Source organism: Ambystoma mexicanum, chromosome 13 (assembly GCF_040938575.1).
Source record: "Ambystoma mexicanum isolate Mex_15411 chromosome 13, UKY_AmexF1_1, whole genome shotgun sequence".
NCBI classification, from domain to species: Eukaryota; Metazoa; Chordata; class Amphibia; order Caudata; family Ambystomatidae; genus Ambystoma; species Ambystoma mexicanum.
Window position 1 is genome coordinate 19,297,583 of NC_090938.1, and position 72,089 is coordinate 19,369,671.

Sequence of the window (72,089 nt, forward strand, 5' to 3'; positions counted from 1 at the left end):
CACAGTCAGCACCTGCGGCGTCCTCTCCTGTACACACCGTCAGCTCCTGTGGTGCCCTCTCCTGCACACACCATCAGCTTCTGCGGTGCCCTCTCCTGTCCACACCGTCAGCTTCTGTGGTGCCCTCTCCTGTACACACTGTCAGCATCTGCGGTGCCCTCTCCTGTATACACCATCAGCTTCTGTGGTGCCCTCTCCTGTCCACACTATCAGCTTCTGAGGTACCTTCTCCTGTACACACCATCAGCTCCTGTGGTGCCCTCTCCTGCACACACCATCAGCTTCTGCGGTGCCCCCTCCTGTACACACCGTCAGCCTCTGCAGTGCCCTCTCCTGTACACACCATCGGCTTCTGTGTTACCCTCTCCTGTATACACCATCAGCCTCTGTGGTACCCTCTACTGTACACACCATCAGCTTCTCTGCTGCCCTCTCCTGTACTTACCATCAGTCACACCATCAGCTTCTGTAGTGCCCTCTCCTGTGCACATCATCAGCTTCTGTGGTACCCTCTCCTGTGCACACCATCAGCTCCTGCGGTACCCTCTCCTGTACACACCGTCAGCTACTGTGGTGCCCTCTCCTGTACACACGGTCAGCTCCTGCAGTGTCCTCTCCTGTACACACCGTCATCTTCTGCGGTGTCCTCTCCTTTCCACAACGTCAGCTTCTGCGGTGCCCTCTCCTGTACACACCATCGGCTTCTGCGGTGCCCTCTCCTGTCCACACCATCGGCTTCTGCGATACCCTCTCCTGTCCACACTGTCGGCTTCTGCGGTGCCCTCTCCTCTACACACCGTCAGCTTCTGCGGTGCCCTCTCCTGTACACACGATCAGCTTCTGCGGTGCCCTCTCCTGTACACACGATCAGCTTCTGCAGTGCCCTCTCCTGCACACAGCATCAGCCTCTGCAGTTCCCTCTCCTGTACACACATCGGCTTCTGTGGTGCCCTCTCCCGTACACATCATCAGCTCCTGTGGTGCCCTCTCCTGTACACACCGTCAGCTTCTGCGTACCCTCTCCTGTACACACCGTCAGCTTCTGCAGTGCCCTCTCTTGTACACACCGTCAGCTCCTGTGGTGCCTTCTCCTGTACACACCATTGGCTATTGTGGTACCCTCTCCTGTATACACCATTGGCTTCTGTGGTACGCTCTGCTGTACACACCATCAGCATCTGTGGTACCCTCTCCTGTACACACCATCAGCTTCTGCTGTGCCCTTTCCTGTACACACCGTCAGCTTCTGTGGTACCCTCTCCTGTATACACCATCAGCCTCGGTGGTAGCCTCTACTGTACACACCATCAGCTTCTCTGCTGCCCTCTCCTGTACACACCATCAGTCACACCATCAGCTTCTGTAATACCTTCTCCTGTGCACACCATCAGCTTCTGTGGTGCCCTGTCCTGTGCACACCATCAGCTCCTGCGGTACTCTCTCCTGTGCACACCGTCAGCTTCTGTGGTGCCCTCTACTTTACACACGGTCAGCTCCTGTGATGCCCTCTCCTGTACACACCATCAGCTTCTGCAGTGCCCTCTCCTGTACACAGCTTTGGCTTCTGCGGTGCACTCTCCTGTACACACCATCAGCTTCTGCAGTACCCTCTCCTGTACACATAATCAGCTCCTGTGGTACCCTCTCCTGTACACACCTTCTGCGGTACCCTCTCCTGTACACACGTCAGCTTCTGTGGGGCCCTCTCCTGTACACACCGTCAGCTCCTGTGGTGCCTTCTCCTGTACACACCACTGGCTTCTGTGGTACCCTCTACTGAATAAACCATTGGCTTATGTGGTACCCTCTGCTGTACACACCATCAGCTTCTGTGGTATCCTCTCATGTACACACCATCAGCTTCTCTACTGCCCTCTCCTGTACACACCATCAGTCACACCATCAACTTCTGTAGTGCCCTCTCCTCTGCACACCATCAGCTTCTTTGGTGCCCTCTCGTTTACACACTGTAAGCTCCTTTGGTGCCCTCTCCTGGTCGCACCGTCATCTTCTGCGGTACCCTCTCCTGTACACACAGTCAGCATCTGTGCCGTCCTCTCCTGTACACACCGTCAGCTCCTGTGGTGCCCTCTCCTGCACACACCATCAGCTTCTGCGGTGCCCTCTCCTGTCCACACCGTCAGCTTTTGTGGTGCCCTCTCCTGTACACAGTGTCAGCTTCTGCGGTGCCCTCTCCTGTACACACCATCAGCTTCTGTGGTGCCCTCTCCTGTCCACACTATCAGCTTCTGAGGTACCTTCTCCTGTACACACCATCAGCTCCTGTGGTGCCCTCTCCTGCACACACCATCAGCTTCTGCGGTGCCCCCTCCTGTACACACCGTCAGCCTCTGCAGTGCCCTCTCCTGTACACACCATCGGCTTCTGTGGTATCCTCTCCTGTACACACCATCAGCTTCTGCGGTACCCTCTCCTGTACACACAATCAGCTTCTCTGCTGCCCTCTCCTGTACATACCATCAGTCACACCATCAGCTTCTGTAGTGCCTTCTCCTGTGCACACCATCAGCTTCTGTGGTACCCTCTCCTGTGCACACCATCAGCTCCTGCGGTACCCTCTCCTGTACACACCGTCAGCTACTGTGGAGCCCTCTCCTGTACACACGGTCAGCTCCTGCAGTGTCCTCTCCTGTACACACCGTCATCTTCTGCGGTACCCTCTCCTGTACACACACTCAGCTCCTGTGAAGCCCTCTCCTGTACACACCGTCAGCTCCTGTGGTGCCCTCTCCTGTATACACCATCAGCCTCTGTGGTACCCTCTACTGTACACACCATCAGCTTCTCTGCTGCCCTCTCCTGTACATACCATCAGTCACACCATCAGCTTCTGTAGTGCCCTCTCCTGTGCACATCATCAGCTTCTGTGGTACCCTCTCCTGTGCACACCATCAGCTCCTGCGGTACCCTCTCCTGTACACAACGTCAGCTACTGTGGTGCCCTCTCCTGTACACACGGTCAGCTCCTGCAGTGTCCGCTCCTGTACACACCGTCATCTTCTGCGGTGCCCTCTCCTTTCCACACCGTCAGCTTCTGCGGTGCCCTCTCCTGTACACACCATCGGCTTCTGCGGTGCCCTCTCCTGTCCACACCATCGGCTTCTGCGGTACCCTCTCCTGTCCACACTGTCGGCTTCTGCGGTGCCCTCTCCTCTCACACCGTCAGCTTCTGCGGTGCCCTCTCCTTTACATACGATCAGCTTCTGCGGTGCCCTCTCCTGTACACACGATCAGCTTCTGCGGTGCCCTCTCCTGCACACAGCATCAGCCTCTGCGGTTCCCTCTCCTGTACACACATCGGCTTCTGTGGTGCCCTCTCCCGTACACACCATCAGCTCCTGTGGTACCCTCTCCTGTACACACTGTCAGCTTCTGCGTACCCTCTCCTGTACACACCGTCAGCTTCTGCAGTGCCCTCTCCTGTACACACCGTCAGCTCCTGTGGTGCCTTCTCCTGTACACACCATTGGCTTCTGTGGTACCCTCTCCTGTATACACCATTGGCTTCTGTGGTACGCTCTGCTGTACACACCATCAGCATCTGTGGTACCCTCTCCTGTACACACCATCAGCTTCTGCTGGGCCCTTTCCTGTACACACCGTCAGCTTCTGTGGTACCCTCTCCTGTATACACCATCAGCCTCTGTGGTAGCCTCTACTGTACACACCATCAGCCTCTGTGGTAGCCTCTACTGTACACACCATCAGCTTCTCTGCTGCCCTCTCCTGTACACACCATCAGTCACACCATCAGCTTCTGTAGTAACTTCTCCTGTGCACACCATCAGCTTCTGTGGTGCCTTGTCCTGTGCACACCATCAGCTCCTGCGGTACTCTCTCCTGTACACACCGTCAGCTTCTGTGGTGCCCTCTCCTTTACACACGGTCAGCTCCTGTGATGCCCTCTCCTGTACACACCATCATCTTCTGCGGTGCCCTCTCCTGTACACAGAGTCAGCTCTTGTGGTGCCCTCTCTTGTACACACCGTCAGCTCCTGTGGTCCCCTCTCCTGTACACACCATCAGCTTCTGCAGTGCCCTCTCCTGTACACAGCTTTGGCTTCTGCGGTGCACTCTCCTGTACACACCATCGGCTTCTGCAGTACCCTCTCCTGTACACACTATCAGCTCCTGTGGTACCCTCTCCTGTACACACCTTCTGCGGTACCCTCTCCTGTACACACGTCAGCTTCTGTGGGGCCCTCTCCTCTACACACCGTCAGCTCCTGTGGTGCCTTCTCCTGTACACACCATTGGCTTCTGTGGTACCCTCTACTGTATAAACCATTGGCTTATGTGGTACCCTCTGCTGTACACACCATCAGCTTCTGCGGTATCCTCTCCTGTACACACCATCAGCTTCTCTACTGCCCTCTCCTGTACACACCATCAGTCACACCACCAGCTTCTGTAGTGCCCTCTCGTGTGCACACCATCAGCTTCTGTGGTGCCCTCTCCTGTGCACACCATCAGCTCCTGCGGTACCCTCTCCTGTACACAACGTCAGCTACTGTGGTGCCCTCTCCTGTACACACGGTCAACTCCTGCGGTGTCCGCTCCTGTACACACCGTCATCTTCTGCGGTGCCCTCTCCTTTCCACACCGTCAGCTTCTGCGGTGCCCTCTCCTGTACACACCATCGGCTTCTGCGGTGCCCTCTCCTGTCCACACCATCGGCTTCTGCGGTACCCTCTCCTGTCCACACTGTCGGCTTCTGCGGTGCCCTCTCCTCTACACACCGTCAGCTTCTGCGTACCCTCTCCTGTACACACTGTCAGCTTCTGCAGTGCCCTCTCCTGTACACACCGTCAGCTCCTGTGGTGTCTTCTCCTGTACACACCATTGGCTATTGTGGTACCCTCTCCTGTATACACCATTGGCTTCTGTGGTACGCTCTGCTGTACACACCGTCAGCTTTTGTGGTGCCCTCTCCTGTACACAGTGTCAGCTTCTGCGGTGCCCTCTCCTGTACACACAATCAGCTTCTGTGGTGCCCTCTCCTGTCCACACTATCAGCTTCTGAGGTACCTTCTCCTGTACACACCATCAGCTCCTGTGGTGCCCTCTCCTGCACACACCATCAGCTTCTGCGGTGCCCCCTCCTGTACACACCGTCAGCCTCTGCAGTGCCCTCTCCTGTACACACCATCGGCTTCTGTGGTATCCTCTCCTGTACACACCATCAGCTTCTGCGGTACCCTCTCCTGTACACACAATCAGCTTCTCTGCTGCCCTCTCCTGTACATACCATCAGTCACACCATCAGCTTCTGTAGTGCCTTCTCCTGTGCACACCATCAGCTTCTGTGGTACCCTCTCCTGTGCACACCATCAGCTCCTGCGGTACCCTCTCCTGTACACACCGTCAGCTACTGTGGAGCCCTCTCCTGTACACACGGTCAGCTCCTGCAGTGTCCTCTCCTGTACACACCGTCATCTTCTGCGGTACCCTCTCCGGTACACACACTCAGCTCCTGTGAAGCCCTTTCCTGTACACACCGTCAGCTTCTGTGGTACCCTCTCCTGTATACACCATCAGCCTCGGTGGTAGCCTCTACTGTACACACCATCAGCTTCTCTGCTGCCCTCTCCTGTACACACCATCAGTCACACCATCAGCTTCTGTAGTACCTTCTCCTATGCACACCATCAGCTTCTGTGGTGCCCTGTCCTGTGCACACCATCGGCTCCTGCGGTACTCTCTCCTGTACACACCGTCAGCTTCTGTGGTGCCCTCTACTTTACACACGGTCAGCTCCTGTGATGCCCTCTCCTGTACACACCATCAGCTTCTGCAGTGCCCTCTCCTGTACACAGCTTTGGCTTCTGCGGTGCACTCTCCTGTACACACCATCAGCTTCTGCAGTACCCTCTCCTGTACACACCATCAGCTCCTGTGGTACCCTCTCCTGTACATACCTTCTGCGGTACCCTCTCCTGTACACACGTCAGCTTCTGTGGGGCCCTCTCCTGTACACACCGTCAGCTCCTGTGGTGCCTTCTCCTGTACACACCACTGGCTTCTGTGGTACCCTCTACTGAATAAACCATTGGCTTATGTGGTACCCTCTGCTGTACACACCATCAGCTTCTGTGGTATCCTCTCATGTACACACCATCAGCTTCTCTACTGCCCTCTCCTGTACACACCATCAGTCACACCATCAACTTCTGTAGTGCCCTCTCCTGTGCACACCATCAGCTTCTTTGGTGCCCTCTCGTTTACACACTGTAAGCTCCTTTGGTGCCCTCTCCTGGTCGCATCGTCATCTTCTGCGGTACCCTCTCCTGTACACACAGTCAGCATCTGTGGCGTCCTCTCCTGTACACACCGTCAGCTCCTGTGGTGCCCTCTCCTGCACACACCATCAGCTTCTGCGGTGCCCTCTCCTGTCCACACCGTCAGCTTTTGTGGTGCCCTCTCCTGTACACAGTGTCAGCTTCTGCGGTGCCCTCTCCTGTACACACCATCAGCTTCTGTGGTGCCCTCTCCTGTCCACACTATCAGCTTCTGAGGTACCTTATCCTGTACACACCATCAGCTCCTGTGGTGCCCTCTCCTGCACACACCATCAGCTTCTGCGGTGCCCCCTCCTGTACACACCGTCAGCCTCTGCGGTATCCTCTCCTGTACACACCATCAGCTTCTCTACTGCCCTCTCCTGTACACACCATCAGTCACACCATCAGCTTCTGTAGTGCCCTCTCGTGTGCACACCATCAGCTTCTGTGGTGCCCTCTCCTGTACACACCGTCAGCTTCTTTGGTGCCCTCTCGTTTACACACCGTAAGCTCCTTTGGTGCCCACTCCTGTGCACACCATCAGCTCCTGTGGTACTCTCTCCTGTACACACAGTCAGCTTCTGTGGTGCCCTCTCCTTTACACACGGTCAGCTCTTGTGGTGCCCTCTCTCGTACACACCGTCAGCTCCTGTGGTGCCCTCTCCTGTACACACCATCAGCTTCTGCAGTGCCCTCTCCTGTACACAGCTTTGGCTTCTGCGGTGCACTCTCCTGTACACACCATCAGCTTCTGCAGTACCCTCTCCTGTACACACCATCAGCTCCTGTGGTACCCTCTCCTGTACACACCTTCTGCGGTACCCTCTCCTGTACACACGTCAGCTTCTGCGGGGCCCTCTCCTGTACACACCATCAGCTCCTCTGGTGCCTTCTCCTGTACACACCATTGGCTTCTGTGGTACCCTCTACTGTATAAACCATTGGCTTATGTGGTACCCTCTGCTGTACACACCATCAGCTTCTCTACTGCCCTCTACTGTACACACCATCAGTCACACCATCAGCTTCTGTAGTGCCCTCTCCTGTGCACACCATCAGCTTCTGTGGTGCCCTCTCCTGTACACACCGTCAGCTTCTTTGGTGCCCTCTCGTTTACACACCGTAAGCTCCTTTGGTGCCCTCTCCTGGTCACACCGTCATCTTCTGCAGTACCCTCTCCTGTACACACAGTCAGCACCTGCGGCGTCCTCTCCTGTACACACCGTCAGCTCCTGTGGTGCCCTCTCCTGCACACACCATCAGCTTCTGCGGGGCCCTCTCCTGTCCACACCGTCAGCTTCTGTGGTGCCCTCTCCTGTACACACTGTCAGCTTCTGCCATGCCCTCTCCTGTACACACCATCAGCTTCTGTGGTGCCCTCTCCTGTCTACACTATCAGCTTCTGAGGTACCTTCTCCTGTACACACCATCAGCTCCTGTGGTGCCCTCTCCTGCACACACCATCAGCTTCTGCGGTGCCCCCTCCTGTACACACCGTCAGCCTCTGCAGTGCCATTGCCTGTACACACCATCGGCTTCTGTGGTACCCTCTCCTGTATACACCATCAGCCTCTGTGGTACCCTCTACTGTACACACCATCAGCTTCTCTGCTGCCCTCTCCTGTACATAACATCAGTCACACCATTAGCTTCTCTAGTGCCCTCTCCTGTGCACATCATCAGCTTCTGTGGTACCCTCTCCTGTGCACACCATCAGCTCCTGCGGTACCCTCTCTTGTACACACCGTCAGCTACTGTGGTGCCCTCTCCTTTACACACGGTCAGCTCCTGCAGTGTCCTCTCCTGTACACACCATCATCTCCTGTACACACACTCAGCTCCTGTGGAGCCCTCTCCTGTACACACCGTCAGCTCCTGTGGTGCCCTCTCCTGTACACACCATCAGCTTCTGCGGTGCCCTCTCCTTTCCACACCGTCAGCTTATGCTTTGCCCTCTGCTTTCCACACCGTCAGCTTCTGCTGTGCCCTCTCCTGTCCACACCATCGGCTTCTGCTGTACCCTCTGCTGTCCACACTGTCGGCTTCTGCGGTGCCCTCTCCTCTACACACCGTCAGCTTCTGCGGTGCCCTCTCTTGTACACACCATCAGCTTTTGCGGTGCCCATTCCTGTACACACCATCAGCTTCTGCGGTGCCCTCTCCTATACACACCGTCGGCTTTTGCAGTGCCCTCTCCTGTACACACGATCAGCTTCTGCGGTGCCCTCTCCTGCACACAGCATCAGCCTCTGCGGTTCCCTCTCCTGTACAATCATCGGCTTCTGTGGTGCCCTCTCCCGTACACACCGTCAGCTCCTGTGGTGCCTTCTCCTGTACACACCATTGGCTTCTGTGGTACCCTCTCCTGTATACACCATTGGCTTCTGTGGTACGCTCTGCTGTACACACCATCAGCTTCTGTGGTGCCCTCTCCTGTATACACCATCAGCCTCTGTAGTAGCCTCTACTGTACACACCATCAGCTTCTCTGCTACCCTCTCATGTACACACCATCAGTCACACCATCAGCTTCTGTAGTACCTTCTCCTGTGCACACCATCAGCTTCTGTGGTGCCCTCTCCTGTATACACCATCAGCCTCTGTGGTAGCCTCTACTGTACACACCATCAGCTTCTCTGCTACCCTCTCATGTACACACCATCAGCCACACCATCAGCTTCTGTAGTACCTTCTCCTGTGCACACCATCAGCTTCTGTAGTGCCCTCTCCTGTGCACACCATCAGCTTCTGTGGTGCCCCATCCTGTACACACCGTCAGCTTCTTTGGTGCCCTCTCGTTTACACACCGTAAGCTCCTTTGGTGCCCTCTCCTGGTCACACCGTCATCTTCTGCAGTACCCTCTCCTGTACACACAGTCAGCACCTGCGGCGTCCTCTCCTGTACACACCGTCAGCTCCTGTGGTGCCCTCTCCTGCACACACCATCAGCTTCTGCGGTGCCCTCTCCTGTCCACACCGTCAGCTTCTGTGGTGCCCTCTCCTGTACACACTGTCAGCTTCTGCGGTGCCCTCTCCTGTACACACCATCAGCTTCTGTGGTGCCCTCTCCTGTCCACACTATCAGCTTCTGAGGTACCTTCTCCTGTACACACCATCAGCTCCTGTGGTGCCCTCTCCTGCACACACCATCAGCTTCTGCGGTGCCCCCTCCTGTACACACCGTCAGCCTCTGCAGTGCCATTGCCTGTACACACCATCGGCTTCTGTGGTACCCTCTCCTGTATACACCATCAGCCTCTGTGGTACCCTCTACTGTACACACCATCAGCTTCTCTGCTACCCTCTCATGTACACACCATCAGTCACACCATCAGCTTCTGTAGTACCTTCTCCTGTGCAAACCATCAGCTTCTGTAGTGCCCTCTCCTGCGCACACCATCAGCTTCTGTGGTGCCCCCTCCTGTACACACCGTCAGCTTCTTTGGTGCCCTCTCGTTTACACACGGTCAGCTCCTGCAGTGTCCTCTCCTGTACACACCATCATCTCCTGTACACACACTCAGCTCCTGTGGTGCCCTCTCCTGTACACACCGTCAGCTCCTGTGGTGCCCTCTCCTGTACACACCATCAGCTTCTGCGGTGCCCTCTCCTTTCCACACCGTCAGCTTATGCTTTGCCCTCTCCTTTCCACACCGTCAGCTTCTGCTGTGCCCTCTCCTGTCCACACCATCAGCTTCTGCTGTACCCTCTGCTGTCCACACTGTCGGCTTCTGCGGTGCCCTCTCCTCTACACACCGTCAGCTTCTGCGGTGCCCTCTCTTGTACACACCATCAGCTTTTGCGGTGCCCATTCCTCTACACACCATCAGCTTCTGCGGTGCCCTCTCCTATACACACCGTCGGCTTTTGCGGTGCCCTCTCCTGTACACACGATCAGCTTCTGCGGTGCCCTCTCCTGCACACAGCATCAGCCTCTGTGGTTCCCTCTCCTGTACACACATCGGCTTCTGTGGTGCCCTCTCCCGTACACACCGTCAGCTCCTGTGGTGCCTTCTCCTGTACACACCATTGGCTTCTGTGGTACCCTCTCCTGTATACACCATTGGCTTCTGTGGTACGCTCTGCTGTACACACCATCAGCATCTGTGGTACCCTCTCCTGTACACACCATCAGCTTCTGTGGTAGCCTCTACTGTACACACCATCAGCTTCTCTGCTACCCTCTCCTGTACACACCATCAGTCACACCATCAGCTTCTGTAGTACCATCTCCTGTGCACACCATCAGCTTCTGTGGTGCCCTCTCCTGTATACACCATCAGCCTCTGTGGTAGCCTCTACTGTACACACCATCAGCTTCTCTGCTACCCTCTCATGTACACACCATCAGTCACACCATCAGCTTCTTTAGTACCTTCTCCTGTGCACACCATCAGCTTCTGTGGTGCCCTGTCCTGTGCACACCATCAGCTCCTGCGGTACTCTCTCCTGTAAACACCGTCAGCTTCTGTGGTGCCCTCTCCTTTACACACAGTCAGCTCCTGTGATGCCCTCTCCTGTACACACCATCATCTTCTGTGGTGCCCTCTCCTGTACACAGAGTCAGCTCTTGTGGTGCCCTCTCTTGTACACACCGTCAGCTCCTGTGGTGCCCTCTCCTGTACACACCATCAGCTTCTGCAGTACCCTCTTCTGTACACACCTTCGGCTTGCGCAGTGCACTCTCCTGTACACACCATCGGCTTCTGCGGTACCCTCTCCTGTACACACCATCAGCTCCTGTAGTACCCTCTCCTGTACACAGCTTCTGCAGTACCCTCTCCTGTACACACGTCAGCTTCTGCGGGGCCCTCTCCTGTACACACCATCAGCTCCTGTGGTGCCTTCTCCTGTACACACCATTGGCTTCTGTGGTACCCTCTACTGTATAAACCATTGGCTTATGTGGTACCCTCTGCTGTACACACCATCAGCCTCTGTGGTAGCCTCTACTGTACACACCATCAGCTTCTCTGCTGCCCTCTCCTGTACACACCATCAGTCACACCATCAGCTTCTGTAGTACCTTCTCCTGTGCACACCATCAGCTTCTGTGGTGCACTGTCCTGTGCACACCATCAGCTCCTGCGGTACTCTCTCCTGTACACACCGTCAGCTTCTGTGGTGCCCTCTCCTTTACACACTGTCAGCTCCTGTGATGCCCTCTCCTGTACACACCATCATCTTCTGCGGTGCCCTCTCCTGTACACAGAGTCAGCTCTTGTGGTGCCCTCCCTTGTACACACCGTCAGCTCCTGTGGTGCCCTCTCCTGTACACACCATCAGCTTCAACAGTGCCCTCTCATGTACACAGCTTTGGCTTCTGCTGTGCACTCTCCTGTACACACCATCGGCTTCTGCAGTACCCTCTCCTGTACACACGATCAGCTCCTGTGGTACCCTCTCCTGTACACACCTTCTGCGGTACCCTCTCCTGTACACACGTCAGCTTCTGCGGGGCCCTCTCCTGTACACACCGTCAGCTCCTGTGGTGCCTTCTCCTGTACACACCATTGGCTTCTGTGGTACCCTCTACTGTATAAACCTTAGGCTTATGTGGTACCCTCTGCTGTACACACCATCAGCTTCTGTGGTATCCTCTCCTGTACACACCATCAGCTTCTCTACTGCCCTCTCCTGTACACTCCATCAGTCACACCATCAGCTTCTGTAGTTCCCTCTCCTGTGCACACCATCAGCTTCTGTGGTGCCCTCTCCTGTACACACCGTCAGCTTCTTTGGTGCCCTCTCGTTTACACACCGTAAGCTCCTTTGGTGCCCTCTCCTGGTCGCACCGTCATCTTCTGCGGTACCCTCTCCTGTACACACAGTCAGAACGTGCGGCGTCCTCTCCTGTACACACCGTCAGCTCCTGTGGTGCCCTCTCCTGCACACACCATCAGCTTCTGCGGTGCCCTCTCCTGTCCACACCGTCAGCTTCTGTGGTGCCCTCTCCTGTACACACCATCAGCTTCTGTGGTGCCCTCTCCTGTCCACACTATCAGCTTCTGAGGTACCTTCTCCTGTACACACCATCAGCTCCTGTGGTGCCCTCTCCTGCACACACCATCAGCTTCTGCGGTGCCCCCTCCTGTACACACCGTCAGCCTCTGCAGTGCCCTCTCCTGTACATACCATCAGTCACACCATCAGCTTCTGTAGTGCCCTCTCCTGTGCACATCATCACCTTCTGTGGTACCCTCTCCTGTGCACTCCATCAGCTCCTGCGGTACCCTCTCCTGTACACACCGTCAGCTACTGTGGTGCCCTCTCCTGTACACACGGTCAGCTCCTGCAGTGTCCTCTCCTGTACACACCGTCATCTTCTGCGGTGCCCTCTCCTTTCCACACCTTCAGCTTCTGCGGTGCCCTCTCCTGTACACACCATCGGCTTCTGCGGTGCCCTCTCCTGTCCACACCATCGGCTTCTGCGGTACCCTCTCCTGTCCACACTGTCGGCTTCTGCGGTGCCCTCTCCTCTACACACCGTCAGCTTCTGCGGTGCCCTCTCCGGTACACACGATCAGCTTCTGCGGTGCCCTCTCCTGTACACACGATCAGCTTCTGCGGTGCCCTCTCCTGCACACAGCATCAGCCTCTGCGGTTCCCTCTCCTGTACACACATCGGCTTCTGTGGTGCCCTCTCCCGTACACACCATCAGCTCCTGTGGTACCCTCTCCTGTACACACCGTCAGCTTCTGCGTACCCTCTCCTGTACACACCGTCAGCTTCTGCAGTGCCCTCTCCTGTACACACCGTCAGCTCCTGTGGTGCCTTCTCCTGTACACACCATTGGCTTCTGTGGTACCCTCTCCTGTATACACCATTGGTTTCTGTGGTACGCTCTGCTGTACACACCATCAGCATCTGTGGTACCCTCTCCTGTACACACCATCAGCTTCTGCTGTGCCCTTTCCTGTACACACCGTCAGCTTCTGTGGTACCCTCTCCTGTATACACCATCAGCCTCAGTGGTAGCCTCTACTGTACACACCATCAGCTTCTCTGCTGCCCTCTCCTGTACACACCATCAGTCACACCATCAGCTTCTGTAGTACCTTCTCCTGTGCACACCATCAGCTTCTGTGGTGCCCTGTCCTGTGCACACTATCAGCTCCTGCGGTACTCTCTCCTGTACACACCGTCAGCTTCAGTGGTGCCCTCTCCTTTACACACGGTCAGCTCCTGTGATGCCCTCTCCTGTACACACCATAATCTTCTGCGGTGTCCTCTCTTGTACACAGAGTCAGCTCTTGTGTTGCCCTCTCTTGTACACACCATCAGCTCCTGTGGTGCCCTCTCCTGTACACACCATCAGCTTCTGCAGTGCCCTCTCCTGTACACAGCTTTGGCTTCTGCAGTGCACTCTCCTGTACACACCATCGGCTTCTGCAGTACCCTCTCCTGTACACACCATCAGCTCCTGTGGTACCCTCTCCTGTACACACCTTCTGCGGTACCCTCTCCTGTACACACGTCAGCTTCTGTGGGGCCCTCTCCTGTACACGCCGTCAGCTCCTGTGGTGCCTTCTCCTGTACACACCATTGGCTTCTGTGGTACCCTCTACTGTATAAACCATTGGCTTATGTGGTACCCTCTGCTGTACACACCATCAGCTTCTGTGGTATCCTCTCCTGTACACCCCATCAGCTTCTCTACTGCCCTCTCCTGTACACACCATCAGTCACACCATCAACTTCTGTAGTGCCCTCTCCTGTGCACACCATCAGCTTCTTTGGTGCCCTCTCGTTTACACACCGTAAGCTCCTTTGTTGCCCTCTCCTGGTCGCACCGTCATCTTCTGCGGTACCCTCTCCTGTACACACAGTCAGCACCTGCGGCGTCCTCTCCTGTACACATCGTCAGCTCCTGTGGTGCCCTCTCCTGTACACACCATCAGCTTCTGCGGTGCCCTCTCCTGTCCACACCGTCAGCTTCTGTGGTGCCCTCTCCTGTACACACCATAAGCTTCTGTGGTGCCCTCTCCTGTACACAGTGTCAGCTTCTGCGGTGCCCTCTCCTGTACACACCATCAGCTTCTGTGGTGCCCTCTCCTGTCCACACTATCAGCTTCTGAGGTACCTTCTCCTGTACACACCATCAGCTCCTGTGGTGCCCTCTCCTGCACACACCATCAGCTTCTGCAGTGCCCCCTCCTGTACACACCGTCAGCCTCTGCAGTGCCCTCTCCTGTACACACCATCGGCTTCTGTGGTACCCTCTCCTGTATACACCATCAGCCTCTGTGGTACCCTCTACTGTACACACCATCAGCTTCTCTGCTGCCCTCTCCTGTACATACCATCAGTCACACCATCAGCTTCTGTAGTGCCTTCTCCTGTGCACACCATGAGCTTCTGTGGAACCCTCTCCTGTGCACACCATCAGCTCCTGCGGTACCCTCTCCTGTACACACCGTCAGCTACTGTGGAGCCCTCTCCTGTACACACGGTCAGCTCCTGCAGTGTCCTCTCCTGTACACACCGTCATCTTCTGCGGTGCCCTCTCCTTTCCGCACCGTCAGCTTCTGCTGTGCCCTCTCCTGTACACACCATTGGCTTCTGTGGTACCCTGTACTGTATAAACCATTGGCTTATGTGGTACCCTATGCTGTACACACCATCAGCTTCTGTGGTATCCTCTCCTGTACACACCATCAGCTTCTCTACTGCCCTCTCCTGTACACACCATCAGTCACAACATCAGCTTCTGTAGTGCCCTCTCCTGTGCACACCATCAGCTTCTGTGGTGCCCTCTCCTGTACACACCGTCAGCTTCTTTGGTGCCCTCTAGTTTACACACCATAAGCTCCTTTGGTGCTCTCTCCTGGTCGCACCATCATCTTCTGCGGTACCCTCTCCTGTACACACACTCAGCTCCTGTGGAGCCCTCTCCTGTACACACCGTCAGCTCCTGTGGTGCCCTCTCCTGTATACACCATCAGCCTCTGTGGTACCCTCTACTGTACACACCATCAGCTTCTCTGCTGCCCTCTCCTGTACATACCATCAGTCACACCATCAGCTTCTGTAGTGCCCTCTCCTGTGCACATCATCAGCTTCTGTGGTACCCTCTCCTGTGCACACCATCAGCTCCTGCGGTACCCTCTCCTGTACACAACGTCAGCTACTGTGGTGCCCTCTCCTGTACACACGGTCAGCTCCTGCAGTGTCCTCTCCTGTACACACCGTCATCTTCTGCGGTGCCCTCTCCTTTCCGCACCGTCAGCTTCTGCTGTGCCCTCTCCTGTACACACCATTGGCTTCTGTGGTACCCTGTACTGTATAAACCATTGGCTTATGTGGTACCCTATGCTGTACACACCATCAGCTTCTGTGGTATCCTCTCCTGTACACACCATCAGCTTCTCTACTGCCCTCTCCTGTACACACCATCAGTCACAACATCAGCTTCTGTAGTGCCCTCTCCTGTGCACACCATCAGCTTCTGTGGTGCCCTCTCCTGTACACACCGTCAGATTCTGCGGTACCCTCTCCTGTACACACCGTCAGATTCTGCGGTACCCTCTCCTGTACACACCGTCAGCTCCTGTGGTGCCTTCTCCTGTACACACCATTGGCTTCTGTGGTACCCTCTACTGTACACACCATCAGCTTCTGTGGTATCCTCTCCTGTGCAGACCATCATCTTCTGTGATGCCCTCTCCTGTACACACTGTCAGTTTCTGTGGTACCCTCTCGTGTATACACAATTAGCCTCTGTGGTGCTCTCTCCTGTACACACCGTCAGCTTCTTTTGTGCCCTCTCGTGTACACACCGTAAGCTCCCTTGGTGCCCTCTCCTGTACGCACCGTCATCTTCTGCGGTACCCTCTCCTGTACACACAGTCAGCTCCTGCGGTGTCCTCTCCTGTACACACCGTCAGTTCCTGTGGTGCCCTCTCCTGTACACACCGTCAGCTCCTGTGGTACCCTCTCCTTTACACACGGTCAGCTCCTGTGATGCCCTCTCCTGTACACACCATCATCTTCTGCGATGCCCTCTCCTGTACAGACAGTCAGCTCTTGTGGTGCCCTCTCCTGTACACACCGTCAGCTCCTGTGGTGCCCTCTTCTGTAGACACCGTCAGCTTCTGCAGTGCCCTCTCCTGTACACACCATCGGCTTCTGCGGTGCCCTCTCCTGTACACACCATCAGCTCCTGTGGCACCCCCTCCTGTACACACTGTCACCTTCTGCCGTACCCTCTCCTGTACACACCGTCAGCTTCTGCGGTGCCCTCTCCTGTACACACAGTCAGCTCCTGTGGTGACTTCTCCTGTACACACAATTGTCTTCTGTGGTACCCTCTACTGTGTAAACCATTGGCTTATGTGGTACTCTCAGCTGTACACACCATCAGCTTCTGTGGTATCCTCTCCTGTACACACCATCAGCTTCTCTACTGCCCTCTCCTGTACACACCATCAGTCACACCATCAACTTCTGTAGTGCCCTCTCCTGTGCACACCATCAGCTTCTTTGGTGCCCTCTCGTTTACACACCGTAAGCTCCTTTGTTGCCCTCTCCTGGTCGCACCGTCATCTTCTGCGGTACCCTCTCCTGTACACACAGTCAGCACCTGCGGCGTCCTCTCCTGTACACATCGTCAGCTCCTGTGGTGCCCTCTCCTGTACACACCATCAGCTTCTGCGGTGCCCTCTCCTGGCCACACCGTCAGCTTCTGTGGTGCCCTCTCCTGTACACACCATAAGCTTCTGTGGTGCCCTCTCCTGTACACAGTGTCAGCTTCTGCGGTGCCCTCTCCTGTACACACCATCAGCTTCTGTGGTGCCCTCTCCTGTCCACACTATCAGCTTCTGAGGTACCTTCTCCTGTACACACCATCAGCTCCTGTGGTGCCCTCTCCTGCACACACCATCAGCTTCTGTGGTGCCCCCTCCTGTACACACCGTCAGCCTCTGCAGTGCCCTCTCCTGTACACACCATCGGCTTCTGTGGTACCCTCTCCTGTATACACCATCAGCCTCTGTGGTACCCTCTACTGTACACACCATCAGCTTCTCTGCTGCCCTCTCCTGTACATACCATCAGTCACACCATCAGCTTCTGTAGTGCCTTCTCCTGTGCACACCATGAGCTTCTGTGGAACCCTCTCCTGTGCACACCATCAGCTCCTGCGGTACCCTCTCCTGTACACACCGTCAGCTACTGTGGAGCCCTCTCCTGTACACACGGTCAGCTCCTGCAGTGTCCTCTCCTGTACACACCGTCATCTTCTGCGGTACCCTCTCCTGTACACACACTCAGCTCCTGTGGAGCCCTCTCCTGTACACACCGTCAGCTCCTGTGGTGCCCCCTCCTGTATACACCATCAGCCTCTGTGGTACCCTCTACTGTACACACCATCAGCTTCTCTGCTGCCCTCTCCTGTACATACCATCAGTCACACCATCAGCTTCTGTAGTGCCCTCTCCTGTGCACATCATCAGCTTCTGTGGTACCCTCTCCTGTGCACACCATCAGCTCCTGCGGTAAACTCTCCTGTACACAACGTCAGCTACTGTGTTGCCCTCTCCTGTACACACGGTCAGCTCCTGCAGTGTCCTCTCCTGTACACACCGTCATCTTCTGCGGTGCCCTCTCCTTTCCGCACCGTCAGCTTCTGCTGTGCCCTCTCCTGTACACACCATTGGCTTCTGTGGTACCCTGTACTGTATAAACCATTGGCTTATGTGGTACCCTATGCTGTACACACCATCAGCTTCTGTGGTATCCTCTCCTGTACACACCATCAGCTTCTCTACTGCCCTCTCCTGTACACACCATCAGTCACAACATCAGCTTCTGTAGTGCCCTCTCCTGTGCACACCATCAGCTTCTGTGGTGCCCTCTCCTGTACACACCGTCAGCTTCTTTGGTGCCCTCTCGTTTACACACCATAAGCTCCTTTGGTGCTCTCTCCTGGTCGCACCGTCATCTTCTGCGGTACCCTCTCCTGTACACACAGTCAGCACCTGCGGCGTCCTCTCCTGTACACACCATCAGCTCCTGTGGTGCCCTCTCCTGCACAAACCATCAGCTTCTGCGGTGCCCTCTCCTGTACACACCGTCAGCTCCTGTGGTGCCCTCTCCTGCACACACCATCAGCTTCTGCGGTGCCCCCTCCTGTACACACCTTCAGCCTCTGCAGTGCCCTCTCCTGTACACACCATCGGCTTCTGTGGTACCCTCTCCTGTACACATCATCAGTTCCTGTGGTACCCTCTCCTGTACACACCGTCAGCTTCTGCGGTACCCTCTCCTGTACACAGCGTCAGCTCCTGTGGTGCCTTCTCCTGTACACACCATTGGCTTCTGTAGTACCCTCTACTGTACACACCATCAGCTTCTGTGGTATCCTCTCCTGTGCAGACCATCATCTTCTGTGATGCCCTCTCCTGTACACACTGTCAGTTTCTGTGGTACCCTCTCGTGTATACACAATTAGCCTCTGTGGTGCTCTCTCCTGTACACACCGTCAGCTTCTTTGGTGCCCTCTCGTGTACACACCGTAAGCTCCCTTGGTGCCCTGTCCTGTACGCACCGTCATCTTCTGCGGTACCCTCTCCTGTACACACAGTCAGCTCCTGCGGTGTCCTCTCCTGTACACACCGTCAGTTCCTGTGGTGCCCTCTCCTGTACACACCGTCAGCTCCTGTGGTGCCCTCTCCTTTACACACGGTCAGCTCCTGTGATGCCCTCTCCTGTACACACCATCATCTTCTGCGATGCCCTCTCCTGTACAGACAGTCAGCTCTTGTGGTGCCCTCTCCTGTACACACCGTCAGCTCCTGTGGTGCCCTCTTCTGTACACACCGTCAGCTTCTGCAGTGCCCTCTCCTGTAAACACCATCGGCTTCTGCGGTGCCCTCTCCTGTACACACCGTCGGCTTATGCGGTACCCTCTCCTGTACACACCATCAGCTCCTGTGGCACCCCCTCCTGTACACACTGTCACCTTCTGCCGTACCCTCTCCTGTACACACCGTCAGCTTCTGCGGTGCCCTCTCCTGTACACACAGTCAGCTCCTGTGGTGACTTCTCCTGTACACACAATTGGCTTCTGTGGTACCCTCTACTGTGTAAACCATTGGCTTATGTGGTACTCTCAGCTGTACATACCATCAGCTTCTGTGGTATCCTCTCCTGTACACACGATCAGCGTCTGCAATGCCCTCTCCTGTACACATCGTCTGTTTCTGTGTAGCCCTTTCCTGTATACACCATTAGCCTCTATGGTACCCTCTACTGTACACACCATTAGCTTCTCTACTGCCCTCTCCTGTACACACCATCAGCTTCTGCGGTGCCCTCTCCTGTACACACTGTCAGCTTTTGCCTTGCCCTCTCCAGTACACACCGTCAGCTTCTTCGGTGCCCTCTCCTGTACACACCGTCAGCTCCTGTGGTGCCTTCTCCTGTACACACCATTGGCTTCTGTGGTACCCTCTCCTGTATACACCATTGGCTTCTGTGGTACGCTCTGCTGTACACACCATCAGCATCTGTGGTACCCTCTCCTGTACACACCATCAGCTTCTGCTGTGCCCTTTCCTGTACACACCGTCAGCTTCTGTGGTACCCTCTCCTGTATACACCATCAGCCTCAGTGGTAGCCTCTACTGTACACACCATCAGCTTCTCTGCTGCCCTCTCCTGTACACACCATCAGTCACACCATCAGCTTCTGTAGTACCTTCTCCTGTACACACCGTCAGCTTCTGTGGTGCCCTCTCCTTTACACACGGTCAGCTCCTGTGATGCCCTCTCCTGTACACACCATCATCTTCTGCGGTGTCCTCTCCTGTACACAGAGTCAGCTCTTGTGGTGCCCTCTCTTGTACACACCATCAGCTCCTGTGGTGCCCTCTCATGTACACACCATCCGCTTCTGCAGTGCCCTCTCCTGTACACAGCTTTGGCTTCTGCAGTGCACTCTCCTGTACACACCATCGGCTTCTGCAGTACCCTCTCCTGTACACACCATCAGCTCCTGTAGTACCCTCTCCTGTACACACCTTCTGCGGTACCCTCTCCTGTACACACGTCAGCTTCTGTGGGGCCCTCTCCTGTACACGCCGTCAGCTCCTGTGGTGCCTTCTCCTGTACACACCATTGGCTTCTGTGGTACCCTCTACTGTATAAACCATTGGCTTATGTGGTACCCTCTGCTGTACACACCATCAGCTTCTGTGGTATCCTCTCCTGTACACACCATCAGCTTCTCTACTGCCCTCTCCTGTACACACCATCAGTCACACCATCAACTTCTGTAGTGCCCTCTCCTGTGCACACCATCAGCTTCTTTGGTGCCCTCTCGTTTACACACCGTAAGCTCCTTTGTTGCCCTCTCCTGGTCGCACCGTCACATTCTGCGGTAACCTCTCCTGTACACACAGTCAGCACCTGCGGCGTCCTCTCCTGTACACATCGTCAGCTCCTGTGGTGCCCTCTCCTGTACACACCATCAGCTTCTGCGGTGCCCTCTCCTGTCCACACCGTCAGCTTCTGTGGTGCCCTCTCCTGTACACACCATAAGCTTCTGTGGTGCCCTCTCCTGTACACAGTGTCAGCTTCTGCGGTGCCCTCTCCTGTACACACCATCAGCTTCTGTGGTGCCCTCTCCTGTCCACACTATCAGCTTCTGAGGTACCTTCTCCTGTACACACCATCAGCTCCTGTGGTGCCCTCTCCTGCACACACCATCAGCTTCTGCGGTGCCCCCTCCTGTACACACCGTCAGCCTCTGCAGTGCCCTCTCCTGTACACACCATCAGCTTCTGTGGTACCCTCTCCTATATACACCATCTGCCTCTGTGGTACCCTCTACTGTACACACCATCAGCTTCTCTGCTGCCCTCTCCTGTACATACCATCAGTCACACCATCAGCTTCTGTAGTGCCTTCTCCTGTGCACACCATGAGCTTCTGTGGAACCCTCTCCTGTGTACACCATCAGCTCCTGCGGTACCCTCTCCTGTACACACCATCAGCTACTGTGGAGCCCTCTCCTGTACACACGGTCAGCTCCTGCAGTGTCCTCTCCTGTACACACCGTCATCTTCTGCGGTACCCTCTCCTGTACACACACTCAGCTCCTGTGGAGCCCTCTCCTGTACACACCGTCAGCTCCTGTGGTGCCCTCTCCTGTATACACCATCAGCCTCTGTGGTACCCTCTACTGTACACACCATCAGCTTCTCTGCTGCCCTCTCCTGTACATACCATCAGTCACACCATCAGCTTCTGTAGTGCCCTCTCATGTGCACATCATCAGCTTCTGTGGTACCCTCTCCTGTGCACACCATCAGCTCCTGCGGTACCCTCTCCTGTACACAACGTCAGCTACTGTGGTGCCCTCTCCTGTACACACGGTCAGCTCCTGCAGTGTCCTCACCCGAACACACCGTCATCTTCTACTGTGCCCTCTCCTTTCCACACCGTCAGCTCCTGCAGTGTCCTCTCCTGTACACACCGTCATCTTCTGCGGTGCCCTCTCCTTTCCGCACCGTCAGCTTCTGCTGTGCCCTCTCCTGTACACACCATTGGCTTCTGTGGTACCCTGTACTGTATAAACCATTGGCTTATGTGGTACCCTATGCTGTACACACCATCAGCTTCTGTGGTATCCTCTCCTGTACACACCATCAGCTTCTCTACTGCCCTCTCCTGTACACACCATCAGTCACAACATCAGCTTCTGTAGTGCCCTCTCCTGTGCACACCATCAGCTTCTGTGGTGCCCTCTCCTGTACACACCGTCAGCTTCTTTGGTGCCCTCTCGTTTACACACCATAAGCTCCTTTGGTGCTCTCTCCTGGTCGCACCGTCATCTTCTGCGGTACCCTCTCCTGTACACACAGTCAGCACCTGCGGCGTCCTCTCCTCTACACACCATCAGCTCCTGTGGTGCCCTCTCCTGCACAAACCATCAGCTTCTGCGGTGCCCTCTCCTGTACACACCGTCAGCTCCTGTGGTGCCCTCTCCTGCACACACCATCAGCTTCTGCGGTGCCCCCTCCTGTACACACCTTCAGCCTCTGCAGTGCCCTCTCCTGTACACACCATCGGCTTCTGTGGTACCCTCTCCTGTACACACCATCAGTTCCTGTGGTACCCTCTCCTGTACACACCGTCAGCTTCTGCGGTACCCTCTCCTGTACACACCGTCAGCTCCTGTGGTGCCTTCTCCTGTACACACCATTGGCTTCTGTGGTACCCTCTACTGTACACACCATCAGCTTCTGTGGTATCCTCTCCTGTGCAGACCATCATCTTCTGTGATGCCCTCTCCTGTACACACTGTCAGTTTCTGTGGTACCCTCTCGTGTATACACAATTAGCCTCTGTGGTGCTCTCTCCTGTACACACCGTCAGCTTCTTTGGTGCCCTCTCGTGTACACACCGTAAGCTCCCTTGGTGCCCTCTCCTGTACGCGCCGTCATCTTCTGCGGTACCCTCTCCTGTACACACAGTCAGCTCCTGCGGTGTCCTCTCCTGTACACACCGTCAGTTCCTGTGGTCCCCTCTCCTGTACACACCGTCAGCTCCTGTGGTGCCCTCTCCTTTACACACGGTCAGCTCCTGTGATGCCCTCTCCTGTACACACCATCATCTTCTGCGATGCCCTCTCCTGTACAGACAGTCAGCTCTTGTGGTGCCCTCTCCTGTACACACCGTCAGCTCCTGTGGTGCCCTCTTCTGTACACACCGTCAGCTTCTGCAGTGCCCTCTCCTGTACACACCATCAGCTTCTGCAGTGCCCTCTCCTGTACACACCGTCGGCTTATGCGGTACCCTCTCCTGTATACACCATCAGCTCCTGTGGCACCCCCTCCTGTACACACTGTCACCTTCTGCCGTACCCTCTCCTGTACACACCGTCAGCTTCTGCGGTGCCCTCTCCTGTACACACCGTCAGCTCCTGTGGTGACTTCTCCTGTATACACAATTGGCTTCTGTGGTACCCTCTACTGTGTAAACCATTGGCTTATGTGGTACTCTCAGCTGTACACACCATCAGCTTCTGTGGTATCCTCTCCTGTACACACGATCAGCGTCTGCAATGCCCTCTCCTGTACACATCGTCAGCTTCTGTGGTACCCTTTCCTGTATACACCATTAGCCTCTGTGGTACCCTCTACTGTACACACCATTAGCTTCTCTACTGCCCTCTCCTGTACACACCATCAGCTTCAGCGGTGCCCTCTCCTGTACACACTGTCAGCTTTTGCGGTGCCCTCTCCAGTACACACCGTCAGCTTCTTCGGTGCCCTCTCCTGTACACACCATCAGCTTCTGTAGTGCCCTATCGTGTACACACCATCAGCTTCTGCGGTGCCCTCTCCTGTACGCATCGTCAGCTTCTTTGGTGCCCTCTCGTGTGCACACCGTAAGCTCCTGTGGTGCCAACTCCTGTACGCACCGTCAGCTTCTGCGGTGTCCTCTCCTGTCCACACCGTCAGCTTCTGTGGTGCCCTCTCCTGTACACACCATCAGCTTTTGTGGTGCCCTCTCCTGTCCACACTATCAGCTTCTGCGGTACCTTCTCCTGTACACACCATCGGCTTCTGCGGTACCATCTCCTGTACACACCATCAGCTTCTGCGGTGCCCTCTCCTGTAAACACCATCAGCTTCTGCGGTGCCCTCTCCTGTACACACTGTCAGCTTTTGCGGTGCCCTCTCCTGTACACACCGTCAGCTTCTGTGGTGCCCTCTCCTGTACACACCATCAGCTTCTGTGGTGCCCTCTCCTGTCCACACTATCAGCTTCTGCGGTACCTTCTCCTGTACACACCATCGGCTTCTGCGGTACCCTCTCCTGTACACACCATCAGCTTCTGCGGTGCCCTCTCCTGTACACACCATCAGCTTCTGCGGTGCCCTCTCCTTTACACACTGTCAGCTTTTGCGGTGCCCTCTCCTGTACACACGGTCAGCTCCTGCAGTGTCCTCTCCTGTACACAACGTCATCTTCTGCGGTGCCCTCTCCTTTCCACACCGTCAGCTCCTGCAGTGTCCTCTCCTGTACACAGTGTCATCTTCTGCGGTGCCCTCTCCTTTCCACACCGTCAGCTTCTGCGATGCCCTCTCCTGTACACACCATTGGCTTCTGTGGTACCCTCTACTGTATAAACCATTGGCTTATGTGGTACCCTCTGCTGTACACACCATCAGCTTCTGTGGTATCCTCTCCTGTACACACCATCAGCTTCTCTACTGCCCTCTCCTGTACACACCATCAGTCACACCATCAGCTTCTGTAGTGCCCTCTCCTGTGCACACCATCAGCTTCTGCGGTGCCCTCTCCTGTACGCATCGTCAGCTTCTTTGGTGCCCTCTCCTGTCCACACCGTCAGCTTCTGTGGTGCCCTCTCCTGTACACACCATCAGCTTCTGTGGTGCCCTCTCCTGTCCACACTATCAGCTTCTGCGGTACCTTCTCCTGTACACACCATCGGCTTCTGCGGTACCCTCTCCTGTACACACCATCAGCTTCTGCGGTGCCCTCTCCTGTACACACCATCAGCTTCTGCGGTGCCCTCTCCTTTACACACTGTCAGCTTTTGCGGTGCCCTCTCCTGTACAGACCGTCAGCTTCTTCGGTGCCCTCTCCTGTACACACCATCAGCTTCTGCGGTACCCTCTCTTGTACACACCGTCGGCTTCTGCGGTGCCCTCTCCTCTACACACCGTCAGCTTCTGCGGTGCCCTCTCCTGTACACACCGTCAGCCTCTGCGGTGCCCTCTCCTGTACACACCATCGGCTTCTCTGGTACCCTCTCCTGTACACACCGTCAGCCTCTGCAGTGCCCTCTCCTGTACACACCATCGGCTTCTCTGGTACCCTCTCCTGTACAAACCATCAGCTCCTGCGGTACCCTCTCCTGTACACACCGTCAGCTACTGCGGTGCCCTCTCCTGTGCACACTGCCAACTTCTGCGGTGACCTCTCCTGTACACACCGTCAGCTAGTGTGATGCCTTCTCCTGTACACACCATTGGCTTCTGTGGTACCCTCTCCTGTATACACTATTGGCTTCTCTGGTACCCTCTGCTGTACACACCATCAGCTTCTGTGGTACCCTCTCCTGGACACACCATCAGCTTCTGCAGTGCCCTCTACTGTACACACCATCAGCTTCTTTGGTACCCTCTCCAGTACACACTATCAGTCACACCATTGGCTTCTGTGGTGCCCTCTCCTGTACACACTGTCGGCTTGTGTGGTGCCCTCTCCTGTACACACCATCAGCTTCTGTGGTACCCTCTCCTGTACACACCGTCAGCTACTGCGGTGCCCTCTCCTGTGCACACTGCCAACTTCTGCGGTGACCTCTCCTGTACACACCGTCAGCTAGTGTGATGCCTTATCCTGTACACACCATTGGCTTCTGTGGTACCCTCTCCTGTATACACTATTGGCTTCTCTGGTACCCTCTGCTGTACACACCATCAGCTTCTGTGGTACCCTCTCCTGGACACACCATCAGCTTCTGCGGTGCCCTCTACTGTACACACCATCAGCTTCTTTGGTACCCTCTCCAGTACACACTATCAGTCACACCATTGGCTTCTGTGGTGCCCTCTCCTGTACACACTGTCTGCTTGTGTGGTGCCCTCTCCTGTACACACCATCAGCTTCTGTGGTACCCTCTCCTGTACACACCGTCAGGTTCTGTGGTGCCCTCTCCTTTGCACACCATCAGCTTCTGTGGTGCCCTCTTCTATACACACCATCAGCTTATCTGGTGCCCTCTCCTATACGCACCATCAGCTTCTGTGGTGCCCTCTCCTATACACACCATCAGCTTCTGTGGTGCCCTCTTCTGTATACATCATCAGCTTCTTTGGTGCATCTCCTGTACAGACCGTCAGCTTCTGTGGTGCCCTCTCCTGTACACACCATCAGTTTTTATGGTGCCCTCTCCTGTACACACCGTCAGCTTTTGTCGTACCCTCTCCTGTACACACCATCAGCTTCTGTGGTACCCTCTCCTGTATACACCATCATCTTCTGTGGTACCGTCTCCTGTACACACCATCAGTCACACCATCCGCCTCTGTGGTACCCTGTCCTTTACATACCATCAACCTCTGTGGTACCCTCTCCTGTACACCCCATCAGCTTCTGTGGTGCCCTTTCCAGTACACATCATCAGCTTCTGCAGTGCCCTCTCCTGTACACACCGTCAGCTTCTGTGGTACCCTCTCCTGTATACACCATCAGCCTCTGTGGTACCCTCTACTGTACACACAATCAGCTTCTCTGCTGCCCTCTTCTGTGCATACCAACAGTCACACCATCAGCTTCTGTAGTGCCCTATCCTGTGCACATCATCAGCTTCTATGGTACCCTCTCCTGTGCACACCATCAGCTCCTGCGGTACCCTATCAGGTACACACCGTCAGCTTCTGTGGTGCCCTCTCCTGTACACACGGTCAGCTCCTGCGGTGCTCTCTCCTGTACACACCGTCATCTTCTGCGGTACCCTTTCCTGTATACACAGTCAGCTCCTGTGGAGCCTTCTGCTGTACACACCGTCAGCTCCTGTGGTGCCCTCTCCTGTACACACCATCAGCTTCTGCGGTATCCTCTCCTGTACACACCATCAGCTTCTGAGGTGCCCTCTCCTCTACACACCATCGGCTTCTGCAGTGCTCTCTCCTGTACACACAGTCGGCTTCTGCGGTGCCCTCTCCTGAACACACCATCGGCTGCTGCGGGGCCCTCTCCTGTCCACACCATCGGCTTCTGCGGTACCCTCTCCTGTACACACTGTTGGCTTCTGCGGTGCCCCCTCCTGTACACACCGTCAGCTTCTGCGGTGCCCTCTCTTGTACACACTGTCAGCTTTTGCAGTGCCCACTCCTGTACACACCGTCAGCTTCTGCGGTGCCCTCCCCTATACACACCTTCGGCTTCTGTGGTGCCCTCTCCTGTACACACCATCAGCTTCTGCAGTGCCCTCTCCTGTACACACCATCAGCCTCTGCGGTTCCCTCTCCTGTACACACATCGGCTTCTGTGGTGCCCTCTCTTGTACACACCATCAGCTCCTGTGGTACCCTCTCCTGTACACACCGTCAACTTCTGCGGTACCCTCTCCTGTACACACCGTCAGCTTTTGCAGTGCCCTCTCCTGTACACACCTTCGGCTTCTGCGGTGCACTCTCCTGTACACACACTCAGCTCCTGTGGAGGCCTCTCCTGTACACACCGTCAGCTCCTGTGGTGCCCTCTCCTGTACACACCTTCGGCTTCTGCGGTGCACTCTCCTGTACACACCATCGGCTTCTGCGGTGCACTCTCCTGTACACACCATCGGCTTCTGCGGTACCCTCTCCTGTACACACCATCAGCTCCTGTGGTACCCTCTCCTGTACACACCTTCTGCGGTACCCTCTCCTGTACACACGTCAGCTTCTGCGGGGCCCTCTCCTGTACACACAGTCAGCTCCTGTGGTGCCTTCTCCTGTACACACCATTGGCTTCCGTGGTACCCTCTACTGTATAAACCATTGGCTTATGTGGTACCCTCTGCTGTACACACCATCAGCTTCTGTGGTATCCTCTCCTGTACACACCATCAGCTTATCTACTGCCCTCTCCTGTACACACCATCAGTCACACCATCAGCTTCTGTGGTGCCCTCTCCTGTGCACACCATCAGCTTCTGTGGTGCCCTCTCCTATACACACCGTCAGCTTCTTTGGTGCCCTCTCGTTTACACACAGTAAGCTCCTTTGGTGCCCTCTCCTGGTCGCACCGTCATCTTCTGCGGTACCCTCTCCTGTACACACAGTCAGCACCTGCGGCGTCCTCTCCTGTACACACCGTCAGCTCCTGTGGTGCGCTCTCCTGCAGACACCATCAGCTTCTGCGGTGCCCTCTCCTGTCCACACCGTCAGCTTCTGTGGTGCCCTCTCCTGTACACACTGTCAGCTTCTGCGGTGCCCTCTCCTGTACACACCATCAGCTTCTGTGGTGCCCTCTCCTGTCCACACTATCAGCTTCTGAGGTACCTTCTCCTGTACACACCATCAGCTCCTGTGGTGCCCTCTCCTGCACACACCATCAGCTTCTGCGGTGCCCCCTCCCGTACACACCATCAGCCTCTGCAGTGCCATTGCCTGTACACACCATCGGCTTCTGTGGTACCCTCTCCTGTATACACCATCAGCCTCTGTGGTACCCTCTACTGTACACACCATCAGCTTCTCTGCTGCCCTCTCCTGTACATACCATCAGTCACACCATCAGCTTCTGTAGTGCCCTCTCCTGTGCACATCATCAGCTTCTGTGGTACCCTCTCCAGTGCACACCATCAGCTCCTGCGGTACCCTCTCCTGTACACAACGTCAGCTACTGTGGTGCCCTCTCCTGTACACACGGTCAGCTCCTGCAGTGTCCGCTCCTGTACACACCGTCATCTTCTGCGGTACCCTCTCCTGTACACACACTCAGCTCCTGTGGAGCCCTCTCCTGTACACACCATCAGCTTCTGTAGTGCCCTCTCCTGTGCACACCATCAGCTCCTGCGGTACCCTCTCCTGTACACACCGTCAGCTACTGTGGTGCCCTCTCCTGTACACACGGTCAGCTCCTGCAGTGTCCTCTCCTGTACACACCGTCATCTTCTGCGGTACCCTCTCCTGTACACACACTCAGCTCCTTTGGAGCCCTCTCCTGTACACACCGTCAGCTCCTGTGGTGCCCTCTCCTGTACACACCATCAGCTTCTGCGGTGCCCTCTCCTTTCCACACCGTCAGCTTCTGCTTTGCCCTCTCCTTTCCACACCGTCAGCTTCTGCTGTGCTCTCTCCTGTACACACCATCGGCTTCTGCAGTGCCCTCTCCTGTCCACACCATCGGCTTCTGCGGTACCCTCTCCTGTCCACACTGTCGGCTTCTGCGGTGCCCTCTCCTCTACACACCGTCAGCTTCTGTGGTGCCCTCTCCTATACACACCGTCGGCTTTTGCGGTGCCCTCTCCTGTACACACGATCAGCTTCTGCGGTGCCCTTTCCTATACACACCGTCGGCTTTTGCGGTGCCCTCTCCTGTACACACGATCAGCTTCTGCGGTGCCCTCTCCTGCACACAGCATCAGCCTCTGCGGTTCCCTCTCCTGTACACACATCGGCTTCTGTGGTGCCCTCTCCCGTACACACCGTCAGCTCCTATGGTGCCTTCTCCTGTACAAACCATTGGCTTCTGTGGTACCCTCTCCTGTACACAACGTCAGCTACTGTGGTGCCCTCTCCTGTACACACGGTCAGCTCCTGCAGTGTCCGCTCCTGTACACACCGTCATCTTCTGCGGTGCCCTCTCCTGTATACACCATTGGCTTCTGTGGTACGCTCTGCTGTACACACCATCAGCATCTGTGGTACCCTCTCCTGTACACACCATCAGCTTCTGCTGTGCCCTTTCCTGTACAGACCGTCAGCTTCTGTGGTACCCTCTCCTGTATACACCATCAGCCTCTGTGGTAGCCTCTACTGTACACACCATCAGCTTCTCTGCTGCCCTCCCCTGTACACACCATCAGTCACACCATCAGCTTCTGTAGTACCTTCTCCTGTGCACACCATCAGCTTCTGTGGTGCCCTGTCCTGTGCACACCATCAGCTCCTGCGGTACTCTCTCCTGTACACACCGTCAGCTTCTGTGGTGCCCTCTCCTTTACACACGGTCAGCTCCTGTGATGCCCTCTCCTGTACACACCATCATCTTCTGCGGTGCCCTCTCCTGTACACAGAGTCAGCTCTTGTGGTGCCCTCTCTTGTACACACCGTCAGCTCCTGTGGTGTCCTCTCCTATACACACCATCAGCTTCTGCAGTGCCCTCTCCTGTACACACCTTCGGCTTCTGCAGTGCACTCTTCTGTACACACCATCGGATTCTGCGGTACCCTCTCCTGTGCACACCATCAGCTCCTGTGGTACCCTCTCCTGTACACACCTTCTGCGGTACCCTCTCCTGTACACACGTCAGCTTCTGCGGGGCCCTCTCCTGTACACACCGTCAGCTCCTGTGGTGCCTTCTCCTGTACACACCATTGGCTTCTGTGGTACCCTCTACTGTATAAACCCTTGGCTTATGTGGTACCCTCTGCTGTACACACCATCAGCCTCTGTGGTAGCCTCTACTGTACACACCATCAGCTTGTCTGCTGCCCTCTCCTGTACACACCATCAGTCACACCATCAGCTTCTGTAGTACCTTCTCCTGTGCACACCATCAGCTTCTGTGGTGCCCTGTCCTGTGCACACCATCAGCTCCTGCGGTACTCTCTCCTGTACACACCGTCAGCTTCTGTGGTGCCCTCTCCTTTACACACGGTCAGCTCCTGTGATGCCCTCTCCTGTACACACCATCATCTTCTGCGGTGCCCTCTCCTGTACACACCATGAGCTTCTGCTGTGCCCTTTCCTGTACAGACCGTCAGCTTCTGTGGTACCCTCTCCTGTATACACCATCAGCCTCTGTGGTAGCCTCTACTGTACACACCATCAGCTTCTCTGCTGCCGTCTCCTGTACATACCATCAGTCACACCATCAGCTTCTGTAGTACCTTCTCCTGTACACACCATTGGCTTCTGTGGTACCCTCTGCTGTATACACCATTGGCTTCTGTGGTACGCTCTGCTGTACACACCATCAGCATCTGTGGTACCCTCTCCTGTACACACCATCAGCTTCTGCTGTGCCCTTTCCTGTACAGACCGTCAGCTTCTGTGGTACCCTCTCCTGTATACACCATCAGCTTCTGTGGTGCCCTGTCCTGTGCACACCATCAGATCCTGCGGTACTCTCTCCTGTACACACTGTCAGCTTCTGTGGTGCCCTCTCCTTTACACATGGTCAGCTCCTGTGATGCCCTCTCCTGTACACACCATCATCTTCTGCGGTGCCCTCTCCTGTACACAGAGTCAGCTCTTGTGGTGCCCTCTCTTGTACACACCGTCAGCTCCTGTGGTGTCTTCTCCTGTACACACCATCAGCTCCTGTGGTGCCTTCTCCTGTACACACCATTGGCTTCTGTGGTACCCTCTACTGTATAAACCATTGGCTTATGTGGTACCCTCTGCTGTACACACCATCAGCCTCTGTGGTAGCCTCTACTGTACACACCATCAGCTTGTCTGCTGCCCTCTCCTGTACACACCATCAGTCACACCATCAGCTTCTGTAGTACATTCTCCTGTGCACACCATCAGCTTCGGTGGTGCCCTGTCCTGTGCACACCATCAGCTCCTGCGGTACTCTCTCCTGTACACACCGTCAGCTTCTGTGGTGCCCTCTCCTTTACACACGGTCAGCTCCTGTGATGCCCTCTCCTGTACACACCATCATCTTCTGCGGTGCCCTCTCCTGTACACAGAGTCAGCTCCTGTGGTGCCCTCTCTTGTACACACCGTCAGCCCCTGTGGTGCCCTCTCCTGTACACACCATCAGCTTCTGCAGTGCCCTCTCCTGTACACAGCTTTGGCTTCTGCGGTGTACTCTCCTGTACACACCATCGGCTTCTGCAGTACCCTCTCCTGTACACACCGTCAGCTCCTGTGGTGCCTTCTCCTGTACACACCATTGGCTTCTGTGGTACCCTCTACTGTATAAACCATTGGCTTATGTGGTACCCTCTGCTGTACACACCATGAGCTTCTGTGGTATCCTCTCCTGTACACACCATCAGCTTCTCTACTGCCCTCTCCTGTACACACCATCAGTCACACCATCAGCTTCTGTAGTGCCCTCTCCTGTGCACACCATCAGCTTCTGTGGTGCCCTCTCCTGTACACACCGTCAGCTTCTTTGGTGCCCTCTCGTTTACACACCGTAAGCTCCTTTGGTGCCCTCTCCTGGTCGCACCGTCATCTTCTGCGGTACCCTCTCCTGTACACACAGTCAGCACCTGCGGCGTCCTCTCCTGTACACACCGTCAGCTCCTGTGGTGCCCTCTCCTGCACACACCATCAGCTTCTGCGGTGCACTCTCATGTCCACACCGTCAGCTTCTGTGGTGCCCTCTCCTGTACACACTGTCAGCTTCTGCGGTGCCCTCTCCTGTACACACCATCAGCTTCTGTGGTGCCCTCTCCTGTCCACACTATCAGCTTCTGAGGTACCTTCTTCTGTACACACCATCAGCTCCTGTGGTGCCCTCTCCTGCACACACCATCAGCTTCTGCGGTGCCCGCTCCTGTACACACCGTCAGCCTCTGCAGTGCCCTCTCCTGTGCACACCATCGGCTTCTGTGGTACCCTCTCCTGTATACACCATTGGCTTCTGTGGTACGCTCTGCTGTACACACCATCAGCATCTGTGGTACCCTCTCCTGTACACACCATCAGCTTGTGCTGTGCCCTTTCCTGTACACACCGTCAGCTTTTGTGGTACCCTCTCCTGTATACACCATCAGCCTCTATGGTAGCCTCTACTGTACACACCATCAGCTTCTCTGCTGCCCTCTCCTGTACACACCATCAGTCACACCATCAGCTTCTGTAGTACCTTCTCCTGTGCACACCATCAGCTTCTGTGGTACCCTGTCCTGTGCACACCATTAGCTCCTGCGGTACTCTCTCCTGTACACACCGTCAGCTTCTGTGGTGCCCTCTCCTTTACACACGGTCAGCTCCTGTGATGCCTTCTCCTGTACACACCATCATCTTCTGCGGTGCCCTCTCCTGTACACAGAGTAAGCTCTTGTGGTGCCCTCTCTTGTACACACCGTCAGCTCCTGTGGTGCCCTCTCCTGTACACACCATCAGCTTCTGCAGTGCCCTCTCCTCTACACACCATCAGCTTCTGTAGTACCTTCTCCTGTGCACACCATCAGCTTCTGTGGTACCCTGTCCTGTGCACACCATTAGCTCCTGCGGTACTCTCTCCTGTACACACCGTCAGCTTCTGTGGTGCCCTCTCCTTTACACACGGTCAGCTCCTGTGATGCCTTCTCCTGTACACACCATCATCTTCTGCGGTGCCCTCTCCTGTACACAGAGTAAGCTCTTGTGGTGCCCTCTCTTGTACACACCGTCAGCTCCTGTGGTGCCCTCTCCTGTACACACCATCGGCTTCTGCGGTACCCTCTCCTGTTCACACCATGAGCTCCTGTGGTACCCTCTCCTGCACACACCATCAGCTTCTGCTGTGCCCTCTCCTGTCCACACCGTCAGCTTCTGTGGTGCCCTCTCCTGTACACACTGTCAGCATCTGCGGTGCCCTCTCCTGTACACACCATCAGCTTCTGTGGTGCCCTCTCCTGTCCACACTATCAGCTTCTGAGGTACCTTCTCCTGTACACACCGTCAGCTCCTGTGGTGCCTTCTCCTGTACACACCATTGGCTTCTGTGGTACCCTCTACTGTATAAACCATTGGCTTATGTGGTACCCTCTGCTGTACACACCATCAGCCTCTGTGGTAGCCTCTACTATACACACCATCAGCTTCTCTGCTGCCCTCTCCTGTACACACCATCAGCTGCTGCAGTGCCCTCTCTTTTACAAAGCTTTGGCACTCTCCTGTACACACCATCGGCTTCTGCAGTACCCTCTCCTGTACACACCATCAGCTCCTGTGGTACCCTCTCCTGTACACACCTTCTGCGGTACCCTCTCCTGTACACACGTCAGATCTGCGGGGCTCTCTCCTGTACACACCGTCAGCTCCTGTGGTGCCTTCTCCTGTACACACCATTGGCTTCTGTGGTACCCTCTACTGTAGAAACCATTGGCTTATGTGGTACCCTCTGCTGTACACACCATCAGCTTCTGTGGTATCCTCTCCTGTACACACCATCAGCTTCTGCGGTACCCTCTCCTGTACACACAGTCAGCACCTGCGGCGTCCTCTCCTGTACACACCGTCAGCTCCTGTGGTGCCCTCTCCTGCACACACCATCAGCTTCTGCGGTGCCCTCTCCTGTCCACACCGTCAGCTTCTGTGGTGCCCTCTCCTGTACACACTGTCAGCATCTGCGGTGCCCTCTCCTGTACACACCATCAGCTTCTGTGGTGCCCTCTCCTGTCCACACTATCAGCTTCTGAGGTACCTTCTCCTGTACACACCATCAGCTCCTGTGGTGCCCTCTCCTGCACACACCATCAGCTTCTGCGGTGCCCCCTCCTGTACACACCGTCAGCCTCTGCAGTGCCCTCTCCTGTACACACCATCGGCTTCTGTGGTACCCTCTCCTGTATACACCAACAGCCTCTGTGGTACCCTCTACTGTACACACCATCAGCTTCTCTGCTTCCCTCTCCTGTACTTACCATCAGTCACACCATCAGCTTCTGTAGTGCCCTCTCCTGTGCACATCATCAGCTTCTGTGGTACCCTCTCCTGTGCACACCATCAGCTCCTGCAGTACCCTCTCCTGTACACACCGTCAGCTACTGTGGTGCACTCTCCTGTACACACGGTCAGCTCCTGCAGTGTCCTCTCCTGTACACACCGTCATCTTCTGCGGTGCCCTCTCCTTTCCACAACGTCAGCTTCTGCGGTGCCCTCTCCTGTACACACCATCGGCTTCTGCGGTGCCCTCTCCTGTCCACACCATCGGCTTCTGCGGTACCCTCTCCTGTCCACACTGTCGGCTTCTGCGGTGCCCTCTCCTCTACACACCGTCAGCTTCTGCGGTGCCCTCTCCTGTACACACGATCAGCTTCTGCGGTGCCCTCTCCTGTACACACGATCAGCTTCTGCAGTGCCCTCTCCTGCACACAGCATCAGCCTCTGCAGTTCCCTCTCCTGTACACACATCGGCTTCTGTGGTGCCCTCTCCCGTACACATCATCAACTCCTGTGGTGCCCTCTCCTGTACACACCGTCAGCTTCTGCGTACCCTCTCCTGTACACACCGTCAGCTTCTGCAGTGCCCTCTCCTGTGCACACCGTCAGCTCCTGTGGTGCCTTCTCCTGTACACACCATTGGCTATTGTGGTACTCTCTCCTGTATACACCATTGGCTTCTGTGGTACGCTCTGCTGTACACACCATCAGCATCTGTGGTACCCTCTCCTGTACACACCATCAACTTCTGCTGTGCCCTTTCCTGTACACACCGTCAGCTTCTGTGGTACCCTCTCCTGTATACACCATCAGCCTCGGTGGTAGCCTCTACTGTACACACCATCAGCTTCTCTGCTGCCCTCTCCTGTACACACCATCAGTCACACCATCAGATTCTGTAGTACCTTCTCCTGTGCACACCATCAGCTTCTGTGGTGCCCCCTCCTGTACACACCGTCAGCCTCTGCAGTGCCCTCTCCTGTACACACCATCGGCTTCTGTGGTACCCTCTCCTGTATACACCATCAGCCTCTGTGGTACCCTCTACTGTACACACCATCAGCTTCTCTGCTGCCCTCTCCTGTACTTACCATCAGTCACACCATCAGCTTCTGTAGTGCCCTCTCCTGTGCACATCATCAGCTTCTGTGGTACCCTCTCCTGTGCACACCATCAGCTCCTGCGGTACCCTCTCCTGTACACACCGTCAGCTACTGTGGTGCCCTCTCCTGTACACACGGTCAGCTCCTGCAGTATCCTCTCCTGTACACACCGTCATCTTCTGTGGTGCCCTCTCCTTTCCACAACGTCAGCTTCTGCGGTGCCCTCTCCTGTACACACCATCGGCTTCTGCGGTGCCCTCTCCTGTCCACACCATCGGCTTCTGCGGTACCCTCTCCTGTCCACACTGTCGGCTTCTGCGGTGCCCTCTCCTCTACACACCGTCAGCTTCTGCGGTGCCCTCTCCTGTACACACGATCAGCTTCTGCGGTGCCCTCTCCTGTACACACGATCCGCTTCTGCAGTGCACTCTCCTGCACACAGCATCAGCCTCTCCAGTTCCCTCTCCTGTACACACATCGGCTTCTGTGGTGCCCTCTCCCGTACACATCATCAGCTCCTGTGGTGCCCTCTCCTGTACACACCGTCAGCTTCTGCGTACCCTCTCCTGTACACACCGTCAGCTTCTGCAGTGCCCTCTCCTGTACACACCGTCAGCTCCTGTGGTGCCTTCTCCTGTACACACCATTGGCTATTGTGGTACCCTCTCCTGTATACACCATTGGCTTCTGTGGTACGCTCTGCTGTACACACCATCAGCATCTGTGGTACCCTCTCCTGTACACACCATCAGCTTCTGCTGTGCCCTTTCCTGTACACACCGTCAGCTTCTGTGGTACCCTCTCCTGTATACACCATCAGCCTCGGTGGTAGCCTCTACTGTACACACCATCAGCTTCTCTGCTGCCCTCTCCTGTACACACCATCAGTCACACCATCAGCTTCTGTAGTACCTTCTCCTGTGCACACCATCAGCTTCTGTGGTGCCCTGTCCTGTGCACACCATCAGCTCCTGCGGTACTCTCTCCTGTACACACCGTCAGCTTCTGTGGTGCCCTCTACTTTACACACGGTCAGCTCCTGTGATGCCCTCTCCTGTACACACCATCAGCTTCTTCAGTGCCCTCTCCTGTACACAGCTTTGGCTTCTGCGATGCACTCTCCTGTACACACCATCGGCTTCTGCAGTACCCTCTCCTGTACACACCATCAGCTCCTGTGGTATCCTCTCCTGTACACACCTTCTGCGGTACCCTCTCCTGTACACATGTCAGCTTCTGTGGGGCCCTCTCCTGTACACACCGTCAGCTCCTGTGGTGCCTTCTCCTGTACACACCACTGGCTTCTGTGGTACCCTCTACTGAATAAACCATTGGCTTATGTGGTACCCTCTGCTGTACACACCATCAGCTTCTGTGGTATCCTCTCATGTACACACCATCAGCTTCTCTACTGCCCTCTCCTGTACACACCATCAGTCACACCATCAACTTCTGAAGTGCCCTCTCCTGTGCACACCATCAGCTTCTTTGGTGCCCTCTCGTTTACACACTGTAAGCTCCTTTGGTGCCCTCTCCTGGTCGCACCGTCATCTTCTGCGGTACCCTCTCCTGTACACACAGTCAGCATCTGTGGCGTCCTCTCCTGTACACACCGTCAGCTCCTGTGGTGCCCTCTCCTGCACACACCATCAGCTTCTGCGGTGCCCTCTCCTGTCCACACCGTCAGCTTTTGTGGTGCCCTCTCCTGTACACAGTGTCAGCTTCTGCGCTGCCCTCTCCTGTACACACCATCAGCTTCTGTGGTGCCCTCTCCTGTCCACACTATCAGCTTCTGAGGTACCTTCTTCTGTACACACCATCAGCTCCTGTGGTGCCCTCTCCTGCACACACCATCAGCTTCTGCGGTGCCCCCTCCTGTACACACCGTCAGCCTCTGCAGTGCCCTCTCCTGTACACACCATCGGCTTCTGTGGTATCCTCTCCTGTACACACCATCAGCTTGTGCGGTACCCTCTCCTGTACACACAATCAGCTTCTCTGCTGCCCTCTCCTGTACATACCATCAGTCACACCATCAGCTTCTGTAGTGCCTTCTCCTGTGCACACCATCAGCTTCTGTGGTACCCTCTCCTGTGCACACCATCAGCTCCTGCGGTACCCTCTCCTGTACACACCGTCAGCTACTGTGGAGCCCTCTCCTGTACACACGGTCAGCTCCTGCAGTGTCCTCTCCTGTACACACCGTCATCTTCTGCGGTACTCTCTCCTGTACACACACTCAGCTCCTGTGAAGCCCTCTCCTGTACACACCGTCAGCTCCTGTGGTGCCCTCTCCTGTATACACCATCAGCCTCTGTGGTACCCTCTACTGTACACACCATCAGCTTCTCTGCTGCCCTCTCCTGTACATACCATCAGTCACACCATCAGCTTCTGTAGTGCCCTCTCCTGTGCACATCATCAGCTTCTGTGGTACCCTCTCCTGTGCATACCATCAGCTCCTGCGGTACCCTCTCCTGTACACAACGTCAGCTACTGTGGTGCCCTCTCCTGTACACACGGTCAGCTCCTGCAGTGTCCGCTCCTGTACACACCGTCATCTTCTGCGGTGCCCTCTCCTTTCCACACCGTCAGCTTCTGCGGTGCCCTCTCCTGTACACACCATCGGCTTCTGTGGTGCCCTCTCCTGTCCACACCATCGGCTTCTGCGGTACCCTCTCCTGTCCACACTGTCGGCTTCTGCGGTGCCCTCTCCTCTACACACCGTCAGCTTCTGCGGTGCCCTCTCCTTTACACACGATCAGCTTCTGCGGTGCCCTCTCCTGTACACAGGATCAGCTTCTGCGGTGCCCTCTCCTGCACACAGCATCAGCCTCTGCGGTTCCCTCTCCTGTACACACATCGGCTTCTGTGGTGCCCTCTCCCGTACACACCATCAGCTCCTGTGGTACCCTCTCCTGTACACACCGTCAGCTTCTGCGTACCCTCTCCTGTACACACCGTCAGCTTCTGCAGTGCCCTCTCCTGTACACACCGTCAGCTCCTGTGGTGCCTTCTCCTGTACACACCATTGGCTTCTGTGGTACCCTCTCCTGTATACACCATTGGCTTCTGTGGTACGCTCTGCTGTACACACCATCAGCATCTGTGGTACCCTCTCCTGTACACACCATCAGCTTCTGCTGGGCCCTTTCCTGTACACACCGTCAGCTTCTGTGGTACCCTCTCCTGTATACACCATCAGCCTCTGTGGTAGCCTCTACTGTACACACCATCAGCTTCTCTGCTGCCCTCTCCTGTACACACCATCAGTCACACCATCAGCTTCTGTAGTGCCCTCTCCTGTGCACACCATCAGCTTCTGTAGTGCCCTCTCCTGTGCACACCATCAGCTTCTGTGGTGCCCTCTACTGTACACACCATCAGCTTCTCTGCTGCTCTCTCCTGTACACACCATCAGTCACACCGTCAGCTCCTGTGGTGCCTTCTCCTGTACACACCATCAGCACCTGCAGCGTCCTCTCCTGTATACACCATCAGCCTCTGTGGGAGCCTCTACTGTACACACCATCAGCTTCTCTGCTGCCCTCTCCTGTACACACCATCAGTCACACCATCAGCTTCTGTAGTAACTTCTCCTGTGCACACCATCAGCTTCTGTGGTGCCCTGTCCTGTGCACACCATCAGCTCCTGCGGTACTCTCTCCTGTACACACCGTCAGCTTCTGTGGTGCCCTCTCCTTTACACACGGTCAGCTCCTGTGATGCCCTCTCCTGTACACACCATCATCTTCTGCGGTGCCCTCTCCTGTACACAGAGTCAGCTCTTGTGGTGCCCTCTCTTGTACACACCGTCAGCTCCTGTGGTGCCCTCTCCTGTACACACCATCAGCTTCTGCAGTGCCCTCTCCTGTACACAGCTTTGGCTTCTGCGGTGCACTCTCCTGTACACACCATCGGCTTCTGCAGTACCCTCTCCTGTACACACTATCAGCTCCTGTGGTACCCTCTCCTGTACACACCTTCTGCGGTACCCTCTCCTGTACACACGTCAGCTTCTGTGGGGCCCTCTCCTCTACACACCGTCAGCTCCTGTGGTGCCTTCTCCTGTACACACCATTGGCTTCTGTGGTACCCTCTACTGTATAAACCATTGGCTTATGTGGTACCCTCTGCTGTACACACCATCAGCTTCTGCGGTATCCTCTCCTGTACACACGATCAGCTTCTCTACTGCCCTCTCCTGTACACACCATCAGTCACACCATCAGCTTCTGTAGTGCCCTCTCGTGTGCACACCATCAGCTTCTCTGGTGCCCTCTCCTGTACACACCGTCAGCTTCTTTGGTGCCGTCTCGTTTACACACCGTAAGCTCCTTTGGTGCCCACTCCTGGTCGCACCGTCATCTTCTGCGGTACCCTCTCCTGTACACACAGTCAGCACCTGCGGCGTCCTCTCCAGTACACACCGTCAGCTCCTGTGGTGCCCTCTCCTGCACACACCATCAGCTTCTGCGGTGCCCTCTCCTGTCCACACCGTCAGCCTCTGTGGTGCCCTCTCCTGTACACACCATCGGCTTCTGCAGTGCCCTCTCCTGTACACACCGTCGGCTTCTGCGGTGCCCTCTCCTGTCCACACCATCAGCTTCTGCGGTGCCCCCTCCTGTACACACCGTCAGCCTCTGCAGTGCCCTCTCCTGTACACACCATCGGCTTCTGTGGTACCCTCTCCTGTATACACCATCAGCCTCTGTGGTACCCTCTACTGTACACACCATCAGCTTCTCTGCTGCCCTCTCCTGTACATACCATCAGTCACACCATCAGCTTCTGTAGTGCCCTCTCCTGTGCACATCGTCAGCTTCTGTGGTACCCTCTCCTGTGCACACCATCAGCTCCTGCGGTACCCTCTCCTGTACAGACCGTCAGCTACTGTGGTGCCCTCTCCTGTGCAAACGGTCAGCTCCTGCAGTGTCCTCTCCTGTACACACCGTCATCTTCTGCGGTGCCCTCTCCTTTCCACAACGTCAGCTTCTGCGGTCCCCTCTCCTGTACACACCATCGGCTTCTGCGGTGCCCTCTCCTGTCCACACCATCGGCTTCTGCGGTACCCTCTCCTGTCCACACTGTCGGCTTCTGCGGTGCCCTCTCCTCTACACACCGTCAGCTTCTGCGGTGCCCTTTACTGTACACACGATCATCTTCTGCGGTGCCCTCTCCTGTACACAGAGTCAGCTCTTGTGGTGCCCTCTCTTGTACACACCGTCAGCTCCTGTGGTGCCCTCTCCTGTACACACCATCAGCTTCTGCAGTGCCCTCTCCTGTACACAGCTTTGGCTTCTGCGGTGCACTCTCCTGTACACACCATTGGCTTCTGCAGTACCCTCTCCTGTACACACTATCAGCTCCTGTGGTACCCTCTCCTGTACACACCTTCTGCGGTACCCTCTCTTGTACACACGTCAGCTTCTGTGGGGCCCTCTCCTCTACACACCGTCAGCTCCTGTGGTGCCTTCTCCTGTACACACCATTGGCTTCTGTGGTACCCTCTACTCTATAAACCATTGGCTTATGTGGTACCCTCTGCTGTACACACCATCAGCTTCTGTGGTATCCTCTCCTGTGCACACCATCAGCTTCTCTACTGCCCTCTCCTGTACACACCATCAGTCACACCATCAGCTTCTGTAGTGCCCTCTCCTGTGCACACCATCAGCTTCTGTGGTGCCCTCTCCTGTACACACCGTCAGCTTCTTTGGTGCCCTCTCGTTTACACACCGTAAGCTCCTTTGGTGCCCACTCCTGGTCGCACCGTCATCTTCTGCGGTACCCTCTCCTGTACACACAGTCAGCACCTGCGGCGTCCTCTCCAGTACACACCGTCAGCTCCTGTGGTGCCCTCTCCTGCACACACCATCAGCTTCTGCGGTGCCCTCTCCAGTCCACACCGTCAGCTTCTGTGGTGCCCTCTCCTGTACACACCATCGGCTTCTGCAGTGCCCTCTCCTGTACACACCGTCGGCTTCTGCGGTGCCCTCTCCTGTCCACACCATCAGCTTCTGCGGTGCCCCCTCCTGTACACACCGTCAGCCTCTGCAGTGCCCTTTCCTGTACACACCATCGGCTTCTGTGGTACCCTCTCCTGTATACACCATCAGCCTCTGTGGTACCCTCTACTGTACACACCATCAGCTTCTCTGCTGCCCTCTCCTGTACATACCATCAGTCACACCATCAGCTTCTGTAGTGCCTTCTCCTGGGCACATCATCAGCTTCTGTGGTACCCTCTCCTGTGCACACCATCAGCTCCTGCGGTACCCTCTCCTGTACACACCGTCAGCTACTGTGGTGCCCTCTCCTGTACACACGGTCAGCTCCTGCAGTGTCCTCTCCTGTACACACCGTCATCTTCTGCGGTGCCCTCTCCTTTCCACAACGTCAGCTTCTGCGGTGCCCTCTCCTGTACACACCATCGGCTTCTGCGGTGCCCTCTCCTGTCCACACCATCGGCTTCTGCGGTACCCTCTCCTGTCCACACTGTCAGCTTCTGCGGTGCCCTCTCCTCTACACACCGTCAGCTTCTGCGGTGCCCTCTCCTGTACACATGATCAGCTTCTGCGGTGCCCTCTCCTGTACACACGATCAGCTTCTGCGGTGTCCTCTCCTACACACACATCGGCTTCTGTGGTGCCCTCTCCCGTACACATCATCAGCTCCTGTGGTGCCCTTTCCTGTGCACACCGTCAGCTTCTGCGTACCCTCTCCTGTACACACCGTCAGCTTCTGCAGTGCCCTCTCCTGTACACACGTCAGCTCCTGTGGTGCCTTCTCCTGTACACACCATTGGCTTCTGTGGTACCCTCTCCTGTATACACCATTGGCTTCTGTGGTATGCTCTGCTGTACACACCATCAGCATCTCTGGTACCCTCTCCTGTGCACACCATCAGCTTCTGTGGTGCCCTCTCCTGTACACACGTCAGCTCCTGTGGTGCCTTCTCCTGTACACACCATTGGCTTCTGTGGTACCCTCTCCTGGTCGCACCGTCATCTTCTGCGGTACCCTCTCCTGTACACACAGTCAGCACCTGCGGCGTCCTCTCCTGTACACACCGTCAGCTCCTGTGGTGCCCTCTCCTGCACACACCATCAGCTTCTGCGGTGCCCTCTCCTGTGCACACCATCAGCTTCTGTGGTGCCCTCTCCTGTACACACCGTCAGCTTCTTTGGTGCCCTCTTGTTTACACACCTTAAGCTCCTTTGGTGCCCTCTCCTGGTCGCACCGTCATCTTCTGCGGTACCCTCTCCTGTACATACAGTCAGCACCTGCGGCGTCCTCTCGAGTACACACCGTCAGCTCCTGTGGTGCCCTCTCCTGCACACACCATCAGCTTCTGCGGTGCCCTCTCCAGTCCACACCGTCAGCTTCTGTGGTGCCCTCTCCTGTACACACCATCGGCTTCTGCAGTGCCCTCTCCTGTACACACCGTCGGCTTCTGCGGTGCCCTCTCCTGTCCACACCATCAGCTTCTGCTGTGCCCCCTCCTGTACACACCGTCAGCCTCTGCAGTGCCCTTTCCTGTACACACCATCGGCTTCTGTGGTACCCTCTCCTGTATACACCATCAGCCTCTGTGGTACCCTCTACTGTACACACCATCAGCTTCTCTGCTGCCCTCTCCTGTACATACCATCAGTCACACCATCAGCTTCTGTAGTGCCCTCTCCTGTGCACATCATCAGCTTCTGTGGTACCCTCTCCTGTGCACACCATCAGCTCCTGCGGTACCCTCTCCTGTACACACCGTCAGCTACTGTGGTGCCCTCTCCTGTACACACGGTCAGCTCCTGCAGTGTCCTCTCCTGTACACACCGTCATCTTCTGTGGTGCCCTCTGCTTTCCACAACGTCAGCTTCTGCGGTGCCCTCTCCTGTACACACCATCGGCTTCTGCGGTGCCCTCTCCTGTCCACACCATCGGCTTCTGCGTTACCCTCTCCTGTCCACACTGTCGGCTTCTGCGGTGCCCTCTCCTCTACACACCGTCAGCTTCTGCGGTGCCCTCTCCTGTACACACGATCAGCTTCTGCGGTGCCCTCTCCTGTACACACGATCAGCTTCTGCGGTGTCCTCTCCTACACACACATCGGCTTCTGTGGTGCCCTCTCCCGTACACATCATCAGCTCCTGTGGTGCCCTTTCCTGTACACACCGTCAGCTTCTGCGTACCCTCTCCTGTACACACCGTCAGCTTCTGCAGTGCCCTCTCCTGTACACACGTCAGCTCCTCTGGTGCCTTCTCCTGTACACACCATTGGCTTCTGTGGTACCCTCTCCTGTATACACCATTGGCTTCTGTGGTATGCTCTGCTGTACACACCATCAGCATCTCTGGTACCCTCTCCTGTGCACACCATCAGCTTCTGTGGTGCCCTCTCCTGTACACACCGTCAGCTTCTTTGGTGCCCTCTCGTTTACACACCGTAAGCTCCTTTGGTGCCCTCTCCTGGTCGCACCGTCATCTTCTGCGGTACCCTCTCCTGTACACACAGTCAGCACCTGCGGCGTCCTCTCCTGTACACACCGTCAGCTCCTGTGGTGCCCTCTCCTGCACACACTATCAGCTTCTGCGGTGCCCTCTCCTGTGCACACCATCAGCTTCTGTGGTGCCCTCTCCTGTACACACCGTCAGCTTCTTTGGTGCCCTCTTGTTTACACACCTTAAGCTCCTTTGGTGCCCTCTCCTGGTCGCACCGTCATCTTCTGCGGTACCCTCTCCTGTACACACAGTCAGCACCTGCGGCGTCCTCTCCAGTACACACCGTCAGCTCCTGTGGTGCCCTCTCCTGCACACACCATCAGCTTCTGCGGTGCCCTCTCCAGTCCACACCGTCAGCTTCTGTGGTGCCCTCTCCTGTGCACACCATCAGCTTCTGCAGTGCCCTCTCCTGTACACACCGTCGGCTTCTGCGGTGCCCTCTCCTGTCCACACCATCAGCTTCTGCGGTGCCCCCTCCTGTACACACCGTCAGCCTCTGCAGTGCCCTTTCCTGTACACACCATCGGCTTCTGTGGTACCCTCTCCTGTATACACCATCAGCCTCTGTGGTACCCTCTACTGTACACACCATCAGCTTCTCTGCTGCCCTCTCCTGTACATACCATCAGTCACACCATCAGCTTCTGTAGTGCCCTCTCCTGTGCACATCATCAACTTCTGTGGTACCCTCTCCTATGCACACCATCAGCTCCTGCGGTACCCTCTCCTGTACACACCGTCAGCTACTGTGGTGCCCTCTCCTGTACACACGGTCAGCTCCTGCAGTGTCCTCTCCTGTACACACCGTCATCTTCTGTGGTGCCCTCTCCTTTCCACAACGTCAGCTTCTGCTGTGCCCTCTCCTGTACACACCATCGGCTTCTGCGGTGCCCTCTCCTGTCCACACCATCGGCTTCTGCGGTACCCTCTCCTGTCCACACTGTCGGCTTCTGCGGTGCCCTCTCCTCTACACACCGTCAGCTTCTGCGGTGCCCTCTCCTGTACACACGATCAGCTTCTGCGGTGCCCTCTCCTGTACACACGATCAGCTTCTGCGGTGTCCTCTCCTACACACACATCGGCTTCTGTGGTGCCCTCTCCCGTACACATCATCAGCTCCTGTGGTGCCCTTTCCTGTACACACCGTCAGCTTCTGCGTACCCTCTCCTGTACACACCGTCAGCTTCTGCAGTGCCCTCTCCTGTACACACGTCAGCTCCTGTGGTGCCTTCTCCTGTACACACCATTGGCTTCTGTGGTACCCTCTCCTGTATACACCATTGGCTTCTGTGGTATGCTCTGCTGTACACACCATCAGCATCTCTGGTACCCTCTCCTGTGCACACCATCAGCTTCTGTGGTGCCCTCTCCTGTACACACCGTCAGCTTCTTTGGTGCCCTCTCGTTTACACACCGTAAGCTCCTTTGGTGCCCTCTCCTGGTCGCACCGTCATCTTCTGCGGTACCCTCTCCTGTACACACAGTCAGCACCTGCGGCGTCCTCTCCTGTACACACCGTCAGCTCCTGTGGTGCCCTCTCCTGCACACACCATCAGCTTCTGCGGTGCCCTCTCCTGTGCACACCATCAGCTTCTGTGGTGCCCTCTCCTGTACACACCGTCAGCTTCTTTGGTGCCCTCTTGTTTACACACCTTAAGCTCCTTTGGTGCCCTCTCCTGGTCGCACCGTCATCTTCTGCGGTACCCTCTCCTGTACACACAGTCAGCACCTGCGGCGTCCTCTCCTGCACACACCATCAGCTTCTGCGGTGCCCTCTGATGTCCACACCGGCAGCTTCTGTGGTGCCCTCTCCTGTACACACTGTCAGCTTCTCTGCTGCCCTCTCCTGTACACACCATCAGTCACACCATCAGCTTCTGTAGTACCTTCTCCTGTGCACACCATCAGCTTCTGTGGTGCCCTATCCTGTGCACACCATAAGCTCCTGCGGTACTCTCTCCTGTACACACCGTCAGCTTCTGTGGTGCCCTCTCCTTTACACACGGTCAGCTCCTGTGATGCCTTCTCCTGCACACACCATCATCTTCTGCGGTGCCCTCTCCTGTACACAGAGTCAGCTCTTGTGGTGCCCTCTCTTGTACACACCGTCAGCTCCTGTGGTGCCCTCTCCTGTACACACCATCAGCTTCTGCAGTGCCCTCTCCTGTACACACCTTCGGCTTCTGCAGTGCACTCTCCTGTACACACCATCGGCTTCTGCGGTACCCTCTCCTGTACACACCATGAGCTCCTGTGGTACCCTCTCCTGTACACACCTTCTGCGGTACCCTCTCCTGTACACACATCAGCTTCTGCGGGGCCCTCTCCTGTACACACCGTCAGCTCCTGTGGTGTCTTCTCCTGTAGATACCATTGGCTTCTGTAGTACCCTCTACTGTATAAACCATTGGCTTATGTGGTACCCTCTGCTGTACACACCATCAGCCTCTGTGGTAGCCTCTACTATACACACCATCAGCTTCTCTGCTGCCCTCTCCTGTACACACCATCAGTCACACCATCAGCTTCTGTAGTAACTTCTCCTGTGCACACCATCGGCTTCTGTGGTACCCTGTCCTGTGCACACCATCAGCTCCTGCGGTACTCTCTCCTGTACACACCGTCAGCTTCTGTGGTGCCCTCTCCTTTACACACGGTCAGCTCCTGTGATGCCCTCTCCTGTACACACCATCATCTTCTGCGGTGCCCTCCCCTGTACACAGAGTCAGCTCTTGTGGTGCCCTCTCTTGTAGACACCGTCAGCTCCTGTGGTGCCCTCTCCTGTACACACCATCAGCTGCTGCAGTGCCCTCTCTTGTACAAAGCTTTGGCTTCTGCGGTGCACTCTCCTGTACACACCATCGGCTTCTGCAGTACCCTCTCCTGTACACACCACCAGCTCCTGTGGTACCCTCTCCTGTACACACCTTCTGCGGTACCCTCTCCTGTACACACGTCAGATCTGCGGGGCCCTCTCCTGTACACACTGTCAGCTCCTGTGGTGCCTTCTCCTGTACACACCATTGGCTTCTGTGGTACCCTCTACTGTAGAATCCATTCGCTTATGTGGTACCCTCTGCTGTACACACCATCTGCTTCTGTGGTATCCTCTCCTGTACACACCATCAGCTTCTGCGGTACCCTCTCCTGTACACACAGTCAGCACCTGCGGCGTCCTCTCCTGTACACACCGTCAGCTCCTGTGGTGCCCTATCCTGCACACACCATCAGCTTCTGCGGTGCCCTCTCCTGTCCACACCGTCAGCTTCTGTGGTGCCCTCTCCTGTACACACTGTCAGCATCTGCGGTGCCCTCTCCTGTACACACCATCAGCTTCTGTGGTGCCCTCTCCTGTCCACACTATCAGCTTCTGAGGTACCTTCTCCTGTACACACCATCAGCTCCTGTGGTGCCCTCTCCTGCACACACCATCAGCTTGTGCGGTGCCCCCTCCTGTACACACCGTCAGCCTCTGCAGTGCCCTCTCCTGTACACACCATCGGCTTCTGTGGTACCCTCTCCTGTATACACCATCAGCCTCTGTGGTACCCTCTACTGTACACACCATCAGCTTCTCTGCTGCCCTCTCCTGTACTTACCATCAGTCACACCATCAGCTTCTGTAGTGCCCTCTCCTGTGCACATCATCAGCTTCTGTGGTACCCTCTCCTGTGCACACCATCAGCTCCTGCGGTACCCTCTCCTGTACACACCGTCAGCTACTGTGTTGCCCTCTCCTTTCCACAACGTCAGCTTCTGCGGTGCCCTCTCCTGTACACACCATCGGCTTCTGCGGTGCCCTCTCCTGTCCACACCATCGGCTTCTGCGGTACCCTCTCCTGTCCATACTGTCGGCTTCTGCGGTGCCCTCTCCTCTACACACCGTCAGCTTCTGCGGTGCCCTCTCCTGTACACACGATCAGCTTCTGCGGTGCCCTCTCCTGTACACACGATCAGCTTCTGCAGTGCCCTCTCCTGCACACAGCATCAGCCTTTGCAGTTCCCTCTCCTGTACACACATCGGCTTCTGTGGTGCCCTCTCCCGTACACATCATCAGCTCCTGTGGTGCCCTCTCCTGTACACACCGTCAGCTTCTGCGTACCCTCTCCTGTACACACCGTCAGCTTCTGCAGTGCCCTCTCTTGTACACACCGTCAGCTCCTGTGGTGCCTTCTCCTGTACACACCATTGGCTATTGTGGTACCCTCTCCTGTATACACCATTGGCTTCTGTGGTACGCTCTGCTGTACACACCATCAGCATCTGTGGTACCCTCTCCTGTACACACCATCAGCTTCTGCTGTGCCCTTTCCTGTACACACCGTCAGCTTCTGTGGTACCCTCTCCTGTATACACCATCAGCCTCGGTGGTAGCCTCTACTGTACACACCATCAGCTTCTCTGCTGCCCTCTCCTGTACACACCATCAGTCACACCATCAGCTTCTGTAGTACCTTCTCCTGTGCACACCATCAGCTTCTGTGGTGCCCTGTCCTGTGCACACCATCAGCTCCTGCGGTACTCTCTCCTGTACACACCATCAGCTTCTGTGGTGCCCTCTACTTTACACACGGTCAGCTCCTGTGATGCCCTCTCCTGTACACACCATCAGCTTCTGCAGTGCCCTCTCCTGTACACAGCTTTGGCTTCTGCGGTGCACTCTCCTGTACACACCATCAGCTTCTGCAGTACCCTCTCCTGTACACACCGTCAGCTTCTTTGGTGCCCTCTCCTGTACACACAGTCAGCACCTGCGGCGTCCTCTCCTGTACACACCGTCAGCTCCTGTGGTGCCCTCTCCTGCACACACCATCAGCTTCTGCGGTGCCCTCTCCTGTGCACACCATCAGCTTCTGTGGTGCCCTCTCCTGTACACACCGTCAGCTTCTTTGGTGCCCTCTTGTTTACACACCTTAAGCTCCTTTGGTGCCCTCTCCTGGTCGCACCGTCATCTTCTGCGGTACCCTCTCCTGTACACACAGTCAGCACCTGCGGCGTCCTCTCCTGTACACACTGTCAGCTCCTGTGGTGCCCTCTCCTGCACACACCATCAGCTTCTGCGGTGCCCTCTGATGTCCACACCGTCAGCTTCTGTGGTGCCCTCTCCTGTACACACTGTCAGCTTCTCTGCTGCCCTCTCCTGTACACACCATCAGTCACACCATCAGCTTCTGTAGTACCTTCTCCTGTGCACACCATCAGCTTCTGTGGTGCCCTATCCTGTGCACACCATAAGCTCCTGCGGTACTCTCTCCTGTACACACCGTCAGCTTCTGTGGTGTCCTCTCCTTTACACACGGTCAGCTCCTGTGATGCCTTCTCCTGCACACACCATCATCTTCTGCGGTGCCCTCTCCTGTACACAGAGTCAGCTCTTGTGGTGCCCTCTCTTGTACACACCGTCAGCTCCTGTGGTGCCCTCTCCTGTACACACCATCAGCTTCTGCAGTGCCCTCTCCTGTACAAACCTTCGGCTTCTACAGTGCACTCTCCTGTACACACCATCGGCTTCTGCGGTACCCTCTCCTGTACACACCATGAGCTCCTGTGGTACCCTCTCCTGTACACACCTTCTGCGGTACCCTCTCCTGTACACACATCAGCTTCTGCGAGGCCCTCTCCTGTACACACCGTCAGCTCCTGTGGTGCCTTCTCCTGTACACACCATTGGCTTCTGTGGTACCCTCTACTGTATAAACCATTGGCTTATGTGGTACCCTCTGCTGTACACACCATCAGCCTCTGTGGTAGCCTCTACTATACACACCATCAGCTTCTCTGCTGCCCTCTCCTGTACACACCATCAGTCACACCATCAGCTTCTGTAGTAACTTCTCCTGTGCACACCATCAGCTTCTGTGGTGCCCTGTCCTGTGCACACCATCAGCTCCTGCGGTACTCTCTCCTGTACACACCATCAGCTTCTGTGGTGCCCTCTCCTTTACACACGGTCAGCTCCTGTGATGCCCTCTCCTGTACACACCATCATCTTCTGCGGTGCCCTCCCCTGTACACAGAGTCAGCTCTTGTGGTGCCCTCTCTTGTAGACACCGTCAGCTCCTGTGGTGCCCTCTCCTGTACACACCATCAGCTGCTGCAGTGCCCTCTCTTGTACAAAGCTTTGGCTTCTGCGGTGCACTCTCCTGTACACACCATCGGCTTCTGCAGTACCCTCTCCTGTACACACCATCAGCTCCTGTGGTACCCTCTCCTGTACACACCTTCTGCGGTACCCTCTCCTGTACACACGTCAGATCTGCGGGCCCTCTCCTGTACACACTGTCAGCTCCTGTGGTGCCTTCTCCTGTACACACCATTGGCTTCTGTGGTACCCTCTACTGTAGAAACCATTGGCTTATGTGGTACCCTCTGCTGTACACACCATCAGCTTCTGTGGTATCCTCTCCTGTACACACCATCAGCTTCTGCGGTACCCTCTCCTGTACACACAGTCAGCACCTGCGGCGTCCTCTCCTGTACACACCGTCAGCTCCTGTGGTGCCCTCTCCTGCACACACCATCAGCTTCTGCGGTGCCCTCTCCTGTCCACACCGTCAGCTTCTGTGGTGCCCTCTCCTGTACACACTGTCAGCATCTGCGGTGCCCTCTCCTGTATACACCATCAGCTTCTGTGGTGCCCTCTCCTGTCCACACTATCAGCTTCTGAGGTACCTTCTCCTGTACACACCATCAGCTCCTGTGGTGCCCTCTCCTGCACACACCATCAGCTTCTGCGGTGCCCCCTCCTGTACACACCGTCAGCCTCTGCAGTGCCCTCTCCTGTACACACCATCGGCTTCTGTGTTACCCTCTCCTGTATACACCATCAGCCTCTGTGGTACCCTCTACTGTACACACCATCAGCTTCTCTGCTGCCCTCTCCTGTACTTACCATCAGTCACACCATCAGCTTCTGTAGTGCCCTCTCCTGTGCACATCATCAGCTTCTGTGGTACCCTCTCCTGTGCACACCATCAGCTCCTGCGGTACCCTCTCCTGTACACACCGTCAGCTACTGTGGTGCCCTCTCCTGTACACACGGTCAGCTCCTGCAGTGTCCTCTCCTGTACACACCGTCATCTTCTGCGGTGTCCTCTCCTTTCCACAACGTCAGCTTCTGCGGTGCCCTCTCCTGTACACACCATCGGCTTCTGCGGTGCCCTCTCCTGTCCACACCATCGGCTTCTGCGATACCCTCTCCTGTCCACACTGTCGGCTTCTGCGGTGCCCTCTCCTCTACACACCGTCAGCTTCTGCGGTGCCCTCTCCTGTACACACGATCAGCTTCTGCGGTGCCCTCTCCTGTACACACGATCAGCTTCTGCAGTGCCCTCTCCTGCACACAGCATCAGCCTCTGCAGTTCCCTCTCCTGTACACACATCGGCTTCTGTGGTGCCCTCTCCCGTACACATCATCAGCTCCTGTGGTGCCCTCTCCTGTACACACCGTCAGCTTCTGCGTACCCTCTCCTGTACACACCGTCAGCTTCTGCAGTGCCCTCTCTTGTACACACCGTCAGCTCCTGTGGTGCCTTCTCCTGTACACACCATTGGCTATTGTGGTACCCTCTCCTGTATACACCATTGGCTTCTGTGGTACGCTCTGCTGTACACACCATCAGCATCTGTGGTACCCTCTCCTGTACACACCATCAGCTTCTGCTGTGCCCTTTCCTGTACACACCGTCAGCTTCTGTGGTACCCTCTCCTGTATACACCATCAGCCTCGGTGGTAGCCTCTACTGTACACACCATCAGCTTCTCTGCTGCCCTCTCCTGTACACACCATCAGTCACACCATCAGCTTCTGTAGTACCTTCTCCTGTGCACACCATCAGCTTCTGTGGTGCCCTGTCCTGTGCACACCATCAGCTCCTGCGGTACTCTCTCCTGTGCACACCGTCAGCTTCTGTGGTGCCCTCTACTTTACACACGGTCAGCTCCTGTGATGCCCTCTCCTGTACACACCATCAGCTTCTGCAGTGCCCTCTCCTGTACACAGCTTTGGCTTCTGCGGTGCACTCTCCTGTACACACCATCAGCTTCTGCAGTACCCTCTCCTGTACACATAATCAGCTCCTGTGGTACCCTCTCCTGTACACACCTTCTGCGGTACCCTCTCCTGTACACACGTCAGCTTCTGTGGGGCCCTCTCCTGTACACACCGTCAGCTCCTGTGGTGCCTTCTCCTGTACACACCACTGGCTTCTGTGGTACCCTCTACTGAATAAACCATTGGCTTATGTGGTACCCTCTGCTGTACACACCATCAGCTTCTGTGGTATCCTCTCATGTACACACCATCAGCTTCTCTACTGCCCTCTCCTGTACACACCATCAGTCACACCATCAACTTCTGTAGTGCCCTCTCCTCTGCACACCATCAGCTTCTTTGGTGCCCTCTCGTTTACACACTGTAAGCTCCTTTGGTGCCCTCTCCTGGTCGCACCGTCATCTTCTGCGGTACCCTCTCCTGTACACACAGTCAGCATCTGTGCCGTCCTCTCCTGTACACACCGTCAGCTCCTGTGGTGCCCTCTCCTGCACACACCATCAGCTTCTGCGGTGCCCTCTCCTGTCCACACCGTCAGCTTTTGTGGTGCCCTCTCCTGTACACAGTGTCAGCTTCTGCGGTGCCCTCTCCTGTACACACCATCAGCTTCTGTGGTGCCCTCTCCTGTCCACACTATCAGCTTCTGAGGTACCTTCTCCTGTACACACCATCAGCTCCTGTGGTGCCCTCTCCTGCACACACCATCAGCTTCTGCGGTGCCCCCTCCTGTACACACCGTCAGCCTCTGCAGTGCCCTCTCCTGTACACACCATCGGCTTCTGTGGTATCCTCTCCTGTACACACCATCAGCTTCTGCGGTACCCTCTCCTGTACACACAATCAGCTTCTCTGCTGCCCTCTCCTGTACATACCATCAGTCACACCATCAGCTTCTGTAGTGCCTTCTCCTGTGCACACCATCAGCTTCTGTGGTACCCTCTCCTGTGCACACCATCAGCTCCTGCGGTACCCTCTCCTGTACACACAGTCAGCTACTGTGGAGCCCTCTCCTGTACACACGGTCAGCTCCTGCAGTGTCCTCTCCTGTACACACCGTCATCTTCTGCGGTACCCTCTCCTGTACACACACTCAGCTCCTGTGAAGCCCTCTCCTGTACACACCGTCAGCTCCTGTGGTGCCCTCTCCTGTATACACCATCAGCCTCTGTGGTACCCTCTACTGTACACACCATCAGCTTCTCTGCTGCCCTCTCCTGTACATACCATCAGTCACACCATCAGCTTCTGTAGTGCCCTCTCCTGTGCACATCATCAGCTTCTGTGGTACCCTCTCCTGTGCACACCATCAGCTCCTGCGGTACCCTCTCCTGTACACAACGTCAGCTACTGTGGTGCCCTCTCCTGTACACACGGTCAGCTCCTGCAGTGTCCGCTCCTGTACACACCGTCATCTTCTGCGGTGCCCTCTCCTTTCCACACCGTCAGCTTCTGCGGTGCCCTCTCCTGTACACACCATCGGCTTCTGCGGTGCCCTCTCCTGTCCACACCATCGGCTTCTGCGGTACCCTCTCCTGTCCACACTGTCGGCTTCTGCGGTGCCCTCTCCTCTCACACCGTCAGCTTCTGCGGTGCCCTCTCCTTTACATACGATCAGCTTCTGCGGTGCCCTCTCCTGTACACACGATCAGCTTCTGCGGTGCCCTCTCCTGCACACAGCATCAGCCTCTGCGGTTCCCTCTCCTGTACACACATCGGCTTCTGTGGTGCCCTCTCCCGTACACACCATCAGCTCCTGTGGTACCCTCTCCTGTACACACTGTCAGCTTCTGCGTACCCTCTCCTGTACACACCGTCAGCTTCTGCAGTGCCCTCTCCTGTACACACCGTCAGCTCCTGTGGTGCCTTCTCCTGTACACACCATTGGCTTCTGTGGTACCCTCTCCTGTATACACCATTGGCTTCTGTGGTACGCTCTGCTGTACACACCATCAGCATCTGTGGTACCCTCTCCTGTACACACCATCAGCTTCTGCTGGGCCCTTTCCTGTACACACCGTCAGCTTCTGTGGTACCCTCTCCTGTATACACCATCAGCCTCTGTGGTAGCCTCTACTGTACACACCATCAGCCTCTGTGGTAGCCTCTACTGTACACACCATCAGCTTCTCTGCTGCCCTCTCCTGTACACACCATCAGTCACACCATCAGCTTCTGTAGTAACTTCTCCTGTGCACACCATCAGCTTCTGTGGTGCCTTGTCCTGTGCACACCATCAGCTCCTGCGGTACTCTCTCCTGTACACACCGTCAGCTTCTGTGGTGCCCTCTCCTTTACACACGGTCAGCTCCTGTGATGCCCTCTCCTGTACACACCATCATCTTCTGCGGTGCCCTCTCCTGTACACAGAGTCAGCTCTTGTGGTGCCCTCTCTTGTACACACCGTCAGCTCCTGTGGTCCCCTCTCCTGTACACACCATCAGCTTCTGCAGTGCCCTCTCCTGTACACAGCTTTGGCTTCTGCGGTGCACTCTCCTGTACACACCATCGGCTTCTGCAGTACCCTCTCCTGTACACACTATCAGCTCCTGTGGTACCCTCTCCTGTACACACCTTCTGCGGTACCCTCTCCTGTACACACGTCAGCTTCTGTGGGGCCCTCTCCTCTACACACCGTCAGCTCCTGTGGTGCCTTCTCCTGTACACACCATTGGCTTCTGTGGTACCCTCTACTGTATAAACCATTGGCTTATGTGGTACCCTCTGCTGTACACACCATCAGCTTCTGCGGTATCCTCTCCTGTACACACCATCAGCTTCTCTACTGCCCTCTCCTGTACACACCATCAGTCACACCACCAGCTTCTGTAGTGCCCTCTCGTGTGCACACCATCAGCTTCTGTGGTGCCCTCTCCTGTGCACACCATCAGCTCCTGCGGTACCCTCTCCTGTACACAACGTCAGCTACTGTGGTGCCCTCTCCTGTACACACGGTCAACTCCTGCGGTGTCCGCTCCTGTACACACCGTCATCTTCTGCGGTGCCCTCTCCTTTCCACACCGTCAGCTTCTGCGGTGCCCTCTCCTGTACACACCATCGGCTTCTGCGGTGCCCTCTCCTGTCCACACCATCGGCTTCTGCGGTACCCTCTCCTGTCCACACTGTCGGCTTCTGCGGTGCCCTCTCCTCTACACACCGTCAGCTTCTGCGTACCCTCTCCTGTACACACCGTCAGCTTCTGCAGTGCCCTCTCCTGTACACACCGTCAGCTCCTGTGGTGTCTTCTCCTGTACACACCATTGGCTATTGTGGTACCCTCTCCTGTATACACCATTGGCTTCTGTGGTACGCTCTGCTGTACACACCGTCAGCTTTTGTGGTGCCCTCTCCTGTACACAGTGTCAGCTTCTGCGGTGCCCTCTCCTGTACACACAATCAGCTTCTGTGGTGCCCTCTCCTGTCCACACTATCAGCTTCTGAGGTACCTTCTCCTGTACACACCATCAGCTCCTGTGGTGCCCTCTCCTGCACACACCATCAGCTTCTGCGGTGCCCCCTCCTGTACACACCGTCAGCCTCTGCAGTGCCCTCTCCTGTACACACCATCGGCTTCTGTGGTATCCTCTCCTGTACACACCATCAGCTTCTGCGGTACCCTCTCCTGTACACACAATCAGCTTCTCTGCTGCCCTCTCCTGTACATACCATCAGTCACACCATCAGCTTCTGTAGTGCCTTCTCCTGTGCACACCATCAGCTTCTGTGGTACCCTCTCCTGTGCACACCATCAGCTCCTGCGGTACCCTCTCCTGTACACACCGTCAGCTACTGTGGAGCCCTCTCCTGTACACACGGTCAGCTCCTGCAGTGTCCTCTCCTGTACACACCGTCATCTTCTGCGGTACCCTCTCCGGTACACACACTCAGCTCCTGTGAAGCCCTTTCCTGTACACACCGTCAGCTTCTGTGGTACCCTCTCCTGTATACACCATCAGCCTCGGTGGTAGCCTCTACTGTACACACCATCAGCTTCTCTGCTGCCCTCTCCTGTACACACCATCAGTCACACCATCAGCTTCTGTAGTACCTTCTCCTATGCACACCATCAGCTTCTGTGGTGCCCTGTCCTGTGCACACCATCGGCTCCTGCGGTACTCTCTCCTGTACACACCGTCAGCTTCTGTGGTGCCCTCTACTTTACACACGGTCAGCTCCTGTGATGCCCTCTCCTGTACACACCATCAGCTTCTGCAGTGCCCTCTCCTGTACACAGCTTTGGCTTCTGCGGTGCACTCTCCTGTACACACCATCAGCTTCTGCAGTACCCTCTCCTGTACACACCATCAGCTCCTGTGGTACCCTCTCCTGTACACACCTTCTGCGGTACCCTCTCCTGTACACACGTCAGCTTCTGTGGGGCCCTCTCCTGTACACACCGTCAGCTCCTGTGGTGCCTTCTCCTGTACACACCACTGGCTTCTGTGGTACCCTCTACTGAATAAACCATTGGCTTATGTGGTACCCTCTGCTGTACACACCATCAGCTTCTGTGGTATCCTCTCATGTACACACCATCAGCTTCTCTACTGCCCTCTCCTGTACACACCATCAGTCACACCATCAACTTCTGTAGTGCCCTCTCCTGTGCACACCATCAGCTTCTTTGGTGCCCTCTCGTTTACACACTGTAAGCTCCTTTGGTGCCCTCTCCTGGTCGCATCGTCATCTTCTGCGGTACCCTCTCCTGTACACACAGTCAGCATCTGTGGCGTCCTCTCCTGTACACACCGTCAGCTCCTGTGGTGCCCTCTCCTGCACACACCATCAGCTTCTGCGGTGCCCTCTCCTGTCCACACCGTCAGCTTTTGTGGTGCCCTCTCCTGTACACAGTGTCAGCTTCTGCGGTGCCCTCTCCTGTACACACCATCAGCTTCTGTGGTGCCCTCTCCTGTCCACACTATCAGCTTCTGAGGTACCTTCTCCTGTACACACCATCAGCTCCTGTGGTGCCCTCTCCTGCACACACCATCAGCTTCTGCGGTGCCCCCTCCTGTACACACCGTCAGCCTCTGCGGTATCCTCTCCTGTACACACCATCAGCTTCTCTACTGCCCTCTCCTGTACACACCATCAGTCACACCATCAGCTTCTGTAGTGCCCTCTCGTGTGCACACCATCAGCTTCTGTGGTGCCCTCTCCTGTACACACCGTCAGCTTCTTTGGTGCCCTCTCGTTTACACACCGTAAGCTCCTTTGGTGCCCACTCCTGTGCACACCATCAGCTCCTGTGGTACTCTCTCCTGTACACACAGTCAGCTTCTGTGGTGCCCTCTCCTTTACACACGGTCAGCTCTTGTGGTGCCCTCTCTCGTACACACCGTCAGCTCCTGTGGTGCCCTCTCCTGTACACACCATCAGCTTCTGCAGTGCCCTCTCCTGTACACAGCTTTGGCTTCTGCGGTGCACTCTCCTGTACACACCATCAGCTTCTGCAGTACCCTCTCCTGTACACACCATCAGCTCCTGTGGTACCCTCTCCTGTACACACCTTCTGCGGTACCCTCTCCTGTACACACGTCAGCTTCTGCGGGGCCCTCTCCTGTACACACCGTCAGCTCCTCTGGTGCCTTCTCCTGTACACACCATTGGCTTCTGTGGTACCCTCTACTGTATAAACCATTGGCTTATGTGGTACCCTCTGCTGTACACACCATCAGCTTCTCTACTGCCCTCTACTGTACACACCATCAGTCACACCATCAGCTTCTGTAGTGCCCTCTCCTGTGCACACCATCAGCTTCTGTGGTGCCCTCTCCTGTACACACCGTCAGCTTCTTTGGTGCCCTCTCGTTTACACACCGTAAGCTCCTTTGGTGCCCTCTCCTGGTCACACCGTCATCTTCTGCAGTACCCTCTCCTGTACACACAGTCAGCACCTGCGGCGTCCTCTCCTGTACACACCGTCAGCTCCTGTGGTGCCCTCTCCTGCACACACCATCAGCTTCTGCGGGGCCCTCTCCTGTCCACACCGTCAGCTTCTGTGGTGCCCTCTCCTGTACACACTGTCAGCTTCTGCGGTGCCCTCTCCTGTACACACCATCAGCTTCTGTGGTGCCCTCTCCTGTCTACACTATCAGCTTCTGAGGTACCTTCTCCTGTACACACCATCAGCTCCTGTGGTGCCCTCTCCTGCACACACCATCAGCTTCTGCGGTGCCCCCTCCTGTACACACCGTCAGCCTCTGCAGTGCCATTGCCTGTACACACCATCGGCTTCTGTGGTACCCTCTCCTGTATACACCATCAGCCTCTGTGGTACCCTCTACTGTACACACCATCAGCTTCTCTGCTGCCCTCTCCTGTACATAACATCAGTCACACCATTAGCTTCTCTAGTGCCCTCTCCTGTGCACATCATCAGCTTCTGTGGTACCCTCTCCTGTGCACACCATCAGCTCCTGCGGTACCCTCTCTTGTACACACCGTCAGCTACTGTGGTGCCCTCTCCTTTACACACGGTCAGCTCCTGCAGTGTCCTCTCCTGTACACACCATCATCTCCTGTACACACACTCAGCTCCTGTGGAGCCCTCTCCTGTACACACCGTCAGCTCCTGTGGTGCCCTCTCCTGTACACACCATCAGCTTCTGCGGTGCCCTCTCCTTTCCACACCGTCAGCTTATGCTTTGCCCTCTGCTTTCCACACCGTCAGCTTCTGCTGTGCCCTCTCCTGTCCACACCATCGGCTTCTGCTGTACCCTCTGCTGTCCACACTGTCGGCTTCTGCGGTGCCCTCTCCTCTACACACCGTCAGCTTCTGCGGTGCCCTCTCTTGTACACACCATCAGCTTTTGCGGTGCCCATTCCTGTACACACCATCAGCTTCTGCGGTGCCCTCTCCTATACACACCGTCGGCTTTTGCAGTGCCCTCTCCTGTACACACGATCAGCTTCTGCGGTGCCCTCTCCTGCACACAGCATCAGCCTCTGCGGTTCCCTCTCCTGTACAATCATCGGCTTCTGTGGTGCCCTCTCCCGTACACACCGTCAGCTCCTGTGGTGCCTTCTCCTGTACACACCATTGGCTTCTGTGGTACCCTCTCCTGTATACACCATTGGCTTCTGTGGTACGCTCTGCTGTACACACCATCAGCTTCTGTGGTGCCCTCTCCTGTATACACCATCAGCCTCTGTAGTAGCCTCTACTGTACACACCATCAGCTTCTCTGCTACCCTCTCATGTACACACCATCAGTCACACCATCAGCTTCTGTAGTACCTTCTCCTGTGCACACCATCAGCTTCTGTGGTGCCCTCTCCTGTATACACCATCAGCCTCTGTGGTAGCCTCTACTGTACACACCATCAGCTTCTCTGCTACCCTCTCATGTACACACCATCAGCCACACCATCAGCTTCTGTAGTACCTTCTCCTGTGCACACCATCAGCTTCTGTAGTGCCCTCTCCTGTGCACACCATCAGCTTCTGTGGTGCCCCATCCTGTACACACCGTCAGCTTCTTTGGTGCCCTCTCGTTTACACACCGTAAGCTCCTTTGGTGCCCTCTCCTGGTCACACCGTCATCTTCTGCAGTACCCTCTCCTGTACACACAGTCAGCACCTGCGGCGTCCTCTCCTGTACACACCGTCAGCTCCTGTGGTGCCCTCTCCTGCACACACCATCAGCTTCTGCGGTGCCCTCTCCTGTCCACACCGTCAGCTTCTGTGGTGCCCTCTCCTGTACACACTGTCAGCTTCTGCGGTGCCCTCTCCTGTACACACCATCAGCTTCTGTGGTGCCCTCTCCTGTCCACACTATCAGCTTCTGAGGTACCTTCTCCTGTACACACCATCAGCTCCTGTGGTGCCCTCTCCTGCACACACCATCAGCTTCTGCGGTGCCCCCTCCTGTACACACCGTCAGCCTCTGCAGTGCCATTGCCTGTACACACCATCGGCTTCTGTGGTACCCTCTCCTGTATACACCATCAGCCTCTGTGGTACCCTCTACTGTACACACCATCAGCTTCTCTGCTACCCTCTCATGTACACACCATCAGTCACACCATCAGCTTCTGTAGTACCTTCTCCTGTGCAAACCATCAGCTTCTGTAGTGCCCTCTCCTGTGCACACCATCAGCTTCTGTGGTGCCCCCTCCTGTACACACCGTCAGCTTCTTTGGTGCCCTCTCGTTTACACACGGTCAGCTCCTGCAGTGTCCTCTCCTGTACACACCATCATCTCCTGTACACACACTCAGCTCCTGTGGTGCCCTCTCCTGTACACACCGTCAGCTCCTGTGGTGCCCTCTCCTGTACACACCATCAGCTTCTGCGGTGCCCTCTCCTTTCCACACCGTCAGCTTATGCTTTGCCCTCTCCTTTCCACACCGTCAGCTTCTGCTGTGCCCTCTCCTGTCCACACCATCGGCTTCTGCTGTACCCTCTGCTGTCCACACTGTCGGCTTCTGCGGTGCCCTCTCCTCTACACACCGTCAGCTTCTGCGGTGCCCTCTCTTGTACACACCATCAGCTTGTGCGGTGCCCATTCCTCTACACACCATCAGCTTCTGCGGTGCCCTCTCCTATACACACCGTCGGCTTTTGCGGTGCCCTCTCCTGTACACACGATCAGCTTCTGCGGTGCCCTCTCCTGCACACAGCATCAGCCTCTGTGGTTCCCTCTCCTGTACACACATCGGCTTCTGTGGTGCCCTCTCCCGTACACACCGTCAGCTCCTGTGGTGCCTTCTCCTGTACACACCATTGGCTTCTGTGGTACCCTCTCCTGTATACACCATTGGCTTCTGTGGTACGCTCTGCTTTACACACCATCAGCATCTGTGGTACCCTCTCCTGTACACACCATCAGCTTCTGTGGTAGCCTCTACTGTACACACCATCAGCTTCTCTGCTACCCTCTCCTGTACACACCATCAGTCACACCATCAGCTTCTGTAGTACCATCTCCTGTGCACACCATCAGCTTCTGTGGTGCCCTCTCCTGTATACACCATCAGCCTCTGTGGTAGCCTCTACTGTACACACCATCAGCTTCTCTGCTACCCTCTCATGTACACACCATCAGTCACACCATCAGCTTCTTTAGTACCTTCTCCTGTGCACACCATCAGCTTCTGTGGTGCCCTGTCCTGTGCACACCATCAGCTCCTGCGGTACTCTCTCCTGTAAACACCGTCAGCTTCTGTGGTGCCCTCTCCTTTACACACAGTCAGCTCCTGTGATGCCCTCTCCTGTACACACCATCATCTTCTGTGGTGCCCTCTCCTGTACACAGAGTCAGCTCTTGTGGTGCCCTCTCTTGTACACACCGTCAGCTCCTGTGGTGCCCTCTCCTGTACACACCATCAGCTTCTGCAGTACCCTCTTCTGTACACACCTTCGGCTTGCGCAGTGCACTCTCCTGTACACACCATCGGCTTCTGCGGTACCCTCTCCTGTACACACCATCAGCTCCTGTAGTACCCTCTCCTGTACACAGCTTCTGCAGTACCCTCTCCTGTACACACGTCAGCTTCTGCGGGGCCCTCTCCTGTACACACCATCAGCTCCTGTGGTGCCTTCTCCTGTACACACCATTGGCTTCTGTGGTACCCTCTACTGTATAAACCATTGGCTTATGTGGTACCCTCTGCTGTACACACCATCAGCCTCTGTGGTAGCCTCTACTGTACACACCATCAGCTTCTCTGCTGCCCTCTCCTGTACACACCATCAGTCACACCATCAGCTTCTGTAGTACCTTCTCCTGTGCACACCATCAGCTTCTGTGGTGCACTGTCCTGTGCACACCATCAGCTCCTGCGGTACTCTCTCCTGTACACACCGTCAGCTTCTGTGGTGCCCTCTCCTTTACACACGGTCAGCTCCTGTGATGCCCTCTCCTGTACACACCATCATCTTCTGCGGTGCCCTCTCCTGTACACAGAGTCAGCTCTTGTGGTGCCCTCCCTTGTACACACCGTCAGCTCCTGTGGTGCCCTCTCCTGTACACACCATCAGCTTCAACAGTGCCCTCTCATGTACACAGCTTTGGCTTCTGCGGTGCACTCTCCTGTACACACCATCGGCTTCTGCAGTACCCTCTCCTGTACACACGATCAGCTCCTGTGGTACCCTCTCCTGTACACACCTTCTGCGGTACCCTCTCCTGTACACACGTCAGCTTCTGCGGGGCCCTCTCCTGTACACACCGTCAGCTCCTGTGGTGCCTTCTCCTGTACACACCATTGGCTTCTGTGGTACCCTCTACTGTATAAACCTTAGGCTTATGTGGTACCCTCTGCTGTACACACCATCAGCTTCTGTGGTATCCTCTCCTGTACACACCATCAGCTTCTCTACTGCCCTCTCCTGTACACTCCATCAGTCACACCATCAGCTTCTGTAGTTCCCTCTCCTGTACACACCGTCAGCTTCTTTGGTGCCCTCTCGTTTACACACCGTAAGCTCCTTTGGTGCCCTCTCCTGGTCGCACCGTCATCTTCTGCGGTACCCTCTCCTGTACACACAGTCAGAACGTGCGGCGTCCTCTCCTGTACACACCGTCAGCTCCTGTGGTGCCCTCTCCTGCACACACCATCAGCTTCTGCGGTGCCCTCTCCTGTCCACACCGTCAGCTTCTGTGGTGCCCTCTCCTGTACACACCATCAGCTTCTGTGGTGCCCTCTCCTGTCCACACTATCAGCTTCTGAGGTACCTTCTCCTGTACACACCATCAGCTCCTGTGGTGCCCTCTCCTGCACACACCATCAGCTTCTGCGGTGCCCCCTCCTGTACACACCGTCAGCCTCTGCAGTGCCCTCTCCTGTACATACCATCAGTCACACCATCAGCTTCTGTAGTGCCCTCTCCTGTGCACATCATCACCTTCTGTGGTACCCTCTCCTGTGCACTCCATCAGCTCCTGCGGTACCCTCTCCTGTACACACCGTCAGCTACTGTGGTGCCCTCTCCTGTACACACGGTCAGCTCCTGCAGTGTCCTCTCCTGTACACACCGTCATCTTCTGCGGTGCCCTCTCCTTTCCACACCTTCAGCTTCTGCGGTGCCCTCTCCTGTACACACCATCGGCTTCTGTGGTGCCCTCTCCTGTCCACACCATCGGCTTCTGCGGTACCCTCTCCTGTCCACACTGTCGGCTTCTGCGGTGCCCTCTCCTCTACACACCGTCAGCTTCTGCGGTGCCCTCTCCGGTACACACGATCAGCTTCTGCGGTGCCCTCTCCTGTACACACGATCAGCTTCTGCGGTGCCCTCTCCTGCACACAGCATCAGCCTCTGCGGTTCCCTCTCCTGTACACACATCGGCTTCTGTGGTGCCCTCTCCCGTACACACCATCAGCTCCTGTGGTACCCTCTCCTGTACACACCGTCAGCTTCTGCGTACCCTCTCCTGTACACACCGTCAGCTTCTGCAGTGCCCTCTCCTGTACACACCGTCAGCTCCTGTGGTGCCTTCTCCTGTACACACCATTGGCTTCTGTGGTACCCTCTCCTGTATACACCATTGGTTTCTGTGGTACGCTCTGCTGTACACACCATCAGCATCTGTGGTACCCTCTCCTGTACACACCATCAGCTTCTGCTGTGCCCTTTCCTGTACACACCGTCAGCTTCTGTGGTACCCTCTCCTGTATACACCATCAGCCTCAGTGGTAGCCTCTACTGTACACACCATCAGCTTCTCTGCTGCCCTCTCCTGTACACACCATCAGTCACACCATCAGCTTCTGTAGTACCTTCTCCTGTGCACACCATCAGCTTCTGTGGTGCCCTGTCCTGTGCACACTATCAGCTCCTGCGGTACTCTCTCCTGTACACACCGTCAGCTTCTGTGGTGCCCTCTCCTTTACACACGGTCAGCTCCTGTGATGCCCTCTCCTGTACACACCATCATCTTCTGCGGTGTCCTCTCTTGTACACAGAGTCAGCTCTTGTGTTGCCCTCTCTTGTACACACCATCAGCTCCTGTGGTGCCCTCTCCTGTACACACCATCAGCTTCTGCAGTACCCTCTTCTGTACACACCTTCGGCTTGCGCAGTGCACTCTCCTGTACACACCATCGGCTTCTGCGGTACCCTCTCCTGTACACACCATCAGCTCCTGTAGTACCCTCTCCTGTACACAGCTTCTGCAGTACCCTCTCCTGTACACACGTCAGCTTCTGCGGGGCCCTCTCCTGTACACACCATCAGCTCCTGTGGTGCCTTCTCCTGTACACACCATTGGCTTCTGTGGTACCCTCTACTGTATAAACCATTGGCTTATGTGGTACCCTCTGCTGTACACACCATCAGCCTCTGTGGTAGCCTCTACTGTACACACCATCAGCTTCTCTGCTGCCCTCTCCTGTACACACCATCAGTCACACCATCAGCTTCTGTAGTACCTTCTCCTGTGCACACCATCAGCTTCTGTGGTGCACTGTCCTGTGCACACCATCAGCTCCTGCGGTACTCTCTCCTGTACACACCGTCAGCTTCTGTGGTGCCCTCTCCTTTACACACGGTCAGCTCCTGTGATGCCCTCTCCTGTACACACCATCATCTTCTGCGGTGCCCTCTCCTGTACACAGAGTCAGCTCTTGTGGTGCCCTCCCTTGTACACACCGTCAGCTCCTGTGGTGCCCTCTCCTGTACACACCATCAGCTTCAACAGTGCCCTCTCATGTACACAGCTTTGGCTTCTGCGGTGCACTCTCCTGTACACACCATCGGCTTCTGCAGTACCCTCTCCTGTACACACGATCAGCTCCTGTGGTACCCTCTCCTGTACACACCTTCTGCGGTACCCTCTCCTGTACACACGTCAGCTTCTGCGGGGCCCTCTCCTGTACACACCGTCAGCTCCTGTGGTGCCTTCTCCTGTACACACCATTGGCTTCTGTGGTACCCTCTACTGTATAAACCTTAGGCTTATGTGGTACCCTCTGCTGTACACACCATCAGCTTCTGTGGTATCCTCTCCTGTACACACCATCAGCTTCTCTACTGCCCTCTCCTGTACACTCCATCAGTCACACCATCAGCTTCTGTAGTTCCCTCTCCTGTGCACACCATCAGCTTCTGTGGTGCCCTCTCCTGTACACACCGTCAGCTTCTTTGGTGCCCTCTCGTTTACACACCGTAAGCTCCTTTGGTGCCCTCTCCTGGTCGCACCGTCATCTTCTGCGGTACCCTCTCCTGTACACACAGTCAGAACGTGCGGCGTCCTCTCCTGTACACACCGTCAGCTCCTGTGGTGCCCTCTCCTGCACACACCATCAGCTTCTGCGGTGCCCTCTCCTGTCCACACCGTCAGCTTCTGTGGTGCCCTCTCCTGTACACACCATCAGCTTCTGTGGTGCCCTCTCCTGTCCACACTATCAGCTTCTGAGGTACCTTCTCCTGTACACACCATCAGCTCCTGTGGTGCCCTCTCCTGCACACACCATCAGCTTCTGCGGTGCCCCCTCCTGTACACACCGTCAGCCTCTGCAGTGCCCTCTCCTGTACATACCATCAGTCACACCATCAGCTTCTGTAGTGCCCTCTCCTGTGCACATCATCACCTTCTGTGGTACCCTCTCCTGTGCACTCCATCAGCTCCTGCGGTACCCTCTCCTGTACACACCGTCAGCTACTGTGGTGCCCTCTCCTGTACACACGGTCAGCTCCTGCAGTGTCCTCTCCTGTACACACCGTCATCTTCTGCGGTGCCCTCTCCTTTCCACACCTTCAGCTTCTGCGGTGCCCTCTCCTGTACACACCATCGGCTTCTGCGGTGCCCTCTCCTGTCCACACCATCGGCTTCTGCGGTACCCTCTCCTGTCCACACTGTCGGCTTCTGCGGTGCCCTCTCCTCTACACACCGTCAGCTTCTGCGGTGCCCTCTCCGGTACACACGATCAGCTTCTGCGGTGCCCTCTCCTGTACACACGATCAGCTTCTGCGGTGCCCTCTCCTGCACACAGCATCAGCCTCTGCGGTTCCCTCTCCTGTACACACATCGGCTTCTGTGGTGCCCTCTCCCGTACACACCATCAGCTCCTGTGGTACCCTCTCCTGTACACACCGTCAGCTTCTGCGTACCCTCTCCTGTACACACCGTCAGCTTCTGCAGTGCCCTCTCCTGTACACACCGTCAGCTCCTGTGGTGCCTTCTCCTGTACACACCATTGGCTTCTGTGGTACCCTCTCCTGTATACACCATTGGTTTCTGTGGTACGCTCTGCTGTACACACCATCAGCATCTGTGGTACCCTCTCCTGTACACACCATCAGCTTCTGCTGTGCCCTTTCCTGTACACACCGTCAGCTTCTGTGGTACCCTCTCCTGTATACACCATCAGCCTCAGTGGTAGCCTCTACTGTACACACCATCAGCTTCTCTGCTGCCCTCTCCTGTACACACCATCAGTCACACCATCAGCTTCTGTAGTACCTTCTCCTGTGCACACCATCAGCTTCTGTGGTGCCCTGTCCTGTGCACACTATCAGCTCCTGCGGTACTCTCTCCTGTACACACCGTCAGCTTCTGTGGTGCCCTCTCCTTTACACACGGTCAGCTCCTGTGATGCCCTCTCCTGTACACACCATCATCTTCTGCGGTGTCCTCTCTTGTACACAGAGTCAGCTCTTGTGTTGCCCTCTCTTGTACACACCATCAGCTCCTGTGGTGCCCTCTCCTGTACACACCATCAGCTTCTGCAGTGCCCTCTCCTGTACACAGCTTTGGCTTCTGCAGTGCACTCTCCTGTACACACCATCGGCTTCTGCAGTACCCTCTCCTGTACACACCATCAGCTCCTGTGGTACCCTCTCCTGTACACACCTTCTGCGGTACCCTCTCCTGTACACACGTCAGCTTCTGTGGGGCCCTCTCCTGTACACGCCGTCAGCTCCTGTGGTGCCTTCTCCTGTACACACCATTGGCTTCTGTGGTACCCTCTACTGTATAAACCATTGGCTTATGTGGTACCCTCTGCTGTACACACCATCAGCTTCTGTGGTATCCTCTCCTGTACACCCCATCAGCTTCTCTACTGCCCTCTCCTGTACACACCATCAGTCACACCATCAACTTCTGTAGTGCCCTCTCCTGTGCACACCATCAGCTTCTTTGGTGCCCTCTCGTTTACACACCGTAAGCTCCTTTGTTGCCCTCTCCTGGTCGCACCGTCATCTTCTGCGGTACCCTCTCCTGTACACACAGTCAGCACCTGCGGCGTCCTCTCCTGTACACATCGTCAGCTCCTGTGGTGCCCTCTCCTGTACACACCATCAGCTTCTGCGGTGCCCTCTCCTGTCCACACCGTCAGCTTCTGTGGTGCCCTCTCCTGTACACACCATAAGCTTCTGTGGTGCCCTCTCCTGTACACAGTGTCAGCTTCTGCGGTGCCCTCTCCTGTACACACCATCAGCTTCTGTGGTGCCCTCTCCTGTCCACACTATCAGCTTCTGAGGTACCTTCTCCTGTACACACCATCAGCTCCTGTGGTGCCCTCTCCTGCACACACCATCAGCTTCTGCAGTGCCCCCTCCTGTACACACCGTCAGCCTCTGCAGTGCCCTCTCCTGTACACACCATCGGCTTCTGTGGTACCCTCTCCTGTATACACCATCAGCCTCTGTGGTACCCTCTACTGTACACACCATCAGCTTCTCTGCTGCCCTCTCCTGTACATACCATCAGTCACACCATCAGCTTCTGTAGTGCCTTCTCCTGTGCACACCATGAGCTTCTGTGGAACCCTCTCCTGTGCACACCATCAGCTCCTGCGGTACCCTCTCCTGTACACACCGTCAGCTACTGTGGAGCCCTCTCCTGTACACACGGTCAGCTCCTGCAGTGTCCTCTCCTGTACACACCGTCATCTTCTGCGGTGCCCTCTCCTTTCCGCACCGTCAGCTTCTGCTGTGCCCTCTCCTGTACACACCATTGGCTTCTGTGGTACCCTGTACTGTATAAACCATTGGCTTATGTGGTACCCTATGCTGTACACACCATCAGCTTCTGTGGTATCCTCTCCTGTACACACCATCAGCTTCTCTACTGCCCTCTCCTGTACACACCATCAGTCACAACATCAGCTTCTGTAGTGCCCTCTCCTGTGCACACCATCAGCTTCTGTGGTGCCCTCTCCTGTACACACCGTCAGCTTCTTTGGTGCCCTCTAGTTTACACACCATAAGCTCCTTTGGTGCTCTCTCCTGGTCGCACCATCATCTTCTGCGGTACCCTCTCCTGTACACACACTCAGCTCCTGTGGAGCCCTCTCCTGTACACACCGTCAGCTCCTGTGGTGCCCTCTCCTGTATACACCATCAGCCTCTGTGGTACCCTCTACTGTACACACCATCAGCTTCTCTGCTGCCCTCTCCTGTACATACCATCAGTCACACCATCAGCTTCTGTAGTGCCCTCTCCTGTGCACATCATCAGCTTCTGTGGTACCCTCTCCTGTGCACACCATCAGCTCCTGCGGTACCCTCTCCTGTACACAACGTCAGCTACTGTGGTGCCCTCTCCTGTACACACGGTCAGCTCCTGCAGTGTCCTCTCCTGTACACACCGTCATCTTCTGCGGTGCCCTCTCCTTTCCGCACCGTCAGCTTCTGCTGTGCCCTCTCCTGTACACACCATTGGCTTCTGTGGTACCCTGTACTGTATAAACCATTGGCTTATGTGGTACCCTATGCTGTACACACCATCAGCTTCTGTGGTATCCTCTCCTGTACACACCATCAGCTTCTCTACTGCCCTCTCCTGTACACACCATCAGTCACAACATCAGCTTCTGTAGTGCCCTCTCCTGTGCACACCATCAGCTTCTGTGGTGCCCTCTCCTGTACACACCGTCAGCTTCTGCGTACCCTCTCCTGTACACACCGTCAGCTTCTGCGGTACCCTCTCCTGTACACACCGTCAGCTCCTGTGGTGCCTTCTCCTGTACACACCATTGGCTTCTGTGGTACCCTCTACTGTACACACCATCAGCTTCTGTGGTATCCTCTCCTGTGCAGACCATCATCTTCTGTGATGCCCTCTCCTGTACACACTGTCAGTTTCTGTGGTACCCTCTCGTGTATACACAATTAGCCTCTGTGGTGCTCTCTCCTGTACACACCGTCAGCTTCTTTTGTGCCCTCTCGTGTACACACCGTAAGCTCCCTTGGTGCCCTCTCCTGTACGCACCGTCATCTTCTGCGGTACCCTCTCCTGTACACACAGTCAGCTCCTTCGGTGTCCTCTCCTGTACACACCGTCAGTTCCTGTGGTGCCCTCTCCTGTACACACCGTCAGCTCCTGTGGTACCCTCTCCTTTACACACGGTCAGCTCCTGTGATGCCCTCTCCTGTACACACCATCATCTTCTGCGATGCCCTCTCCTGTACAGACAGTCAGCTCTTGTGGTGCCCTCTCCTGTACACACCGTCAGCTCCTGTGGTGCCCTCTTCTGTAGACACCGTCAGCTTCTGCAGTGCCCTCTCCTGTACACACCATCGGCTTCTGCGGTGCCCTCTCCTGTACACACCATCAGCTCCTGTGGCACCCCCTCCTGTACACACTGTCACCTTCTGCCGTACCCTCTCCTGTACACACCGTCAGCTTCTGCGGTGCCCTCTCCTGTACACACAGTCAGCTCCTGTGGTGACTTCTCCTGTACACACAATTGTCTTCTGTGGTACCCTCTACTGTGTAAACCATTGGCTTATGTGGTACTCTCAGCTGTACACACCATCAGCTTCTGTGGTATCCTCTCCTGTACACACCATCAGCTTCTCTACTGCCCTCTCCTGTACACACCATCAGTCACACCATCAACTTCTGTAGTGCCCTCTCCTGTGCACACCATCAGCTTCTTTGGTGCCCTCTCGTTTACACACCGTAAGCTCCTTTGTTGCCCTCTCCTGGTCGCACCGTCATCTTCTGCGGTACCCTCTCCTGTACACACAGTCAGCACCTGCGGCGTCCTCTCCTGTACACATCGTCAGCTCCTGTGGTGCCCTCTCCTGTACACACCATCAGCTTCTGCGGTGCCCTCTCCTGGCCACACCGTCAGCTTCTGTGGTGCCCTCTCCTGTACACACCATAAGCTTCTGTGGTGCCCTCTCCTGTACACAGTGTCAGCTTCTGCGGTGCCCTCTCCTGTACACACCATCAGCTTCTGTGGTGCCCTCTCCTGTCCACACTATCAGCTTCTGAGGTACCTTCTCCTGTACACACCATCAGCTCCTGTGGTGCCCTCTCCTGCACACACCATCAGCTTCTGTGGTGCCCCCTCCTGTACACACCGTCAGCCTCTGCAGTGCCCTCTCCTGTACACACCATCGGCTTCTGTGGTACCCTCTCCTGTATACACCATCAGCCTCTGTGGTACCCTCTACTGTACACACCATCAGCTTCTCTGCTGCCCTCTCCTGTACATACCATCAGTCACACCATCAGCTTCTGTAGTGCCTTCTCCTGTGCACACCATGAGCTTCTGTGGAACCCTCTCCTGTGCACACCATCAGCTCCTGCGGTACCCTCTCCTGTACACACCGTCAGCTACTGTGGAGCCCTCTCCTGTACACACGGTCAGCTCCTGCAGTGTCCTCTCCTGTACACACCGTCATCTTCTGCGGTACCCTCTCCTGTACACACACTCAGCTCCTGTGGAGCCCTCTCCTGTACACACCATCAGCTCCTGTGGTACCCTCTCCTGTACACACCTTCTGCGGTACCCTCTCCTGTACACACGTCAGCTTCTGCGGGGCCCTCTCCTGTACACACCGTCAGCTCCTCTGGTGCCTTCTCCTGTACACACCATTGGCTTCTGTGGTACCCTCTACTGTATAAACCATTGGCTTATGTGGTACCCTCTGCTGTACACACCATCAGCTTCTCTACTGCCCTCTACTGTACACACCATCAGTCACACCATCAGCTTCTGTAGTGCCCTCTCCTGTGCACACCATCAGCTTCTGTGGTGCCCTCTCCTGTACACACCGTCAGCTTCTTTGGTGCCCTCTCGTTTACACACCGTAAGCTCCTTTGGTGCCCTCTCCTGGTCACACCGTCATCTTCTGCAGTACCCTCTCCTGTACACACAGTCAGCACCTGCGGCGTCCTCTCCTGTACACACCGTCAGCTCCTGTGGTGCCCTCTCCTGCACACACCATCAGCTTCTGCGGGGCCCTCTCCTGTCCACACCGTCAGCTTCTGTGGTGCCATCTCCTGTACACACTGTCAGCTTCTGCGGTGCCCTCTCCTGTACACACCATCAGCTTCTGTGGTGCCCTCTCCTGTCTACACTATCAGCTTCTGAGGTACCTTCTCCTGTACACACCATCAGCTCCTGTGGTGCCCTCTCCTGCACACACCATCAGCTTCTGCGGTGCCCCCTCCTGTACACACCGTCAGCCTCTGCAGTGCCATTGCCTGTACACACCATCGGCTTCTGTGGTACCCTCTCCTGTATACACCATCAGCCTCTGTGGTACCCTCTACTGTACACACCATCAGCTTCTCTGCTGCCCTCTCCTGTACATACCATCAGTCACACCATCAGCTTCTGTAGTGCCCTCTCCTGTGCACATCATCAGCTTCTGTGGTACCCTCTCCTGTGCACACCATCAGCTCCTGCGGTAAACTCTCCTGTACACAACGTCAGCTACTGTGGTGCCCTCTCCTGTACACACGGTCAGCTCCTGCAGTGTCCTCTCCTGTACACACCGTCATCTTCTGCGGTGCCCTCTCCTTTCCGCACCGTCAGCTTCTGCTGTGCCCTCTCCTGTACACACCATTGGCTTCTGTGGTACCCTGTACTGTATAAACCATTGGCTTATGTGGTACCCTATGCTGTACACACC